Genomic DNA, 60,948 nt, shown 5'->3' with positions numbered 1-60,948 from the left:
CCAGGAAGGGAGAGAGTGAGGAAGGGGAAAGGCCGCTGGCCATGCAGCATGTGCCCCCCACCCAGTATGCAGCCAGGAGCAGCTAGGAGAGGAGCAGCTTATATTCACGTATTTTTTCTTCCCCCTCCAATTTTAAAGGTGCAACTTATATTCAGGTGTGGCTTATATTCGGGCCAATATGGTATGTCATAAGCTGACTGTGCTAATATTGTAATAATAGTAATCTTGATGTTCAGGGTGACAGCCATGAAAGCATTAAGATGAGGCAGCCAGGTTCCAGTGAGAGTTGGAGGTACTGAGAGGAGCAGTAATTTGAGAAGGAACCACAAGGGAACCACACTACTAAAGGAGATGCGATTTATTTATAAAATTCTATACTGCCATATAAAATATCAATATGGTTTACAGTGTTAAAAGATGCCATTTTAAAGAATATAAATAAAAATAGGGATAATCATTAATTTGACTGGTTGATGAAGATAAAAATTGAACAGCGGCAAATATATGTTAGAATAAAAAGATCTTCAAGAGATACCTAAGTCAAAGGATGCTTGTGGAATCTTTGCTGGAAGAGTGTTCTGCAGCATGGGACTGGTGACAAATTCAAATATGATTCAAAGAGAATGGGAGTAAAATGCAACAAACAAGCATTTGAAGGCTAAGAAGAACATTTCACAAAAGGTCTTGTTTCTGCTTTAAACATTGCTATTACTCTTCATACTCCCAAGAGGATAAAGCAATTTAACAAAACACCCAGTAAAATCACATTAAAGTTTAGTCCTGGTTCAGATATCTTTATGTCCAAGGAGACATTATCAGTTGATAGGTTTGGAAAGGCAGTTGTTTGGGTGGTGCGATGCTCTGCTCTTTTTCGGAGCAAAAAATCTTTTTAATGTCCCAGGGACTGGGTGCTCTTTTTGTTGAAAGTATCCAACCCTACTAAAATTTCCCTTTCTTTTGGAAGATGCTTGGATTATAATTAGTCTCCAGCAGAAGGAAAGAGCTCTGAAGATGCCCCTAAGAAGCATCTCTGTGTTCCACTATGTACCATGTGTACCACAGTGCCTTCACAAATTTTAGGTTTTAAATAATCAAGGTAAACAAATAGGAACAAGATGCAATTCAACAAGGGCCAATGTGAAACTTTGCATCGACAATTAAATGGCCATGTATAAGAGGGCAAACGGGGGGGGGGGGGGGGGAATTAAGTGCAGAAGAAAAAGAGAGCAGCAACAAAAATGTCCAAAAATAAAGAAAGAGGAGATATGAACCTCAAGTTCAGGTTATTAAAAAAAAAAAAAAGATTATCAGTTTGGTTTTATGCATACCTACTCAAAAGTCCCATTGGAACTTGCTCCAAGCTGAGTGTGTGGCAACCTAAATTGCCCAACATGTTTCATCAAAAAGAAGGGATGCAGTTCAGTGGCAGAGCATCTCTGCATGCAGAAGGCCCCAGCAACTTTAAGTGGGACTGGGAGAGATCCCTTGTCTGAAACCTTGGGTAGTTGATGCCAAATGATGTAGACAATGCTGAGCTAAATGGGTCCATGGGCTGGTTAAATGTACAGCAGCTTCCTATGTTATTTGCTGAGGTGATTCAACAGTAACTGAGTAAACAGCATCAGCACTTTTGAGAGATAAGCAGCCTCATATAGTGAATATATTTAAGTGCAATGAATGCATGAAGGGGTTAAGACCATAGAGTAAGCTGACCAGCCAGGCTTAGCTATGTCCACTTCCGCTCACCTTGAGAGGAACTAGGTAATCAAGTTTTTGTTCTCCCGCTGTCTCCCTAAGAAGCTCTCTGTGTGAGGAGGTTTGAACTGGTTGTTCCAGCTCAACCGCATGGCTCTCATCAGCCATTCTTGAGCTCCTATACAAATCATCTAGAAACTTTCACCACTTTGTAAGGAAACCAAGTTTTACTGCCTCTGCAACTTTTCTGAAGCACATGAATCTGACCTTTGAAGAGTTTGTAAGTAAACCATTTTTTAACTTACCCAATATGTGGCCTTCTTCCTATGCTCAGAAAACTTTTTAAGAGGACATATTTTAAAGCCTTTATTTCCATGCTGCATATTTTGTGAATTTAAATCTGCTGGGGTTCTCTCACCAAAAAGTAATTGCTCTAAACTTGGATTTTGGAATCCAGGAATTCTCTTTTCTATACTATAGTATTTTTTCCCTTGGCACCAACAATATCATTATTATGTTATATGGGATAATAAAGGGAACCTGAAATTACAATGTGGTGCTCACAGCAAGCAACACTACTTTTTCTGGATCTACTAGTGCAATGCCTGTATGCTGGATGGGCAGTCTGTAATAGAACTTTTGGGTAGACCAATGAGAGGGAAGATATAAATGGGAGGGAAAAAGAACCTTGGATGAAAAGGAGTTGGGAAAAGGCAGTTGAAGTGAGAAGACCAGACAGGCAACAGATGAGAGTGAAGATTAAGAAGTAGAGCTGGCTGGAAAATGGAAAAGTGAGCTGAGATACACCACATTAAAGCGGCAATCCTTACTTGGAGGTAAGTCTGATTGAACATAGGCTACCTTCCAAATGAAGGCTGTAAGACACAAAAGGAAATATCAGTTGGATAGGCTGATGGACCTGGGTCAAGGATATTTGGTTTCAAATCACTATTCAGTTGTTGAGCTCACTGGGTAACTATAGCCAAGTTACCTAATTAACCTCACTGGATTATGGTGATGATAAAATTAGATAACTGTACACCATCATGAGCTCATTGAAACAAAAGTGTGATACAAATGGAATAATTTTGTATCATATAAAGCACTTTTCCTGTGGCCCTCCGGATGTTTATAGGCCAAGCTGCCAGTGACCAGTGATTCTGGGAGGTAGAGAGGGCCATAGGTGCTCCATCTCTGATTTATAAGGTGAAATAAAATGTAGACCTGCAATTGTTTATTTGTTTGTTAAATTTATTGGCTGATCTTCATCAGAGTGATCCCAGGGTAATGTACAATACCAAATGCTGTGGCCACATATAAATTACAATCAGCAACAATAATAAAAACACAAAATCGTGTTATTAAAATCACAAAAAAACATACTCTGAGCAAAATTTAAAGCAGCTGTAACAGTACATCAGGGTTTTGGAATATTCTGTAGTATTTCCTGTTAATTCATATTACATCTTTCTCTACATCGCATCTAAAGTTCCACAAAGCGCTCCAATAACTTGCTGGTGCAGATGAGGCTATTAGTACATCTATAGCCTGTAGTTTGACTGAAAGCGCCTTTTTCATTTCAAATTCCAAGTCCATATTGTCACACACAGTTAATCATTAAGCCACTTAATCAGGACAGTTCACTGAGCAGCTTGTTGAAAAGGCATTTATGCAAGTGGACTTTGGAGGTAGAAGGAAAATGGAACCAAAAAGATTTAAAATATATGTATATTAACTAAATGGAGGGGGGTGAATGATGTTTCAGACTTCTATTGCCAAGACACAATCCATTTTTTCTTTTTTATTCTGTCAGGAATCAGCTTTTTTTAACCATTTAGGATGCTGCCGATTTGGGAAATCAGAATTTTGTTTTTGATCTTTTCATTGCTAACCATCACCAAGAGCACAAAGTTGTTGTCAGGCCACAAAAAGTGTGGCGATCCAGAATGCGAAAGTAAGTATAAGGGCTTTTGCTTTAAGTAAGCTTCTTTGAAACTAATTTAAGTGCCGTCAAAATCTGTAAAAGAAAACAAAGCAAGTTTTGAAAATGCAATATAAACTTCAAGAAATGTTTGCAAAATATTAGCTTTATGCATGATTAACCTGTATATTTTCAACAATAGACAAATGCTTTCTGGGAAGCCATTTGGTGGAACGGTGTTGTAGCATATGTAAAAGGGCAAAGTTCAGTAGAAAAGCTTGTTATCAAACCAGGGGCCTAGTTTTCGTCAGAATTGTCCCTGTGCTTATTCAGAATCTCTTACTTTCCAAAAGGGCCTGATTAATATTTACAGTATTTCTAGTTTAGTTATGTATACAAATTACTAGTGTTTTGTCTACCAAATCTATACCATATTATTTAGGTCGATTCGGTTGTCTTTCTGTTTTTCTTAGCACCTTGTGAAATCTTATTGCTTTTGTACCTTGCCTTAAAACTGCACTGTTTGTAGCACTATCTCCTGTATGTTTCCTCAGAAGGAAGTGCCACTGCTGGGTGAGTTCAGTGAGTCTTACTCCCAACCCAAGTTAAGAATGCTTAGGATTGCAGCTAAGGCTGCAGTTGTATATACAAGAAGCAAGACTCATTGAAGACAATGGCCTTGTTTCTGAGAGAACATGCATAGGACTGTGCTGCCTGTTAATGTTATATACTAGTGAAATGCTCATCAATAGGACTGTGGGGTGGAGTGTTTGTGCAGATATGTAGGACTTGTCTATTACGGTGTTCCTGGGCACCGTCTTTAGCATATGCTCCGTCGGGTTGCAAAAATCTGCCCAGCGCCCCCAAATTTAGTTCAGCAGTCTTGTTAAAATCTATTTTGGAATGTATTTCTAATTACTCCAAAATGTGTTTCTCACTTAGCATTCATCGTAAAATGAAGAAAAAATGCAGCTTGCAGAATTCATAGTGTGTGCTCTAGGTGCGTTTTTGTGGAAATGGAAAACTAAAACTGCATGCTGATACGCATGTGTAGTAGAAAAAAATACAAGAATGTGTATTCATATACAAACATTAAACTTATTTAGGATACCATTAGATGAAATTCTAACCAAACGCTACTCAGCGCAAACAATTAATTTAAGTTTGTTCATTTATTTTAAGGATTGCGTAGTGAGACTAACCACTTCTGAAAAAATGTGTCTAGGATTTTGTTGTTTCTGTAGTAAGTGGTAAAACATTTCATTTAAAGTGAGGTGAAATTCCCCCCATCTTCTAGGACAAGAGGATAGCTCATGTACACAAATTATGTAAACACAATGCCAGTGTGTCTCGGACATGTACTGTGATTTTTGTATGTGGCAACATATTATTCAGGAGGAGAGTAGATTTTAAACTTTAGGACAGCTGGGATAGGTCAGTCGGTAGATCATGAGGCTCTTAATTCCAAGGTCATGTGTTCAAAGCCCACTTTGGGTGAAAGATTCCTGCATTGCAGGGGATTGAACTACAGTGGAACCTTGGTTTGCAACCATTTTGGATTGCAACCACGTCAAACCCTGAAGTGTGTGTCCCTTTTTTTGGATTACAACCCATTTATTTTTTTTTATTACAACCCTTTTTGTCTTTTTTTTTTTTTTTTTTTTTTTGAGGCCCCATTGGCGAAAGCGCACCTTGGGTTACAACCTGTTTTGGTTTACAACCGGACCTCTGGAACAGATTATGGTTGTAAACCAAGTGGTCCCAACTCTACAATTCTATGATTCTATGACTGTCTGAAGCCACAAATCCAGACTACATTTGATTAACTTTGCTTAAGTTTCCTCTGTTTTTTACATACATGCAGCTTTCATGAGCAGAGTACTAGCCATTAAAGACTACATAGGACCTGACTGCCGCTATTTGAACTTCAAAACTGGGGAAGAGATAATCGTATACTCCAAACTCTCCAGGAAAAGGGAGGACTTGTGGGCAGGAAGTGTAAGTATTTCAAAAGGCAACTATTTCTCTCAGAATTCACTTATATCAACAGATTGGTTATTCACAGTGTTTTTTTCTGGGGGTACTCAAGAGTACACAATAACAGCACCTTTTTGTCCAGAAGAAAAGCACTGGTTAAAAGTGTGGCACTCACTGTAACAACTTCATGGTGAGTACCGGCACCTTTTTTATAGAAAATAAGCAGTGGTTATTCATAAGTGGTTTTTCAGTGGGCTAGACACTTTTCCATGAATATTTTGAGGGGGGCAATGTGTTACTTATTTTGTTTCCTACTGTTAATAAATTGTGCCCTAGGCAAGATTTCAAAGTGATGTTAATATTGTGGCATGAAGTGTAATCCTTTTAAATCCTCTTGGCGTAAACCATAATAGTTTCTTTGAACATTTCCTTCCAGAGATGTAATTTCACATTAAGTGTAGGCACCCACTATTACATTACTTCGGTCTTTGTAAACAAGAACATTTCTGTGCTTTTTTATTAGCCAAGCCACTAGGTCATATCCCTGTTTCCAAATAAATTAACTGGGAATACCATAAATTTCGCTCTATAACACGCAGATTTTTTTCTCCTAAAAAGTAAGGGGAAATGTCTGTGCGTGTTATTGAGCGAATGTGTGGTCCCTGGAGCTGACTCGCCGGAGCGCAGGGGCAAAAATAGGCAAAAATCAGGCAAAAATAAGATCGGGCGGGCGGGCGGAGGGAAGGCGGAAGCTGCTGGTTTCCTGCATTCTGCCTCAGGGTCTTACTGCCCACACGCTTCTGTTGCTGCGTTTGCTCAAACTCAACAAAGAGCAGGGAATCCCCTGCCCTCCTGGCAAGCAGAGGGTTAAGGAAAGGATCGAGTCCTTCCTTCTAATTCTTTCCTAGTCACACTGCGTGCAGGCTCCAGCCCACCACCTCCTCCTCTCCGTGCTCTAGGGACTCGCAGGCAGCCGATAAACATGCAGGTGGGAGAGAGAGAGAGAGGGCTGGCTGGGGGGGGGGACTTTTGCCTTCCTTTCCTCCCCCCCCACCCCGTTAAACTCCTCCCCTGCATTCTTAGCCAGCTGCTTCTCCGCACACCCCTCTTGTGCTTCTTGTCCCTTCTGTGTTTTTCCTTCCCTCCCCATTTAAAACGTGGTGACAAAGCACGGATCCACATGGATCCTCAGGATTTTTGCATTGGGTCACCCCAAATTCACCATCAGATCACATTACATGTCCATGGCTACAGTCTGTACCAAAAAAATCACGCACCCACTGTTGCCTGGGGCTGCAATGATGCAAAAACGTGGTTACAAAGCATGGATCCACAGGATCTTTGCACTGGGTCACCCCAAATTCACCATCAGATCACATAGCATGTCCATGGCTACAGCCTGCACCAAAAAATCACGCACCCACTGTTGCCTGGGGCCACAATGGTGCAAAAACGTGGTTACAAAGCACGGATCCACATGGATCCTCAGGATTTTTGCATTGGGTCACCCCAAATTCACCATCAGAGAGAGAGAGAGAGAGAGAGAGAGATGGTTGGTTGGCTGGCTGGCTGGCTTGGGTGGGGGAAAACTTTTGCCTTTCCTTCCTCCAACCCGTTAAATCCCTGTCCCGCATTCTTAGCCAGCTGCTTCTCTGCACACCCCTCTAATGTCCCTTCTTTGTTTTTCCTTCGCTCCCCACTTAAAATGTGGTTACAAAGCATAGATCCACATGGATCCTCAGGATCTTTGCATTGGGTCACCCCAAATTCACCATCAGATCACATAGCATGTCCATGGCTACAGCCTGCCCCCCCAAAATCACGCACCCACTGTTGCCTGGGGCTGCAATGGTGCAAAAACGTGGTTAAAAAGCATGGATCCACATGGATCCTCAGGATCTTTGCATTCAGTCACCCCAAATTCACCATCAGATCACATAGCATGTCCATGGCTACAGCCTGCACCAAAAAAATCACGCACCCACTGTTGCCTGGGGCTGCAATGGTGCAAAAATGTGGTTAAAAAGCATGAATCCACAGGGATTCTCAGGATCCTTGCATTGGGTCACCCCAAATTCACCATCAGATCACATAGCATGTCCATGGCTACAGCCTGCACCAAAAAAATCACGCACCCACTGTTGCCTGGGGCTGCAATGGTGCAAAAACGTGGTTACAAAGCATGGATCCACAGGGATCCTCAGGATTTTTGCATTGGGTCACCCCAAATTCACCATCAGATCACATAGCATGTCCATGGCTACAGCCTGCACCAAAAAAATCACGCACCCACTGTTGCCTGGGGCTGCAATGGTGCAAAAACGTGGTTACAAAGCATGGATCCACAGGGATTCTCAGGATCTTTGCATTGGGTCACCCCAAATTCACCATCAGATCACATAGCATGTCCATGGCTACAGCCTGCACCAAAAAAATCACACACCCACTGTTGCCTGGGGCTGCAATGGTGCAAAAACGTGGTTACAAAGCATGGATCCACAGGGATTCTCAGGATCTTTGCATTGGGTCACCCCAAATTCACCATCAGATCACATAGCATGTCCATGGCTACAGCCTGCACCAAAAAAATCACGCACCCACTGTTGCCTGGGGCTGCAATGGTGCAAAAACGTGGTTACAAAGCATGGATCCACAGGAATTCTCAGGATTTTTGCATTGGGTCACCCCAAATTCACCATCAGATCACATGTCTGTGGCCACAGCATGAAGCCCAAAAATGATACATCCACTGTTTCATTCAGAATGTTTTTTCCCTTGTTTTCCTCCTCTAAAAACGATGTGCGTGTTATGGTCAGGTGCGTGTTATAGAGCGAAAAATACGGTATTTGCTAGAGACATTGTGGAACAATATAAGGCCATTATTGTACCCAGGAGGACCCAAACAGCAATTAATGGCTGGTTATTGTAATGTACAAGAGTACTTTTAATAATGTGCAAAATAATAACATTAAAAGTACTATTACTTTGTGTATTTTTATGAAGCGGGAGAGAAAATTTTCTGAGGGTTAATAAGAATTTGTTCTTTTAATCCAGACTTAATTGAAATAAGTGCAGAGATTCTTCTCACAATTGTATTTGTTGTATATCAATTTTAAGTACAAAACCCCATTTCTTTTATAATAAAAAGCTACATGTTTAATTTTATAGAAAGGTGCAGAATTTGGATATTTCCCAGTGGATGCAGTCCGGATTGAAGAAACTTTTATTACAAAAGAAGTAGAACTGCCAACTAAGGTAAATTAAAGTAATATCAAAATGGAGATATTTGGTTGTGGAGATGTATATATGAATGTATGTATTAAATTTGTTATAGAATCATAGAATCTTAGAGTTGGAAGAGACCCTGAGGGTCATCTAGCCCAACCTCCTACAATGCATCTCAACTAAAGCTTCCATGACAGATGCCCATCTAACCTCTGCTTTAAAAACTCCAAGAACAGAAACTTGGAGTTTTGGGAGAAACCAAAACTGAGAGACTTGCCCATCTCTACGCAAAGGCTTGTGCCCCAGAGTCTTTTAAGTATCTATTGTTATGTACTCACCCTGGGCCAGCAGGGGGGTACTGTAGATAGTTTTCACTCAGGTCCACATATGCAAATAAGGAATTGAAAGTGACGTTCAGTGATTGGATAGTTACAGAAAGTTGTTACTGTTGCGTTCTAGTGGAGCTCTATATAATAATAATAATAATAATAATAATAATAATAATAATAATAATAATAATTTTTTATTTATACCCCGCCCTCCCCAGCCAAGGCCGGGCTCAGAGCGGCTTACAAACAATAATAAAAACAAGATGAATGATTACAACTTAAAAACAAAAATAAAATACAACATTAAAATAATGGAACATAAAAATATTAAAATGTAGCCTCATCGCAGGAGGAGAAGGGAAAAAAAAAAAAAAGGCTGGCTGAACTCTTCAGTCCAGTTCTGTTCTGGGCCTGTGAACAAACAAGCTGTTTGAAGAATCGCTGTGTCGTCTGATTTGTTCACTCACAACTTAACATCTATCACTGCCCCTTCCAACAATGTGCATAAGAATATACATTTGCATGTGTGTAAAACATGTTCTAAAGACCTCTTTCGAATGCATGAACTACTCAACTTGGTCTCATAAAAATGATTAATAAAGTTGCTCTGTTTTAAATATTCCTTGTGTTAAATTTTAAAGAGAATGTACATTTCACAATTATTTAACAACTTAATTATTTCATAACTTGCCAGTTGGGGCATTTGCATGCTTTTAAAAAATATTCATAATGATATAATGTTAAGAAATAGTAGAGTTGTATTAAATGGGTAGTAGCGTATTAACTCCAGCCACTTGCTTATTTTTAGGAAACTGATTTTCTTTGTATTGATGGAGGGGAATACATTTTTGAAAATGAAGACAGCATACTTAATCGTTATGACAAAGAAAATGAATATATACCTCCGTACTCAGAAGAAAAAGACACCAAATTTGAAATGCCTGAAGATGAAGTCTTGAAACTTGGAGGTATTTCTTACCCAAATGAATATAAAGAACAATTTCCTGACAGTCATGAATCTGACAGTAAATACAAAGACCTGCTGGAAACTACGCTGGAAACTACAAGCCACGGTGATACAGAACTCAGAGATAGGGAGACTAGACAAGATGAGACTACTCCGAAAGAAGACCAAATTAGTCAGACTCAGCAAGCTGTCCCAACTCAGTCGGCCTGGACTGTGTCTGGTTTTGTTGGCTGGCTTGGCTTGGGAAGTAGTGAAAATGAGGAGGCGGTCAGAAAAATATCACAGAAAACAGAAGAAGTTACATTCAGGCGCAGGAAAATCGCAATAACTGATGATAGTGGCTTAAAAAAATTAAATGAAGAGGGTGAAACAGCACCACAAGGCTCCAGCTGGTTTAAAAGTACTTTCACAGATTTGATGCATCTTGGAAGTGACAAATCAGAACTTGATCTGCTGTACAAAGAAAATGATCCAGAAATCCACGACAGCTCCACCATTGCTGGCAATGCCGGCCACCATGGCAGTTCTACCGCATCAGAAGGAATGAAAGAACATAGCAATTCTGAACAATCTGAATCAAGCTGGTTTGATCTGGAATTCAGTGATATTTTGCCTTTTCGTTACGCTGAAGAAAACGCAGACAAAGAAAAGCTTGCAGCTGGAGGAGAAGCAGATCAAGATGAAGAACAGCGTCCAAGCGAAGAATCAAGATTAATGGACGATGGCTTGAGAAAGCAAACAGGCAGACTGATGCCCGATGAAGAACAAGACAAAGAAAAAATTGTTCAAGAAACCCCAGAGCAAGCAGCTGAACCAACTCTTTACGAAGGACAAGTGAAAGAAAAATATGTCCAAGAAGCCCCAGGCATACATGTTAGAAAAACAGATTCTGATGTGCAGTTAGCAGATGAGCATGCAGATGTAAAAGATGCAGCAAGTCCATCCCCTTTGCTTGGTGATAAACGACTTAAGTCTCCCTATGCAGAACAGGATTCAATACCAGACAACCAAGTTATGGAAAAGAATAAAATTAAAGCTGTAACAAAGGAGTCAGAAAGAACAAATCACCAGTCAGGTTGGTATGAAAGTATGCATGACAGTTTGATTGATTATAATAGGGTTACATCAGATAATCAACCAGGGCATGAGTATGTAACTGTTGAGAGTCCACAGGAATCAGCTGTAGATCAGTTATCATATAGTATAGGTCAAGGTACTGCAAAGGAAGAAAATCATGAGGGTCCTAAAAACCAGAAATCTTTATTTTCTGTTAGTTATTTTACAAGTGTACTGAATTTTCAGAGTTTTATATCTGAAGGAACCAATAATGCTCAGCATACACACAATAATCTAAAGTCTAGTGAGGAAAGCACCCAATTTAAAAAGAGTGAGGAAGTATTACAAATAGGCAAAGAAGAATTACTAGAAAATCAGAATATTACTGAAAAGGTGCCAGAAAACAGAGATGCTGATACTACCCAGGGAAACGTTTTGCTGTCTTCTTTAGCAGTAAAATGTAGTGAAGAAAGTAGAGGAAAAAGACAGGGTGAAGAACTAGCGAAAGATAATACACCACATCCTCTGTCAGTAAAATCTATAGAGTTAGAACACCAGGTTTCCTATGGTCAATGTACAGAGAAAAAATTGTATGGAAGACCTTTGGACACACAAGGCCATTCCAATATAGAAGATAAAAACAATGTTCATAACTTAGAGGCCAAACAGTCTTCTTTAGAGCTACGAAAGCTAGCTGATTTGGCAGAGCGAAAGGATTATATTAGTGAAACATATTCCTATGAAAAATCTATCCTAGGAGAAGATGAGCCACGTGATGGGAAAGCAGTCAGACCAGATAATGTTGAACAAGCACTATTTTCTGAGGAGCTGAATGAACATTCAGATAGTTTTTCCAAATCAAAGAACATTCCAGGCGAAGATAAGATACCTCTTGATGAAGATAGGACAGTTATCCAAGGGAGCAGAGAATTTAATACAAAAGATCAGAATCCATTTTTAACAGAACAACATGAAGCACCAGAATTAACATACAGTGTAAGAAGACCATCACAACAGTATAAGGCTATTAAGAAAGATTCCAAATCTAGCAAATACAATGTTAATAAAAATAATTGTTTAGTCTCAAAAGTTTTGAATGGGAGTAGTCATACTCCTGTCATAGGTTATACAGATGTTATGAAAGGAATACAAGTTCCAGATCCAGTGCCACATTTTCATTCAAAAAAACGTATAAGCAACAATATAAGGGCAGATAATGTTATAGATTCTCATGATGAAAAGAAACTTCCTGCTGTTAAAAATATAGAAAGTGTCCCCTCTCATGCCATCCAAGATTATTTTCATATCAACCACAGTGCTGAAGATGAGATGAACCAAAGGGTAGTTACTAAGGTAGGCAAGAATTTGTTTTCTCAAGAAAGTGCAAAAGAAGAAATTCATTTTTCACAGCATATCTCAGAACTTAGTGAAGGCAAACAAGGACACAATGAGCAAAATACATCAAGTAATCAAGGACCATCTCCACTGTCTGGGGAAGTTTTTCAAAGTGAAAAGGAGATTTCCGGGGACAGCAGCTGCATACTGAATTATGATTCTGTCGCCTACGGTGTGCAGAAGAAAGGCTTTCAGGGCCCACAAGTGCAGATAGGTGAAAAAGGTGTTGAAGAGGAACAAAACTCAAAAGCAATAGAAGAACATTTAGATAGTGCTCAAGTTAGTGATGCTTCATTAATAGATCAGCAAGAGCAAAGTGTATTTCCTTATCCTAGCTCCTCGGGCACTTTTTCCAAGAAAAGTATTCACTCACCTCAAATGTGTGCAAGTCTGACACATGAGAAGGAAGATAAAGAAGAGTTAAAAAGTGAACAAGTATCATCTTCCTACCTTGACTGTCAGAGTACCAATATTATGAGCTTAGTACCTGACAAAAAGTGTCTAAGTCAGAAGGGACATGATAGAAAACAACATTTAACTGCGGGTTTAGAAGTGAAGAAGCTTAGAATCTCAGCTCAGCATAAAGAAATAGATAGCATTCCAAATACTGAAGAAACTAAACCTGAGTATCAGAAACAAATAGCATACACAACTTCAGAGATAACTGACATAAAACCTGAAGACAGCTTAGCGACAACTGACTTTAATAGTTTACCTCAGAAACAATATACTGTAGTTGGAACAAGTCCTGCCAATGAAAATCCAGTCCAGCACTTAGAAGTGCGAAGTGATACATCTAATCTAGATAATAATATTAATCCTAGCAAACATTTATCATACCATCTTAAGCTTGTGGATGATTATATGGACCCTATCCCTCCACAGGCTAGAGATGGTATGGACACACAGCATTTAGCTAAAGATCATCATGATGAAACATTTGCACATGACTTAATTTCTCCTTTTCCTAAAAATCTAAACCATGCAGAGAAAGTAGCTTATTCTGGGCATGCAAGAGATAGTCAAGAAAAAGGCAAAACAGGTAAAGATAGTGAGAAAATACTAAGATGCAAGAATATAGATTGCACAAGTGACAAGACAGAGAAAGGAGGTGTCGGGAGTAACATTTTTGGTAAGCTATCACGGCTTCTTGGAGAGCCATTTAAAAATAAGGATGATGAAGACTCTAAAAAATATGAAGATAGTAGAAATATTATTGGAACACAGATTAAGGCAAAGAGGCAGGAGGCTGATGTAGTGAGAAGTAATTTTGAACAAGAAAAGGGTGAAGTTCAGAGCACAAAAGCTATCAGGTATTTAGATAATTTTAAAATTAAGGATGAGGGATCTCAGGGTCCAGGGGAAAGAGACAGCGGCATCCAGGAAAAATCTGTTGCTTCAGACTCAAAAAATTACAACCACAAGTATGACAGATCTGCAAATCAGGAGACAATAGCTCAAAATGGTCAATTAACACCTGATACAGAGTTGGACCCGAAAGAAGCCGCTTCCTTCAGTGGATTACAGGAACTTTATTTCAAGTTTGTTGAGGAATCTAAAAGGATACTTGAAGCAAATATGTGTGAAAGGCATGAACTACAGCTACTAGAGCAAGAGTTTGAAAAACTTCGCCGTGATATCACCACTTTTCCATGTGAAGATATTCGCAGGGAAATGAAAGAAGTGACTACTTTGGTGGAACATGAAAATAAATTAAACAGTGGACATGAAAAGTGTTTGAAGGATAAAATGAATTTACTTCCAGAACTGCACAGTCTTGTGCTGGACATCAGAAACAAATGTGAAATCCAAAAGGCAGAATCAGGTACCAGACCACTGTTTTGATAATAAAAGTTAACAAAGCAAGAACAATATCACACTTTGCTTTTTTATTTTAAAAAAGCAAAATGACTGACCGATGGGATGATGTGATTTTTTTCAGTATAAAATGAAGCTGATGCCCATTATAAGCTTACACAACAGCAGGATATCAAGTTGTATTGTGCTTTATCAGGAAATATAATATAGAACCAAAAATACAAAAGGAGAATCATTCATTTTCCATCAGTAGAATAAATAGCTGGGTGCTGGAAGGATGCAACAGCCCCACAACAACAATAGTATCTCAGAAGATACATGTTTGGTAGGGCTATTAACAAAAGGCTTTTTTGTTGTTGCTTACATATCTGGATTTTAGTCCATTACAGTTTACTAAATATTATTATATAAGGAAAAGTCATATTTAAATTTTCATCTTCAGTACAAGAATGGAAAATATGACATATTCCTTGTCACATTAATAAATTGATATAAAAAGGCTTCCAGAAGTGATCAGGTTCAAATTCCATCAGTCATGCTTGTATGCATCTCCACCCTAGCCAGTTTCCTGCTTCTAACACATTTAAATGCAGTAATTTTAAATTGTCAGTTTTAATAATTTCAGGGATGTCATCCAATGCTTTTTTCTTCCTTATTTTCTGCTTGCATTTCTTTTGCCGAAATTTGTGTTTCCTCCCCCCCTCCTTATTCAGACAATACTTCAGGTTTATGAAGGAACCTTTCTAGTCTCCAAGAGTTTCCTTGACTCATTTCATTAGCCATGCTTTGCCTTGGTGGTATATTCCCTGATTTTAATATTTCAAATTATAAGTTGGGAGACTGTAGTACAAGAGAACTTTAATGATTGACAATGAGATATGAATAGGGATCCTGGGAATTGACATGCAGGGGGAAAATGGATAATCAGGTGGAAATAAACATGATACCACTTTTACAATTATTTGTAGGTATGACCAATAATGGAAAATTACCTGATGATCATCCTAAAGAAAAACATCACTTGAATTTGGATAAAGAACCTAACAGTGGCCAACATACAGAAGCAAATAATGTGCCTCCAATAAATACCGAAAAGAAAATACATACTTCAGCCAAAAATAGTCAACATCAGCCAAATTCAAAAAGAAAATTATCAGAGAACAATCTAGTGACTCATAACTATACTATCAGTAATGGTAAGGAATATGATTAATCTAAAAGCTGTAATTACATATAGTATTCTGTAAAGAAGATATATTGTAATACTCATTCTCTCTTCCTCTACTTTTACATGAAACAGAAAGAGAATGGCTATTTCAGATAATCCTGCATTTGAATGACTTCTGTGCCATTATAACATCTGTATTTTCAGTGATGGCATCTACCAGTAAAAAGGTACGTTTATTTACGTTGTATTTCTACAATAATCATAAAAATGCACTAGTTACAGCTTTGAAAACATTTTATTTGACGTTTAAGCACAAAATTCCTCCTAAGTTTGCATTTGCTAGTGCACTCCCCTGTCACTTCCCTGTAGTTTTCAAATAGCACTGAACCTGATCTAAAGTAGGAATGGACAAAAGTTATGAATGTTTGGAAGTTCAGATGGGGGAGAAATTTGATTCAGTTTGCATTTAAAGGAGTATCTATCAAATTCACACTTTCTGAAAGAATGTGAGAACTGAAATGCAGCCATCCTTCCAAATTCGCACTTATCTGGATTTTGCAATGCAGTTGTCTGGGCAAGTAATGTGTGCAAAAATGCATATATTGGGGTAAAAGTGTGCTTAAAACTGAATGCATTATAAACAAAATACATTATATTAGGAGAAAATGCTTGCAGAAATGATTATTATTAGTCAAAGCTACATACAATGATATGTGTATTAGGAGAGATTTGCACTGAAATGCTGAAGTGTTTTTATGAGGTTTGTTTTTAAAGAATTGCAAATCACTGCAGAAATGTGTAGAACTAAATTTAATACTGGAAAAATCAGAAACTGAGAGAACTGAAATGGACAGGTCCTTCCATCTCTACTGACTCCTGTGATATCACTAAGAACCGTTCCTTATCTCCTTGTTAAATTTGGCCTGCAGTGGGTGGAAGGGATAAGGATCTAATTGTAAAGAATTCTTTGAGTGGAAAATGTGCTTTTAAGGTCGGCTATAGTGTTGTACTGAGCCTCCTGAATTCTCATATCAATGCATACAAGAGTGCACAGTGCCTCCTAGGGAGGCATTTAATTTTTGCATACATATGTAGGAGTATGTGCTTTTTGCATGGTGGCCATCACATTTTAAATTTGTTCTGAGCCTTGTAACACGTGCAGATTCTTTGTGTAGGTCTCTTGGCTAAAACACTAGGAACCCTTTGCAGTAGATGACATGAGGAAGCAGTAGATGACATGTCTTCCTTGGCTCATCACTTTATTTTCTAGGTAGAATGGAATTAATTATCTTGTGTGAAGCCTAAAAGCTTCCTGACAGCCCACAGAGAGTTATCACTCTTTTGTAAAAGGCAAAAGTGATGAGTTTTGATGGGAGAGGTCTGGCTGAAATCTGTGCTCAACTCTGAAGCTAACCAGAGTGACCTTGCACACAGGGCTGTCTTAAGCGTACCCGGCACCATGGTGCAAAAATCCCTCTGGTGCCCCCTCCCTTTTCCAGAATTTAGAACTTGGGGCCCAACTCATGGACCACCTCATAGCCCAGAGAGCCGCCGCCCACAGAAGACGGTGTTGATGTGGTGGACGCGGCGTGGCTGGCCAGACCTCCGGAACCCCACGCTTGCTTGTGAGGCTCTGGGGCACCTCTTCCTCCTCCACTTCCTGACAATGACAGCCCCTGCTGCTGGCGCTCTTGCTGCTGCCCAGCGGCCTGAGGAACAGGAGGCGGTTGCCACGCCACTGCCTGTGCCCCGGGGAGTGGTGGTGGTAGGGTGGCGGGCACCGATGATGCGAAGGAGGCCCCTTGGGAGCCACTCCCGCCGCCACCGCTCCCTCAGAAGACGACAGTGGCTCGGTGGGTGGCTGCTGAGGGGAGTCCCGCGGCCGAGGGAGAGGAGGCGGAGGAAGGAGCAGCCTGTCCTCAGAGCCGAGGAGCGGCTCCTCGTCTGCCGCCGCCGCGCGCTTGTGGGAGCAGCACAAGCAGCAGCAGCGCCAATGCGCCCGCCCACAGAGGGGGGTGGGATGATAAGGGTAGGAAGGAAAAATGGATGGCGTGGCGCAGCTGGCAGCATACAGGGAAAGGGGAGGCCACTGGCAAAGCTGCGCAGCTCCCCCACTCACTGGGTCGCCCCCAAGAGGCTGCGCCCTGGCACAACGAGCCACTAAGCTCTGTGGGAAAGACGGCTCTGCTTGCATGTTGGTATCCCTCAGCCTCACCTGTATCACAGAGTTATTCGTGTATAGGTCAAATGAAAGAAGAATATATTGTAGCTATCCTGAGTCATTTTGATATGATAGAAATTTATGCAAATAGAAATTAAAATGTGGTAATTGAGACGGAGTTGGTGAAAATGCACAAGCTTTAACTGCCTGACAGAAATAAGAGGACTCTAAAATTTCAGAATCTTTCTAGTTGCAGCAGCTTCATCATACATTAATGGAATAAATAGGGGCACAGGTGGTGCTGTGGTCTAAACCATGGAGCCTCTTGGGCTTGCTAATTGGAAGATCGGTGTTCCGAATCCCCACAATGGGGTGAGCTTCCGTTGCTCTATCCCAGCTCCTGCCAACCTAGCAGTTTGAAAGCACACCAGTGCAAGTAGATAAATAGGCACTGCTGTGGCGGGAAGGTAAACAGCATTTCTGTGCGCTCTGGCACTTATCACGGTCCTCCGTTGCCAGAATCTGTTTAGTCATGCTGGCCACATGACCCGGAAAACTGTCTGTGGACAAATGCCGGCTCCCTTGGCCTGAAAGCGAGATGAGCGCTGCAACACCATAGTCGCCTTTGACTGGACTTAACAGTCCAGGGGTCCTTTACCTTTACCTAATAGAATAAATAACTCTTAACTGGGGTTCCTTAAAATTTAACCATAAGAGATTAAAAGTGTATGTTCTGAAGAATGACTTGACAGCCTGAACTGAAACATGGTTACTTGGACATAAGACCCACCAAGTTCAATTCAACTTGTGTTTTATGTATGCTGCATCTTGCAAATTTATCCATATTTAGATAAGTGAAGTCGCCTTAGTATTAAATACAAGTATAAGACAATTACATGAGAAAATAGAAATTAATAAAAAAACCAGTGCTGCCATACAGGTAGCATATATGTACAGTGGTACCTCGGGTTAAGTACTTAATTCATTCCAGAGGTCCGTACTTAACCTGAAACTGTTCTTAACCTGAAGCACCACTTTAGCTAATGGGGCCTCCTGCTGCTGCCGCACCGCCGGAGCACGATTTCTGTTCTCATCCTGAAGCAAAGTTCTTAACCCGAGGTAATATTTCTGGGTTAGCAGAGTCTAACATATGTAACCTGAAGCGTATGAAGGTACCACTGTATTTCCTTTCAAGTCCAGCTTTTAGGCCTTGTTATTTGTGAGTCTGATAAGATAATATTTTCAGTTGAGTCGTATACTTGTAAAAAAAAGAAAAGAAAAAGTGTTACCTAAGCCTCTGTTTAGCAATACCTTTTAAATACTTGCTGTGACTAATCTGATATTTCACAAGGAACTGACTACTGTAATACTATACTGGAAGAAAGTTGCTTGTCATTAACCTCCCTTTTGCACCCCTTCCTTAAACGCATACATGTCAAAGCAGGATCTCTTTTCCATTTGGAAACATAAGCTACGGGGAGCTCTTGTTATCTGGATAAACAACTAGGAAACTAGAGCTAATTTAATTATTCTTATAGATTTTTTAAACGTAACTTTTATGTGATTACTATACTTGGTTCGTAAATGGAAAAAGCAGAGGAAGAGGTAAGTTTTTAAAGGTAGTTAAACTTTTAATGATAGTGAAAGGTGGGGAATGTTGTATCTGTAGAGTGCCAGACTTTTTAGTGCCACATAGACACTCCAGTCTAGTAGATCCTTTACTGCTGCCTTTTTATTTCTTTTTTGCTTTGTAGTTTTGTCTTTTGACATTTTGAATACTATCACTTGTGAGAGTTGGCAGCTGAGCTTCTTAACTTATTCCTCATGTTTTAGGAATAGTTCTTAGGTCATGACATTCACGGTTGTCCCAGGTTATGACCCCCAGGTATCAAGCTAATTTTCATGTTGAAGTAAAGAACCAGCTGTTTACACACTGAGGTGCAAATAGCCTATACCAATTTAATGTAAGAATCTACAGAAGAAATTGTTATTAGAGTTAATCAAAATGTCTCCTATTTCATACTCCTAGACATAAATATAATTTTCCAGAGTAGGAGATTTTCCTTTTCTTCCTTGGCCCCCACCCACAGGCTATTTGCTTGATTTATTTTCCCTGCAATCTTTGCAGTTTTCTTCCGCTTCAGTGTTTCTACTAAGAACTGCAAGTACTACAAGGAATATTATCCCAAGTATTCTAGGATTCTTAACAACAAACTGTGCCTTCTTATCTGTTTGAAGAGAAAAAGCACATGCTTGGACACAGTGTTACTTAAAATGCTCCCAGATTGAAACACAATGCTATAATTGTTATTGGAGTTAATTGTCATCTCTATGCTAATGCTGTTTAAAGTTTCCATAAATATAATTTCCCCTCAAGTTTACAAAAAAGGGTAATCTGTATTAAGGTTTTATAGCTTCAGCCTTTGTGGGGTGACCTACTTTCAGAATGGCTCTCCAGACCTGTGGCTCTCCAGATGTTGTTCCCATAACTTCCATAATTCCTGACCATTGGCCATGCTACCTGGGGCACATGAGAGCTGGAGACAGCCTCATCTGGAGGGCTGCAGGTTCCCCTTCCCTCCTTTAGACACTGCACATAAGGCGGGAAGATGTGAAAACTGGGCTATGGGCACATAGAAACATATGCAGAGAACAAGCAGCACAAGTTGCTTGGGCGTTGTTTTCCTTCTGTATTACAGTGTTAGAAGCTCCTCCTCTGAATATAGGTCCCTATCATCTTACTAGGAAAACAAGAAAATATTTATCTCAAAAGTAGTAGTCAACCAAAATTTATTTTCATTTATGTAAGATTGAGCATCATAGTCACTTACATTCTTATGAAAGAAGGCCCCAAAGACTAAACCCTATTTTAAACACAATACTTGGAGATGGATTCCTTAATTATAATGAACCCAAAGGCAGTTCAATCCTGTTCTCCTCCCCACACCCATAGCTGTTGTGGTGCAAAGTCTTGTGCAGTACAAATACAGTGGCAATACCATTTTTGCTAAATGGGCAAGGGAGTCTGTTTGTTTGCCACACTCTCAGCTGATAGAACTCTGTATTTTTGAAACATGAAACCACAAAGGAAAGAGCTTGCCTGATAGCAGCTGTCCCCCACTTTTTAGCTTTTCCAGGGTGGGGGTGGGGCACACCCTCTTTGTACAATACTCCTGTGTAGCAAATAGTTTTTCTTTAGCACCACACAGCAGCAGAGCCGAAGGCTGCCTCAGTAATGGAGAAAAGGAACAAGGGTCAACTTGCTCAATGCTGGATCCTATGCTTTGCCCTTCATCGGCTCAACACATGAGCATAGAGTCAAATTCTTACTGCCCAGTATAACAATTTACTCAAGACATATGTCATTACGCCACTGAATTCAGTGTGATGTTGGACTGTGGCCTCAATGTGTTTAGAATGGAGCAGTTGGTGAAGTAAAAAGATCTCGAATATAATTTCCTACTGGGACGCAAGACTTAAAGCAGGGACTTGTTACACTGGTTGCATGCACTGTCATAAACCTGGATCATAACGTGGTTCTGCTTGGCTGCTGCTAATTCATGCTTGCTCAATCTGCATTTAAATAAGGCAATGATTTATAATTTATCAGTATTCTGAGAAGCAGAGATACAAGTCTCAAACTAGTTATATTGACTTTGTAAAAATAAAAGTGTAATATTGAAAGAAGATACGTTTCAGCATAAACTAGTTCCCTACATGACTCTACTTAAAAATATCAGTGTTCTTTACTCCAGGGCCAGAATGTTCTATTGGGGAGCTTATTATTCCACCCCATATCTTATCCCATAGGGAGCAGCTACATGTTTGGTCCCTGCTTGTGAGGATTTTTACCCCATGAGACCTAAGACATGTAGCACAATTCTGTATATGCTTAGAAGCACTGAGTTTGTTGGAAGATTTAAGACAGGTAAAACTATGCAGAGCTTAGTCAGACTATGGAACTTGCTCCCCAAGGAGGCTGTGATGGCCACCAACTTGATGGCTTTAAAAGAGGATTAGGCAAATTCATGGAGGAGAGGGCTACTATCAATGGCTACTTTTATTAAAATTCTATACTACCCTTCACTCTAGTATCGCAGGGCTGTTTACAATATAAAAATATAAACATACAGAACACCATAACTAACAAAAACAATACCTCCCCCCTCAGTTTAAAAGGCCATAGAATGTTTAATTAGCCAAAGACTATGTTCTTCATTCGCAGATGGAGGCAGAAATGCTTGTGAGTACCCCAGAGTCGGCCACGACTGGACCTAATGGTCAGGGGTCCCTTTACCTTTACCAGAGAGGAAAGTGCTCTTGTGCTTATGTTCTGCTCCTGATTTCCCACAGGCATTTAGCTGGCCATTGTGAGAACAGGAAGGTGGACCTAGGGGCCAATGATCTGATCCAGCTGGCTCTTCTTGTGTTCTTACTCTTTACCTGTTTAGGGCTGCAGATTGCTGTTATTGTTTAGTCGTTTAGTCGTGTCCGACTCTTTGTGACCCCATGGACCAGAGCACGCCTGGCTGCAGATTAGCTTATACTAATAGTCCATATCCTTCAGTCTTCCACAGATTAAAATAGGGATATGCTTGTGGCATGCCTCATCTCGTCCAAGGATCCTGTTGGAAGCCCTAACCCCCTCAACTATCGCAGTGCTCTTTGCATATGCTGCAGTATACTCTGCTATAACTTGCACCGGTTTAAAAGCCAAATGGCTGATTTGACTTTGGCCGGAGAGAAAATTGCAACTGTCTTCTTTGGCATTTTTCTGTCTCACCAAATTAACTAACTTACACCACCGCCCTTTCCTAGAGCAACATGAGCAGACACAGACGATGGCTACGTAGGGATTGCTTGCTCTGTGTCATTCAGGTCGCTGCTTGGAGTTGGTTTGTAGCCTCCTCGGGGCTGGATCATTTATTTTGCCCCTTGCGAACATGCAGCAAAATACAGGGGGGTGGGTGCTTCCTACTGCCGGGCAGTGGGGGCGACTGAAATGCCTATGCGGCCTCCTGCCCAAACACCGAAACAGCCTCTCCTTCCCCGGCAGCGCTGCCGTCTCTCCTCCTTCCCCCCTCTTTTTTTTCCTTTTTAAAGAAAACTCTTTCGCGACGGCGGTGTCCTTCTTTCGCGGCGCCCGACTCTCCCTCCCCTCCGGCCATGGTTTCTCCCGGCTCCCCCCTCCGAGACTGCCGGTGGTGCGTCCCGTTGGCCGGGCGGGCGCCCAGGACAGGAAGAGGCGGTGTGGGCGGCGGCGCTGCCGGTTGCCGCTGGGCCGCCCTGAGCCGAGCCGCAGTTGCTGCAGCAAAGATGGCTGCTGCCAGCGACGCCGCCGTTGCGGGGGGCAGCCCGGAGGACGCCGTGGCCGGAGGCCTCGAGCTGGGTTGGCGGGACGGCGCTCGGCGCTACTGCGGGCTGGCCTTGGAGAGCGTGAGTGCGGGGAAGGGCAGGGCGCCGGGGGGGGGCGTGGAGTCGTCGGCCTTTGCCGGGGCTCTGCGGCTCTGCGTTGCCCCCGGCTGGGATGCCGCCTTTGCTTGCCTTGTGAGGAGAGAGGGGCCCAAAGCCTACCCCCCCCCCCCACACGTTGCGCCCATCTCACTGGCACGCCCGTCAAGGCTGCGGTACTCAAGAGGCGGGGGGACTGCGTCCTGCACATGCTCAGAGGCACGGCCGTGTTGCTTCAAGCGGTCCTGGATATTAAAAGCCCTTTCTAGGACAAAGTCCAAGCTCAGATGATGCCCTTTAATGACAAAATGCCTCCAGGCTGGCAGAACGTTTCACAGGTGTCTGTGTACCGTGGGTAGATGGTGGTAGGAATGCAACCATTGACTTAAGCCAAGTAGTCAATGCCACCTTTTTTCTGATAGGGTTCCTGTGCTGTTAAGAGCTGTGAGAGGCTGACATTCAGGTGGAGCTTTCTCATTGCTTCAGTTTAGTTCCAAAGCTGTATTTTGTCTGTCACCCGTTTGTTAAAGGGATAGGCGGGTCTCTGTCTGGAAGAAGGAAAGAGGTGTCTGCTGTAAAACTCAAAGTGGCTCTCTAATGTAGTCTGTTCCTCTCTCTTGTATCCTATTTGCTTCTGTAAGAATACTTTAGGTTGAATTCACATGTGCATATTTGTCAGTCTTTGATTTGCCTCTATGTAGCAACCATTATAAATCAGGTACCTTGGATCAAACCAGCCTCAAATACTATGTTTTTTGGTAGAAGCAATTCATGCCAGCTATTGTGTGATGAGACTTGCATGTGTGGATCAGTTCATAGTGTTGTGTCTGAGATGGTGATGCCCAAGTTCAAGAGCTAGGTTCCATTTGACCATAGAAAAGAGTGATGTTAGACAGTTCAATAACCTATCTCATACAGTAAGTTTGTCGTCAGAATGAAATAATTGAAGCAGGGATGGGGAAACTGTGGCCCTCCAGATGCTGTTGGAATCCAACTATCATCAGCCCAGCTGTTGTGTCCAGTGATTACCCAAGTTGTAGTCCACCAACATCTGGAAGGCCACATCTTTGCCATAGTCGGATTGTAACGCAATTGCGCACAAAAGAATGTTGTAGTATTACTTGCAGTAATAACAAACTGATTTGATATATTGGTAAAACTGGGTTTGTATGTTGTGTACGTAACAGTCATTCAGACAACCATGGTTTTTCACTTTATAAATTCACCACAAGTTGTTTTCTCTCTCTGTATGTATGTTCTCTTTTTATATTTTGATGTGTTGTTCAGTCTTGTGCATGTTTCTTCAAAAGCCTTGATGCCAACTGGATGCACGACTGCCTGGGAGCTACATGATGGAAGAAAGGCAGATGAAGATAAATAAACTCCTTGCGTCTTAACTCAGTCTGTTTTTCAAAAGTTTTCCAGGACATGATGTGTTCAAGGAACTTTAGGGAACGTTCACAAGACTGGATGCCACACCAAAATCATGGGGCGGGGTGGAGGAGGAGGAATATATTCATATGAAAAATGGTTGTGTAAATCATAGCTACGTTTTCTCAGAGTGTTAATATGGCAAGTCATAGTTTTGAACATCTATGCTTTTACTGGTTTAGGCTGTGAAATAAAAAGTTGGGAAGGGAAACTGATAAATGTGGGAGAAATGAATAGGCTACCATGTCAATACAAGAACAGCCAATTCTGAACCAAGGATTGCTCAAGAGCCCAGTTTAGTTTAGAAGCCCTCATCTTGTGTTGAAGATGGAAGAATAGAATGGAAAGATCTGCTCTGCATTATGCATGTGGTAGTGAAGTTTCTGATACAGATTAGTCAAGCTGGTGTGAGGCCATAAAATGTTCATGAACGGTCCAGTGTTTGAGGGATCAAAATGAGAGTAGGGGAAATTGCCTGTTTGGCTGGGTTTAAAATGCAGCTGCACAGTTTTGCAGGGCAGCTGTAGATGTGGCGATAGTAAAGCTAAGATTCAAGGATCCCAGAAATAAGGTGGCTGAGTGATAGAGTTATGATAAAGAGTCTTGTGACACTTCTGCCCTTTTCCTTTACTGGGCATAACCTTTCATGGGCCATAGTGCACTTCATGAGATGTGAAAGTTTATGCCATATTTTGTTGTTTTTGCTATAACAGTCTAATCCTTCTGGAAATTTAAGGGTAGAGTGCAGTTAATAGACGTGGCAGGTGAGCTAAATAACAAAAAAGCAGAAGGAGGCTCTGAAGAAATCACAATGCATAATGTCAGAATGGCCTGTAAGTTGAGTTCTAAGAGGATTGGCCCAAAGGTGGGGTATCTAAAGGGAAAGTGTGACACTGTAGGCAGTAGCCTGAAAAGCAGGAATCTGATGAAACGTGATTATGGAGACATGAAGAAATGGAGTCAAAGAAAAATTCACATGGGATGGAAAATAAGAAGGAATTAGAAAAATGATGGAGATTTGAAGGGATAGGTACTGTGTTCCAAAAAGTCACTGGCTATATAAATACCTTAGAATTTAGATCAGGGATGAGGAACCTGGGGCCCTTCGGATGTTGATCAGGCTAGCATGGTCAATGGTCAAGGATGATAAAGTTGGGAATCCATGAAAACTGGAGGGCCACAGGTTCTCTATTCCTAGTCTATAGAGTCTGACAGGGCTATTACTCCTTTTAAGAATTTTATGTAAAGGGAGCTCTGCAAGTTGTAGCTCCTTCTGTCACTGCAACATTGTGATTTGGCAATTCTAGAAGGACAGTGAGATGGAACCGAGAAGCAGTGTGCGGAAGCAAGGTCTTTGTTTCATATATTGATTTCATCTAGGCAACCAAATCTTTGACACTGCCGTATATTATAAGTCTGTTTTCTGTCATTTGCTGTTTAGCAGTTTTGTCCTATATGGAGAGAGGCACTGTAAGCTAGTTCTCTTGCTAACAAGTGTTCATAGTTCTATTAATAATTTTCCCATCCTTTATGAGCATCAACTTTTGGGGTTTCCTAAAAAAAGCAACCCTATGTAAGAAAACATTGGATAGCACACTATCCGTCTTATTTAGAAGTGTGCATACAATAGTATCAAGAACATACCATAACTCTTGTCTTCTGTTAAACAATACTGTTAAATAAATGAAATCTCCAGTTTAAATACAGGGCTTCTGATAAGTATCTATATCAGTTCTAAAAAAGTAAACATAAAAGACTGAAGCACTAAACTGTGGAGTTTGCTTATGATGAGACATTCTTCTCTTTCCCCCTTTCAACTTTTCTATTGTATTGATTTCTGTCTTGCAAAAATGTTTTATCAATTGTGTTTTGAAATAACGCTGAATTAGCCTGATCAAATATGCGCAGTTTATGTTAACACCTTGCTCTTAATTGTTGGGGGAAAAGCTTGTTTTGTTCGTTTTTGTTTTAAGGTTCTTGCAGCGTTGCCTGAAAATATGAAACCAGGTCCAGATCTTTATGGCTTTCCATGGGAAATGGTGATTTGTGGTGCAATTGTTGCCGTTTTTACTATCTTACTTCTGATGTGTAGGAGTTACCAGTCAGTAAGTATTCAGTATGAGTTATACAAAGTTTTATCAAACTTGTTGGATTGCTTTTAAAATATTCATTTGTATTTTGAGAATCCTATGTAACATTCTTCCAGACTTCTCCTGTGATGTGGCTTTGGATTTTAGCTGTAGAATTAAATACTTGTCTGTATTTTGGCAACTTAATATTTCAACTTGGTGTCAGAAAAGCAAATTAAACAAAATCCATCTCCATGTTCAGTTGCATTTATTTTAATAGTTTATATTTATTTCAGTTTTAATAAATTGGCTTTCTTTGAAATATTCAAGACTATATAGGTTACAGTTTCAGAATAATTTTTGAAGAATTAATAAATTATACTCAGTAGTGCAATCCGCTGTCCCTGATGATGTAACTATCTAATTCTTTATTTTTGTCCATTCGGCCTCTCCCTGACTCCCATCTTTTTAAAGATATTAGTATATTGCTCTGAAGTTTCCTTGTAGCTTGAAGAAACATTATTGAAACTTTAATTTGCATGAGATTTTGTGTGTATTTTTCATCAGCAAGATGATGAAACAACATTTGAATCTATTAAATTAGGAATACCTTTATTTTGTGACTACATTATTGCGTTCTGAAGTTCCACATCCATTCAATCTAGATTGATTTTTAAAAAGCTTTTAGATCTAAGACAATAGTCTTCCTGTACTATTTCACAGGCAGTGACTGATTACCACAGTACAGTGGTACCTCGGGTTACGAACTTAATTTGTTCCGGAGGTCTGTTCTTAACCCGAAACTGTTTTTAACCTGAGGCGTGCTTTCGCTAATGGGGCCTCCCGCTGCTGGCGCACCACCGGCGCACGATTTTCGTTCTCATCCTGGGGCAAAGTCCTCAACCTGAGGTACTACTTCTGGGTTAGCAGTGTTTGTAACCCGAAGCGTTTGTAACCCGAGGTACCACTATACTACTTTTTTGCATGAAGTGCAGAAAGAATGGAGTGGGAAGCATTTGCATGTCAAAGTTGTGCAAAGGGTCCACTCCATTCACAAGCTGTTTGTTACTTTGAGTCATTGGCAGACATAATGATGGGGAATGGATTGTGGCAGAGGTTTTCAACCTTTCTGAGTCCACAGCTCCCTTGACCAACTACATTCTTTCTGTGGTAGTGAAAGGTGGAGAATGTTGCATCCGTAGAGTGCTAAACTGCTTAAGTAGGTCCTTTACTTTTGCAATTTTGTTATTTTTTGCTTTGTAGTTTTGCCTTTTGGCATTTTTAATGCTATTGCTTGTGAGAGTTGGCAGGTGAGCTAACTTTCATGTTGAGAAAAGGGCCAGCTGTGTATACACTGAGATACAAATAGCCTATGTGATTGCATGCTCCTTCCTGAGAGCAGTCTTGTTTATCCCCAGTTAAGATACACGACTGCAGTAACATTAGCAGTCTGTTAAGGCTAATTAAATTCCCCATGCAGAATTATGAACTAGCTCCATATTCTGAGAATCCTGTTTAGGTGGCGAATGAGGTTAGCTTTAACCGTTGTTAATATCATGATGTATCATTTAACTGTGATTAAAGGGGAAGTGTGGGGAGGAAGTGTGTGATTCTGCAAGTTGCTTGCCTATTTTTGATCTTTTAATTGATTTTTAAGAGAGCCCTGATGTTAAGTTTGCTCTGGCACTGGAAATCTACTTTGTTGACTATGCTACTCTAAGTTTCCCTTAATATTGAAAACTGAGCCTCAATCCCATCTATGCTGTAAACAAACTGCAATATTTGCTCTTCTTTTGCAGATTAGAAGTAGACTTTATGTAGGTAAGTTCAAATTTTTGTCTGTGAGTTGAGTTTAGCTGCAGTTGAAACCGTTTTCTCTCCGTTAAAGATTACCACATATAGCTCTTCCTCTTTTTAGGAAGGGAGAAACAGCTTGCCAGTAAAGTTGCTGAACTAGTTGAAGACAAATGTAAAATACTGGAAAAACTCAGTCTCTGCAAAAAAGAGGTAATGGTTACTGTTTCCCTTCAAAGCGTAAATGCTTAGAGTTATTGCTTCTGCCCAGATTTTTAAAATACTAGAAGATAGAGTTCCATATTTTATTTTATTTTATTTTATTTTATTTTATTTTATTTTATTTTATTTTATTTTATTTTATTTTATTTTATTTTATTTTATTTAGTATCGATTTGGCTTAATGAATGTGTGTGTACCTGGAAGTTTTCCCCCTTCATTTCCCTTCAATTACCATTTCTTATTTCAATGCACTTGCACAACCTCATTACATAGGAGCTGCATTCAGATGATGAACGAGTATTTTTCCTTCCTTTGTATGAGTGAGAAAACCAACCAACCAACCAGAAAGCTTTCTTTTAACCAAGTTTTCTGTGTAGTCTGAACCAGGAAAATATGGCTAACGGTTATGGAACAAGCCAAGATAGTGAGCCATAGTGGAAACTCACTTAATATCCAGGCTTGTTCTGAAACAACCATGCAATATGCCTGCAATAGAAATGCTATAATGTGCAAAGATGCCTAGATCACCCACAGCAAAAGGGTGATAACCATGCTAAGAGCGAAGACTTCATTGGTACCAGGTCATAGAGCAGTGCTCCCCAAACTTCTCCCTGCCATGGACCACTTAAAAATTGCAGAGGATCTTGGCAGGCTACTTAATCATTTTTCTGTCTGTAGTAGCAATGGTAATGCACTGTGCTAGGTGCTGTAGGGTTTTAAATTGATTTTTTATAGACATGTCACAGACCACCTGAGTGAAGCTCATGGACCACTGATAGTCCATGCCCTGCTGTTTGGGAACTCCTGGCTTACAGAACCTTGTTTTCCTGAAAATTCTGCTAGGAATTGTCCCTCTCTGGGCTCCTGTACTACTATTTGGAACACCCTGTTTAGCCTAGTTCTTGACAAGTCTGATAATTATAAAGCTGAAATGTGTGGAGCTTTTGCTAGCAGAGGAGTTTGAGGAGCACAGCCATAGTTGTCTGATTTCCTTTATTTTAATTCTAACATGGGATTTTCATTTTAGTATGAAGAGTTAGAAAACTCCCTAAAAGATGCCAGTCTTCTGCAAGGGTTAGCCAGTACATCAAGCATGAAGGTAAAAGTTGAACTGGGAAAAGTACTTGTATAATATTCATTTTATTTATATACCAACTTCATATTTTAATATAAGCCTCTATTTGGCTTAAAAACAAAAACAAAAAGGAATCAATGTAAGAAAAAGAATAAAGGTTACACATTCAAAAATAATACAGTTTCTAATCCTGCTAATCATCTTCATCATAATTCCACATTTTAAGGAACATAAATGAATGAACATCTGTAAAATATATTTTATAAACTAGAATATTCTTTACCACCTGATCCTGTGCTTGTTTGTTCGGAATTCCAACTGTGTAAGTAAGTGGGGCTCACTTTCAAATATGTAAGCATTGAACTGCAGCACTAGGTAGGTTTTTTGTTGTTGTTTATGACTAACTCACTGCTTTTTGTTGGCTATTGTGTCCAGTCACAAGGCATTAAGTTAGGATTTTACTGTATAAGAGCGGAATCTGGAATTTTGGTAATCTCACATTTCATTTTTAAAGGCTTTTAACCCTATCTGTGCAGATAAGCTCAACAAAATGTAGGAAATGGGGGATGTCATACTCTGCATAGGCTCTTTTATCCATGCAAGGCTGGCAGAAGTAGAATCAAGTATGTAAAATGAAGTAGATTGTGCTAACTTTAATTTGCATGATTTATGCAGGTTGAATAATTTGATTTTGTACATCCTTGACCTAGGCATTTAATTTTTAGTGCATTAAACTTAAGTATAATGAATACATCCAATGTAGCCTGGTCTGTGGAGCTGCTCTTATTGTTTCTACAACACATAATGAAAGTTAAAAGTGCTCAGTAGCTACTACTTAATTATCAATTAATCTTCTTAAAAATGTCTTCATGTTATCTTTCAAAACTTGATTATTTTAGGCAGCATATGAAGAACTGAGCAACTCGAACTCTGCACTCAAGAGTGACATAGAATGTTTAGAAAAAGAACTTAAAGAAGAGAAGTCCAAACGATCAGAGCAGGATGACTTGGTATGACTTTTCTTCAAAGCAGTCTTTCTCAGGCAGAAAGTTTGGCCTTCAAAGAGAAATCAGATAGTGTAATTCATCTGCATTAAAATTAGAATATCCTGTCCTCATCTCCTCTCTATTTTTTTTTTTTTTTTTTAAGAATAACATTAAGTCATTGAAGGTCAATTGCTCCTGTGGCTTTTGATCAGAAACACTTTGTACTTCATATTCCAAATATGTTAAATGTATTGTTTCTTTATCAGACTGATCCACATTTTTTCAGTGTGTCCTGGAGGCAGCACTGTTTGAATTTAATTATGTACAGCAAGGGTTGCCAACATTTTTGGTTCCAAGGACACATTTGTAAACCAGAGAAACTGCAGTTGGCATCACATTGCAAACAAGTGCACACTGCAGCCTATTCTTTTGGCTGCAATAGAATGCTTCTTTCAAGCCTAATTTCAGCAGCGGGGAGGGAGCCCTGTGGGTTCCAAGGAAGACCGTAGAGGGCACATGTACCACCATATTTGCAACCCCTGAACCCAATGTTGGTTCTTGAAGTGCGGCTAACTCTATGTCTGCATCTTACTCTCTGTGTGTGTTTTGCTCATCCAAGGATGATTTATTGCCATTTTAATTAACTGTAGCTAATTCCTGAACAGGGATGCGGGTGACGCTGTGGGTTAAACCACAGAGCCTAGGACTTGCTGATCAGAAGGTCGGTGGTTTGAATCCCTGCAACGGGGTGAGCTCCCGTTGCTGATCCCTGCTCCTGCCAACCTAGCAGTTTGAAAGCACGTCAAAGTGCAAGTAGATAAATAGGTACCACTCCGGCAGGAAGGTAAACGGCCTTTCCGTGCTCTGCTCTGGTTCGCCAGAAGCGGCTTAGTCATGCTGGCCACATGACCCGGAAGCTGTACGCCGGCTCCCTCGGCCAATAAAGCGAGATGAGCGCCGCAACCCCAGAGTCGGTCACGACTGGACCTAATGGTCAGGGGTCCCTTTACCTTTACCTAATTCCTGAACATCGGAAAAAGTCCAGTTGAATTCAGTGGGACTTTTCTCCCATGTATTCAGCATTCTGTGAGAATCATACGTGGACTACAGTTAATTGGACTTCCTGTTTCCATGTGCCAGTGTTGTTTGTTTAGATGAATGTATAAGAGTAGGAAGATCTTTCAGAATGAAAACATTATCACAAAGCTAATAGAATTGAATGTTTTCTTGACAAATGTGCGTAGAATACCTTCATAGAGAATGAGACATTTGCCTTTGGGGCACAGTAGATAGAGCCAGTTGACTTTTAGAAGTTATTTGATCAACTTTCTAAAGCATCTTTTATAACAGGGGTGGGGAAATGCCCCAATAGCCACATGGGCCCTTTGACAAATGGGAGGGGCTGTGCACATGTCAATTTCAAAGAAAGAATTGTGACAACACTTAGAATGCCATCCCAATTCTTTCTTTGCAGCCTGGCTGGATTAAGTCAAAGAGTGTCACTTATATTTTATTGCAATCTATATAGTATCCTATCAATGAGAGCTGAAAATAAAATGGTTGCAGGTGATCCCTTGAGAAATACAGTATTTAAATCTTAATTCAATACAGTGTTTGTTCACAGTTGTTTTGACAAGGCAATATCAACCAGAGTGTTTTATATAAATTTATTTTACTGTCTTTGTAGTTGATTGAAATACGGAGAAGAATGGAATCCTTAGAAAATGAAGCAAAGTCTATTCAAATGCAAGTAGCTGAAGTAAGCCAATCTTGAGATATTAATGTAAATGTTTCATCATGCACCACAGCAAAATCTTGGACCTCACTGTCAACATTTTTCATTAGTCTTGAACACAAGTTCTTTATGTCTGCTCTGTTTAGACATTTCTTTCTTGTAAACAAATTGAATTCCTCTTGGCTTGCCATTAAAGGTGGTTTGCCTTTTTCTGCTGTAATTTGGCATTCTAAGAGGAGAATTCAGGACTTTTTATTTATTTCAACATTGCAAATAATTTAAGCCAAAGTTATTCAGAGCAGTTATGCATCAGTGATGTCAATGTGGGGCGGGGCGGGGGGGGGAACCTCCACAAGCTGCTGCTGTGCCATTGGCAACCAGGTTCCATTGTTGTCACTTAGAACACAGGGTGTACACACAGCGTCACTAGTGCTGTTTGACAGGTGGAACTGTGTATTGTCATATTAGTCAGTGGAGAAAGCCCTGCTGTGATGGGATGATGAGCTGCTTGTGCGTAAAAGCTTAGTCCCTCAGAGTTTGCTCAGTTTAGCAAAGCTCTGTCTTTAGCGGAGCCCTTAAGCATGGCTCCGTCAATCGCTGGCAGAATCCGACAGTGGGCGTTTACGGAATTTACTCCAGCATAAAAGCTCCTTGACGGAAACGCGTCGTCTGGATTCACGGCGCGACAGTTTCCGGCGAGGAGTGGGTGTACCTATGGGAGGTCCTGAGACTTCTCCGCTGTTATCGCTAGAAGACTCCCTGAGCCATTCCTTCGCCTCCCTCTCTCTCTGATCTCCCATTCTCCCCCTGCTGGTGCCTTCCTCCGCTGCTGAGTCTCTCCTGACTTCTGAGAGCCCCTCCACCTCCTGTCTTTCCGATGGCAGTTCCCTGACACCTGCTTGCTTATTTTATTTTTCATTAAAATATCTTTCAAAAATCAGCATGCAGAGTTAATGAATGGCTCACAGCTTTAGAACCCCAGACCATTGAGAGGTTTTTGGTGCACAGATCACACGCCTATGATATATATAATTTACTGCTGCTGAAGGTGGGATGCTGGGATTGCATGCATCTATGCCCCAGATTCACAGGATTGCAAGATGAGCAGAAAGGTTCTTACCTGTTGTTTATTTTGGAGAGCATCGTGTGTTTGGCAGGGGAAAGGTGGGTTCTATGGAAATAGTTATATATCTCTGTGCCCTCGTCCACAGTATATCTTAGTGAGTATCACTCAGTAGAGCATAATTTTATGATATGGTATTAGGATTGGATTGTAACTAGGCTAATGCCTAAAGGAATTGATAGAAATAACAAAAAATGTAAATGCGATTCTCTGTATTTTTGTATATACTTATATTAGCAGCTTCACTGTGCTTTATTTCACTTAGGCCAAGTCCACATTAAAAGTATATGAGATCAACAGAGAGAGACTGAAAACATCTGTCCAAGATGCAATAGCTGAAAACAACCAACTTCATGAAAGTGAGAAACAGGTATATTATTTACACTGTGTAGTTTTATAGAGTGCCTTTTAGGAACATTGTATCCTCACTTTAGAATAATTTATATTTTTAATATTGTTTAAATTATTATGTAGTTTAATGAAAGTTGGAGGGAAAGTGTGATAGTCCACAGACAGCTATAATTTTTGTGACTGCCTTCCATGGGGTAAACCAGTTGCAACTTCTATGAGTGGTTTGATGTTCCGAGCTGCTTGGTATTTCAGTGCATTTATTAAGACACAGGCCTTTTGGCGGTGTGTGTGTGTGGTTCAATTGCTTCCTTGCCATCAGAGTGGTTGGATGCTCTTTGGTCTTGGAGGGTGTGTTTCCTTCAGAACTCTCTTCGTTCTCTTTGTCTTCCCTATAGAGGCTTTTCTAGATTGATGTGCCTGGGACAATGCAAGGACAGTATTTCTGAGCTACTATCTCAGTCAGCTTTTAATACTTGTCTCGCTGCAGATTGGATCCACGTCATATTTCCAGCTTGGGGATGATTAATCATAGGCTTGGGTTGTGTTCTGGTAACATGAAAGCTGGACTTGTTCCACGTAGTCAGGTTTTATACTTTAAATCTCTAGCTCTATATTGGCCAGAACATTCTGGGTTATATCGTGTTGTGACTCTCAAGCTGATGGGAAGTTCTTTGCTCCAGTAGAGCCTTCCATTAGCAGAATGGGAAGGAAGGCAGTTTTGCTGATTTCCCTTCCTCCCTGCAGACCCCTTCTGCCCTCTTACACTATTCTAAGGGCTTCCCGCCACCCAACCACTCTGAAGCAGATTTCGCAGGGCAGGTTTGAAAAATTGCCTCCCTTCCTGTTCCACTGATGGAAGGTTCTGTTGGATCAAAAAGTCTTTTATTAGTGTGCAAGACACAATTGGATGCAACCTTATATATTCCCGTGCTTTTTTAAAACAGAAAAAGTTCAATAAACATGATTTTAGATTTCATGTATAGCAAAAGAACAGCTGTCAAAAATTAGAACATATTAAATGTCAGTTAAAATACAAAATATTCAGCTCAATGAATTTTGCTGTATGTAATGTTAAGAATTTAGGCCAGACCTTTTAGAATTAAATATTATAAAATTCTAATAACTGGTTGGTATAAATTAAATACTGAACTTTCTAACTTTTGTTTCCAGCTCTTAAAAGAAGCTGAAGGACAGAGTGAACAATTAAGTGAGTTAAATGAACAAGCAAAAATGTTAGAAACCTCAAAAGCAGGTATGGAGGAGACTCTTAAAAACAAAGAAAGTCAAGTCAAGGTAAAATTAAAGATTTATTTATTATATTTATATCCCAACTTTTTTCTCAAAGGATGGTTCTCCTATAACAACCCTGTGAAGTAGATTAGGCTGAAAGGCAGGGGCCAGCCCAAGGTCACTCAGTGACTTTCATAACTGAATGGAGGTTTGAACACCTGGTTTCCCAGGTCTTAGTCTAACATTTTAACCACTACATGCTGGCTGCAGCTCTTGCTTTACTTTATTCATATGGACATGTGTGAATTCTGTGCATGCCTAATGTCACCTGGCACACAGGAGGAAATTTGTTATTTATTTTGGGGCTCTTATCGTGGGAAGACTGCATCACATTTTAAAACAGCAGGAAGGGTTCTTGAATTCTAGGGGAGAAAGAGAAAGAAAGAAAGGGGAAATTCCAGGAGTTGCAAGAGAACCAATTTTATTATGTATGTAATTCCCTCCCTCCACCCCCCCCCCTCAAAGTATTGCCTGGTGTGCTTCAAAATCCTGCCACTCAACAACAGTTTGCACTCCTCCCTTTGGGAATACCGTATTTTTCCCTCTATAACACGCAGATTTTTTCTCCTAAAAAGGAAGGGGAAATGTCTCTGTGTGTTATAGAGCGAATGTGTGGTCCCTGGAGCCGAAAAATCAAATCGCCAGGCAAAAATCAAATCGCGGCGCTTCACGGAGAAGGGAAAACTGAAAAGAGGAAGCGGCTGCTTTCCTGCATTCTGCCTCAGGGTCTTACTGCCCACCCTCCTCTGTTTCGTTGCTGTGTTTGCTGAAACGGAACAAAGAGCAGGGAAAGCCCCTCCCCTCCAGGCAAGCTCCGGTGCTGCTGGGGGAGAGGGAGAGAGAGGGGGGAGGGGAGGGAGAGAGAGGGGGGGAGGGAGAGAGAGGGGGAGGGAGGGAGGGAGAGAGAGAGAGAGAGAGAGAGAGAGAGAGAGAGAGATGGTTGGCTGGCTGGCTGGCTTGGGTGGGGGAAAACTTTTGCCTTTCCTTCCTCCAACCCATTAAATCCCTGTCCTGCATTCTTAGCCAGCTGCTTCTCTGCACACCCCTCTAATGTCCCTTCTTTGTTTTTCCTTCGCTCCCCACTTAAAATGTGGTTACAAAGCATAGATCCACATGGATCCTCAGGATCTTTGCATTGGGTCACCCCAAATTCACCATCAGATCACATAGCATGTCCATGGCTACAGCCTGCCCCCCCAAAATCACGCACCCACTGTTGCCTGGGGCTGCAATGGTGCAAAAACGTGGTTAAAAAGCATGGATCCACATGGATCCTCAGGATCTTTGCATTCAGTCACCCCAAATTCACCATCAGATTACATAGCATGTCCATGGCTACAGCCTGCACCAAAAAAATCACGCACCCACTGTTGCCTGGGGCTGCAATGGTGCAAAAATGTGGTTAAAAAGCATGAATCCACAGGGATTCTCAGGATCCTTGCATTGGGTCACCCCAAATTCACCATCAGATCACATAGCATGTCCATGGCTACAGCCTGCACCAAAAAAATCACGCACCCACTGTTGCCTGGGGCTGCAATGGTGCAAAAACGTGGTTACAAAGCATGGATCCACAGGGATTCTCAGGATCTTTGCATTGGGTCACCCCAAATTCACCATCAGATCACATAGCATGTCCATGGCTACAGCCTGCACCAAAAAAATCACGCACCCACTGTTGCCTGGGGCTGCAATGGTGCAAAAACGTGGTTACAAAGCATGGATCCACAGGAATTCTCAGGATTTTGGCATTGGGTCACCCCAAATTCACCATCAGATCACATGTCTGTGGCCACAGCATGAAGCCCAAAAATGATACATCCACTGTTTCATTCAGAATGTTTTTTCCCTTGTTTTCCTCCTCTAAAAACAATGTGCGTGTTATGGTCAGGTGCGTGTTATAGAGCGAAAAATACGGTATTTGGAGAGATACACATGCTTCCCTCAGGCATTGATAACGCTGCTTGGAACTGGTTGCCTTGTAGCTTCATTGATTCCTATGGGAGTCACTGGTGCAAAGCTCTAGGAGGGAGCGTGGTAGACTGGTATGTTTGGCAAATTGCTAAGCCCTTTTTAATTGGCTGAGCTGTAGGGTTATCTGCTTAAACTTCTTGGAGTCTTCCCTCCTCTCATATCAAGCATTCCATTTGTGTAAGTGAATGGGAGAAAAGGCCTAGGCAGAAAACTAGGAGCATAATATTTCACTGATTTCTTTAGGCATCTATCCACATCCCTCCAAATTCCTCAAAGGGCAATTTCCAAATCGCTTCAGTGGAGGTTCAGGTGGCTTTTTCAGAGACCAAGGAAGCTAGTGGTCAGATACAGATTTGCGGTGCTGGATAGAGAGAAAAACCTGTCTGCAACTTTACTTGGGGTTCTGGAATTCTACTTGTATTGAGTTTGCAAGAGGTCTACCTACCACAATAATGCATGCTGTTGTAAAAGTTTTTCTCTTAGAAGTAGTCCACATGGAACAGGAACTATTCCTGTAAAACACTTGATATGAAAATACCGTTAAACATTCAATAGGTTTATTGAATATATATAAAATGAATAAAATCACGAATTTGCTTTGTGAAGAGCCAAGGACTCATTTGTGCATCTTGTTTTATAAATATGGTATAGTCACTGACAGAGTGCTTGCTGAAGATGAAAGACTGGAGCTGTACATTAGATGAACATGCTGCTGCTGGAGACAACCATTGGGATAATGATATAAAGACTGAAACAGAAAATGGGGAGCACTTGGGTAAATCATTATTCATTTCCTATGGAAAGGGAAAGAAAAGAGAAATGATTTCATTTTCAAATTCTAGAATTGTCATCTGTTCTCCTCCTTAATATGTATGAATCAACTACATACAAGGAATTAAGCAAAATCTATGGCATAGATATTAATAGGCAATAGCCTATTGCATAAAGTGGATTTTCACCAAAGCTTTATGTTGACATATGCTAGAGTTCTCTGTGCTGCAGCCGACTGCTCAATGTAACCCCTGAAGTTAAAAAACAAAAAACTTAGAAAAAGACAATCCAAGTTGTTGAGACTCTAACCCCAGGATAACTTGGCAAAGCACAAACTGGTCTGACAACCACTGCTCCTTCTTGTCCTTAGCCTGAGGATAAGCAGCCCACATGAAAAGGTCAATGAACTTAAGCCTGAGGGGTGTAATTCTCGCATTGGATTGATTACACATTTCAAACGCATTTCAGAAAAACTGCTTCTGTAAAGCACGTTTAGATGAATAATGTCCCTATCCCCTCCCTCTCAAACTCACTGCTTCTTACAAACAATACAACTGTTTTTAAAAATTGGGCAAAAGAAATCTTTCCCACTTAAAAGGCAATACTGGGTTTTATAAATAAATAACGAAAGAAAAAGGTTTCTGTGATTTGTTGGGTTTTTTTCACCTTCTCTTCATTTCCCTTAAACCAGATGATCAGGAAAAACGAACTGTAAAGAAGTTGATTTATGCTGCGAAGGTAATACACTAATATTGTGATCATTTTCTTTACTGGTTTATAAAAACTTTTTTGGGGGGGGGGAATTAAAGCAATTTAAAAAAAAAAGTTCAGTAGAGAATATCTGCAAGCTTTTTTGGAATGATAGGATCCAGAGTTGCCCTTCTGTGAATGGAAGAGTTTATTTCATTCATGAAATGGGCTGAGATCCCTGCTGGAGAAAGAAGAGAGACAATTTTAACTGATTTTTCAATTTCTGCTGTCTACTGTACCACCTCCCACACTGTCCCAGAGGGGCTGCTGGGAGAAGGAGGAATCACTGAAAATTGCCTCCGCCAGCAGAAGCAGCCTATGAGCAGAGTCCTGCTCATAAGAACTCTGGATTCAAGCCAAAGAATTATTTTAATGGTGTGCCTCTTTAGTATATATAATGCAGTGGGGTGCTCCTATCGCTTAACTATTGCCAGGGATTGGCAGGGCTCTGAAGTGTGTGTGATGGAGGCAAGGGGGTTGGAGACTGACCCAGGAGCGGGGCTCCCCAGTGATTTATGGTGTTTGGTGCCACCTGTGAGGCAGGAGCCAGGGCAGGGGGAAGAGGAGAGGAAGGGTTGGAGACAGAAGTGGGGTTGCAGGACACATTGGACGCGGAGAAAGAGGCTGTTCAGGCGAGGGGCAGGCCGGTCCAATCCCTGCCATCCCCTGCTCCACTGTTTTTTAGAACCAGGAGGTGCTTGAAGAGGTAAGAGCAGCAACGACATTGTGCAGGAAAAGTCTCTGGTTGTGTGTGTGCACTCCCATCAGATGAGGGTACTTAATTCTGGGAGGGTGTGTGTGGTCCCACTGTTGCTTTAACTCATTAAAGAAGTGAGCATCAACCAATTGCCTTCTTTGGCTAGGTGGGTACAGGACAAGTATAGAATGCTTCCTGGCTTTGCCTTGGCACGTAGTTTTGTTTTACAGTGGGTGCACAACCTCTCTTTAGGTACCTACTGTTTTTGCTGTGATATAGTCTTGGTATAATGTAGTGATTTGATAGTTATATTTATTTAAAATAGCTGTTTTAATGATATACTATGTGAAACCAGCTTCTGTTGTGGTTTGGAGGAATGGTGAGGTAGGGGAAAAAAATCAAATACATAAATAAGCATTGCAGCCAGAAAATGATCCAGAACTAGATAAAGATTTGTTTTAGAAGTGCAAATGTACATCAGTAGCTTCTTTTGCAATTATAATTTGAAATAATTTATCTTTTTTCTTTGATATAGCTAAATGCTTGTCTAAAATCTATGGAATCAGAAGTAAATCAAATCTGTTCAAAGCTAAAAGATGAAAACAAAGCAAAAGAGGAACTTGCAGGTAATGATGAATTCTTGATTTTTAATTATTATATTTTTTAAAGGAAGAAGAAAGCTGTTTTCCATTAAGGTTTTAGGAAAATCTTTACTTTTAAATGAATGAAGCTGTAAAGATAATTAGAAATCTCTTAAATGATCAGAGTTCACTGAAGTATAAAGTATCTTGGGGAAAAAACCATTAAAACGAAGAATTCAATTTTTACAAGATACCTTGTTGAATTTATGATGCCGTATCCTTCATGGAGTGCCTCAGGAAGGTGTTTTTCATGGCTTGGTGTAATCTCTGAATGGGTACATCATGGTTGTGGGAATTGTTCCACTTTCAGAGACTGCCACACGTAGAGATGAGAGATTTGTAAATATTGAAGAAGGTTGCATACTGTATAGAAACAAAAGCAGCCATTTAAATTTGCTGTCTGTTCTATTTTTTTCCACTCCCCCCCCCCCCCGCTCCACTTCAGAAAGGAGAAACAATCCCAGAGACAATGAAATGGGTTGTATCTTGTTGAGAGGCGTTTGTGACAGGGGCAGCCTTACCATTAGATAGAGTATGGTGCAGACCCAGGTTCAGACTTTGCTGCTGCCACTCACTTATTACACGCACGCACGCACACACGCACACACACACACACTCACACACTCACACTCGGACACCAGAAGTGTGTTAGTAGTGTTCCTGGTGCTGCTGTAGCATGGGAACCAAACTTGGCTCTTAATTGCAGTTGCCATCTTCCATGTTCGATTACCCAAAATGGAATGCTCAACCCAAAATTGTGTCAGACATTGCATTTTGGGTAATTTAACTTGGCTGGTGGCTACTGCATATGGGAGCCAAATACTAACTTGCCTTCCATTCAAAAAGCACTGCTGCTTCCCATGACTTAAACATGCCAGGAGGCCTGGTGGGGAAAGCCATAGGAAGCTGCCTTCTACAGTGGTACCTTGGGTTACATACGCTTCAGGTTACATACGCTTCAGGTTACAGACTCCGCTAACCCAGAAATACTGCTTCAGGTTTAGAACTTTGCTTCAGGATGAGAACAGAACTCATGCTCCGGTGGTGCAGCGGCAGCAGGAGGCCCCATTAGCTAAAGTGGTGCTTCAGGTTAAGAACAGTTTCAGGTTAAGAACAGACCTCCGGAACGAATTAAGTACTTAACCTGAGGTACCACTGTACTGAGTCAGGTCATTGGTCATACTGAGTCAGGCCATTGGTCCATCTAGCTGAGCATTGTCTACATTGACTGGCAACAGCTCTCCAGGATTTCAGACAGGGGGCTCTCCCAACCCTGTCTTGAAGATACTGGGGATTGAGGTGTGAGGTGAGTGACTGGTGGTGACTGAGGAAATGTGGCTGAGGAAACACTAAGCAGGGACAACCCACAGAAATTTGAGGCAACTGCCTCAGACAATTAATTTTGGGTGTCATGAAATGGCAATAGGCTGTTAGTTATTTCATGTATCATTATTGCATTTTTAATGTCAGGGAGCTGGGAGGAGTGTTTCCGGGGGTTTTCCAGAATAACTTGCCCAGCTGTGCATCTGTACACTTTGACTGGGTAGTGGGTTGGGTTGGGGGACAACACAGCTGTTCTCTCAGGCAGCAAACTTGGGCCAACCTGGATCCTGATTAGGAAGTAGAAGACACCAAAAACAAAACCCAAAACCTGGATTTCTATGTATTACATGGCCATTATCTTAGTAGCTTGTTAGCTGGGAAACTGTTGATGCTGACGTGTGGTATTAGTATTAAAAAGGATTTTATTTAGCAATGGTAAAGCTGTCCTGTGCCTTATTTCCCTCCTGTCTGCGCCTCAGCCCATTTGGTCCAAACATATTTGTCCTGTGAAGGAAATCAAAACAAAATTTGGTCCACAAATCCATGTGAAAGGGGGCGAATGTATCCTTTTAGTGGGATTTCAAAGCATTTTTCAAAGTGACTGAAGTTACTGTACAGGGACATAATGAGGTTTTACGTCTCTTCCAAACCCCTTCAGAAATCATTTTTCTTTTCAGCGTTAGAATACTGTATTCAGTCTTCAATCTTTGTTTCCTTTATTGTATGGGTTTAACATATCAGTTAATTGTAATTAACTCTTAATTGTGACAGAACGCATTGAAAATCTACAAAAGGAACATGTCACGTTGCATTCTGAAAACACACACTTTGAAAGCGAAGTTCAGAAGCTTCAGCAAAAGCTTAAAGTCATGACTGAGCTGTATCAAGAAAATGAGATGAACCTTCACAGGTATTGGTAGTGGTCGATTTGTTGCTTGATACATGAATCTTTGTTTAGATAACAGAAAAAGGATGTTATATGTAACTTGAGCGTGCCATGTTTCTTCAACAATTATACCCTTGTCCTGGCACTGGGACCTTGCTGCCAGTTCTTGGTCTATCTGCTTACTACTTCATATGGTTTCTAATACTGTGTTTTTAAACAACTCCCAAGCATTTTGGATTGATGTGACCCTCTTGACTTTTTCTTTCAACTTCCTTTTTACCAATCCCCTCATTTTGGGGGTGTTTCCTCTTTCATAGCCAAATGTGACTGCGCTGGATTTTCTTGGCAATTGGCCATTTTCATGTATGTGCGTGAATAGCACTACGGCTACTTCACTTAACTGGCTTGCAACACTTACATCTTGTACCAAGTTATGGGCACCACTCAAGATAAAAGTCCAGGCTTGCCGTCCCTCTGGTTGGTTCCATGACACAGTCCTTTAGGATATCTAGATAATTTGCCACTTTCTCATGGCTGGAAAACATATGTAGCCAGTCTGTATGATGCTAGTTGAAGTCACCCATAACTGGAGCATTCCCTCATTTGGAGTCTTCCTTGATTTCATTCTTTTATCTTAAGATTCCCTGATCATTTTCTTTTTATTAAAGATTTTCTTGTTTTACAGAAGTATGTGTAATGTCTCGTATTTTTTCCATGTAACATTTTTATAAATCAGTTTCATTTGTTGAGACATTAGGGGGAAATAAGGGGTGGAGGGGGGGGTCGGGTGGCGATGTTTCTATTTTGCTTAATGTATGTAGGATTTGGTGTCAGCGTTGCTCAGGCGGGTTCTCTGCTGTTCATTTGTGTTTCTTTGGTGGTGAGAGAGATTGGAGTTGGCCTATCCCCTGATCATTTTGATCATGGGGGTGCTAGCACTTCATCAGTACTAAATTTCTCTTGGGGACCAGTTACTATTGTTAGCAGATATTTACCGGCAAGTTCTTCACAAATCATTTTTCAAAGCTACTGCTGCAACCTTCAAGAAATAAATTTGGCAAGTTCTGCAGACGTATGCATGTTTGCTCTGAACCCTCAGTGAGGGTGGTGCTGTGTTGAACATTCTGTCTGCTCATGTGTTGCAGCTTGCCAGATGGAATGATCTCTCCTCTCCTACCCACATGCAATGTTGTCTCCATCCCTAGCCAATTTGCATGGGGGGTGGGCAGAAGCCCCATTTGCACAGGGCTTCTACTGACAGGGATTGTTAGCTGATTCACACCTTGAGAAGCCCTCTAAGTATGCACAGGGTGGCACAACCTTTAATGTATTGAGGATTTAAACACCATTTTTATTGTTGCTTAAGCTGCTTATAATTAAGGATCAGGCTACTAGGGCAAATGGAAATTACTGTACGTGTCAGTGTTTGTTTTTTTGAAATGAGCTTCAGCTTTTTCTGGATGTTTTCTTAAGATGACTAGAAAACAGTTGAGTTGTGGCTAATGAAAGGCTTTGTTTCTTTTATTTTTCAAAGGAAATTAACTGTAGAAGAAAAAGATCGTTTGCAGAAAGAAGAAAAGCTTTCCAAAGTTGATGAGACAATCAGTCATGCTGCTGAAGAAGTGAACCGTTATCGGTAACTATGGATTTCATTTGGTATTTTCCTCTGTTGAATGAACAAAATTCAGTGGAGAATTAGACCTAGCATCTTGAAACTTTTGAAAAATCAGAGGAGTCGTATGGAGTAAGTACCTCTAATCAAGTCAGTGAAGCCCCATTACAGTAATCACAACTGACTCAAGCCCCTTCTCATAGTGTTTTGGGTGGAGAGAGTGGTTATCAGAGGCTTGGATTTGAATGTATCTTCCTTGAGTAGAAAGGCAATTCACCAGATTTTGCTGCTTTCCTCCATCCTTCTGGAGCCCACTGTGTCCCATCCCACCTCAATTCTAGATGATCCCTTCATCCTAAGGAGCCAGGAAAGCCCTGTTATGAAACTGGAGTTCTGCTCATGCTTCTCCGGAACCCACCCAGAACTTCCTCTAAGGGGCAGGCAGCTTTAAGGTAGCTTTGCAGAGCTTGTGGGTCTTGACAGTCACCAGAATGACTGGGTAGGTTATCCCTTTTTAAAGGTGCTAGATATTCTAGTGTCCCTTCTGCATCAGTGTTCTAAACAAGGGCTTGTGGGAGTGGTTGGGTGCAGAGATGCCAAAGAAGGATGTCAAAACCATCAGAATGGTCAGTTCTAGTGCTTTATTAAAAGAAAGGTGCAGACTTACAGCAAATCAGCCTGCTAGGTCTCCGAGCCTTTATGGGATTGACATTGAAGTAAGGAGATGGCTGTCTGCATCCACACAAACATCCATACATTCTTTATAGACAAAGCAGCATACGTTTCTCGGCCAGGACTTCCCATCACTCCACCTGACCAGATGAGGGCATAGGTGGTAAATGCCCAAGTCTTACAGATAGATGCCCTTTCTGGGCCCAGAACCCAGCACTCCAAGCTCACAGATAAGGACAGCATCACAGCAAGCAAATTAGCTTATAGCAAAACAAGTGAATATAAACATATATGAGCTCATTGCTACAGCTGCCAGTTAATTGTGGGGTTATCTTGGCTACCAAGATGACATTTGCAGAGCTTCTGGAACAATTTGTCTTTGGTTCAACACAGCGAGGTTAATACCCTCCCCCAACCTTACAGGGCCTTGTAAATCAATGTAGGCTGCTAAGCTTCAATTGGAAGAGACCCCATTCAATTCCAGTTTTGTCTCTTTCACAACAACAGAATTTTGCAGGCAGCTTGACAAAAGGGAATAGTTTTGCAGGCAGGTTCCAATCTGCTTCAAAGGCTATTTGTTCTTGCCTAACTGGTGCTCTGCCTCCTGCTTCAGTAGGGCTCCCAGTTAGATTAGGTTTGGGGTTGTTGCTTTTTTTTAATGACATACTTTTCAATGTTTCTTAAGGTGTTGTGATAATATCTGGTGTGCAAAATTATCCTTGTATAATTCCATTACAGACAACGAGCAGAAGAACTAGAAGACGAACTGAAAAAAACAGTTCACTCTTATGAGAATCTGGTATTTATATATATATATTGTTTTCTAAATTAGTACATGTGCTATGTTTACTGTGACTGATTTCAGTTGGGTTTACTTCAAAGTATGCTTGCTTAGGATTTCAGCATTATAGCATGATCCTAAGCATGTTTGCTCAGAAGCAGTCCTTTTTTTCTTAAAAAATGTTCAGGGGTACTCTCATTTTGACTCAAGAAAATCACCGTTTTGTAATTCAAATTGGGGGAAATAAATACAGTAAATGGACAAAAGTACAAAGATTCACAAAATGTTTAGGGGTATGCATACCCCTGCATCCCCCCAGAAAAAAAGCACTGCTCAGAAGTAAAATTCAGTTCAATTAAATTTGCTCCCAGACAGGTGTATAGCAGACTGAGGCCTTTGTTGTTATTATTTTTATTAATAACGTATATCTTAAATGCAGCATCTCTCATCTTTAAAGTTTTATTGACTTTGACCACAGGTGAGGAATGTATCCAGTGGGCTAGATCCAAAACTTCCCCACCTTTTGGGGCCATTTTGATAAGTGGATGGGGTTGCCCATATGTCAGTCCATGATGGCCCATGACATCAGGTGATGCAACACAAAAGCACATCAAGTGAACTCCCATTTCTTCCTTCGCAGGTACGGCTTTTCAGCTGAAGCAGTGGCTGCGAAGGAACATTCTGCCTTTGTAGACATGGCTCATCTTTGAGTCACGGCAGCAAAGGAAAATTTCTGTTTGTGATTTGCTCCTTTTTGCATTTGGCACCATTTTCTTTCTACAGGCGTCGTACCTCTGCTGAGTTTAGTCGTATCTTTGTGTTACATACGAACCACATATTCTGGTTTAAAACAAGCTGTTTTAGCTTCTAAATAAGCCAACTTCAAACCATGTGTGAACCCAGCCAGTGTTATGTATTGTACTCAAGATGTTACTTTATATTTGATCAAAAGTGTGCCAGATCATTTGCCAGCCCTCTCTCAACTCCTTGTGGAGATATCTAAGGCCCACCTAAGCTCAGCATGAATAGGAGTGGGATGGGGGAATTCTTGTGTCAGTTCATGCACTTTCCACTTCCTCCTCTTTGGTTTCTGAGGCACGCAGCTGAGAAACAGAGGCATGCTAGTATCTGTCCAGATGGCATTCCTCTCTTGTGCCTGAGACACTTTCATTGGGGTAAAATCTGGGAACGTAAAAAACAACAACCTTGTTTGTTGTTGTGGATGAACTTGGCAAGAAAGAAGTGGAGATAAGAGAAGGAACAGCAGGAAAAAATGTGGTGGGAAATGAGAGGAGGAGTGAGCAAGCATGAGCACTACAGGGCAGTGTGAGAGAAAAACAGTATTGAGGAAGGGACCTGTGGAATGGAGGCACAACAGAGATAAACATTATGGAGTGGGGAAAGGAGAGAGGTTAATAGAAGGTGGGTGTGGAGAGAAAGTGAATTGTCATATACAGTGGTATACCTCTGGATGCGAACAGGATCCATTCTGGAGCCCCATTTGCATCCTGAAGCGAACGCAACCTGCGTCTGCGCAGGTTGCTATTCGCCGCTTCTGCACATTCGTGTGACGTCATTTTGAGCGTTTGCACATGGTCAAGCGGCGAAACCCAGAAGTAACGCGCTCCGTTACTTCTGGGTCGCCGCGGAGCACAACCTGAAAATATTCATCCCGAAGCTACTTCAACCCGAGGTATGACTGTACTTTCCCACAAGTCATGTGCTAGCGTGGCTCTTGGAATTAAAAAAATGCATCTTGCCTTTCAGACTGTGATTTGAGTTCTGCACCTCTGAACTAATGTGGAATTCTCTTTTAACAGGTTAAGTCCCATGAGCAGAAAGCTCATGATAACTGGGTAAGTTGCAAATGCTAAAAACTTGCCAGCCTTTCTGAAAAGTGTGTTGCTTTCAAAAGGGGCAAAGGCATTTTTATTATTTTATTTTAAAATATTTGTATGCTGCCTTTGAGAGATTCACCTGGATCTTTCTAATACGCTTATTTGCCCCTTGCTCTGCAGCTGTCCCAAAACAGCTGTTAGACTGCTCCTTTGAACTCCCCAAGTTTAGCCATTATGCTGGGTAAATTGACAAAAGTTGTTTTGAAGGTTTTCTGTGAGCTGCTATAAATCTAGATGTGCACCTGGATGCTGCTACCCCACCCTGTTTGTTATCTTATTCATTTACCGACCACCAGCTCCCCAATAGGATTTTTAAATTATATTTTATAGGGCCTTTTAAACTTGCTCTCTTTAAATAAGTATATTCTATTGCCTTTGATAAAGTCTGGCACTATTGCTCAGTTGTAGGATCAGCTGCAGGGCTCTGCGCGCTGTTCAGTGGCAGAATTTGTGGCAGTTCAAGTTGTGTTTGGAGAAAAGCTACTTTGCAATGCACTTCAGAAAGAACTCTTTCAGGGCAGAGGAAGAATGGAGAAAGGGGGGAAAGCTTCCCATGCCCCTTGGTTCAGAATTGTAGGACCATAATACTAATACTAATGAAAAATACTCCTTTTCATTAGTACCAGTAAAAAATAGGTGGGGTAAATCCAGTGCTTTTTTCCTTAAAAAAATGTTAAGGGTTACTCTCATTTTGACTCAAGAAAATCTCCATTTTATAGTTCAAATTGGGAAAAGTAAATGGACAAAATTACAAAGATTCACAAAATATTTAGGGGTATGTGTACCCCTGCATCCTCCCAGAAAAAAAATCACTGGATAAATCTAATTTACCTCAAAAAGTACAAGCTTATGGCAGGAAAAGACTATATCAATATGAGCCCAGGGATGCTGTGCCCAGTTTCCTCAATGTCTTTTGGAATCTTTTTTTATAGTAACAGTAAATCCCTTCTTGTAAAAATAAATCCTTCCAAACCCAATGCCAATTTTAAAATGTTTGATTTTGCAACACTCTTCTGGCCTTGTTTCAATGCCATTTTAATAAATATTTTGGCTGTTTTTGTGGCTCTTATCTAAGAATAAAACAGTCTGTCCTCTGATAACATTGCAGTAATGGAGAACAAAATGTGATTGCAAAACCCATCTTTCACACAAGACAAAAAATAAATCCCACCCCTCTCTTTCCCGTTATAAGGCACTCCAGTTTTATCAAGAGATTCACACAAACGGAATCCAAGGCTTGTCCATATGAAAGCTTCCTCCAGAGCTTGAATTGGCATGGACCGCTAAAACAGATGGGAAGAAAAAATGTCCCAGCTAGTATTGAGGGCTTGCTCAACAACCGTTGGGTGGGATTCAGTTAGTGAAGCCCATCAGCAGCACCCCTGCACAGAGACTCCACATCCCTTCAAACTGGCTTGGGTGGCAGGTGGGAGAACTGGAATGATTCCTGGGGATCTTTCCATCTGGCAAGCCAAACTGCTTGCCCTGATGGAATGATGGAATGATCAGAAGAGTGCAACATTGAATTCCTCCCATTAGTTTGATCTGTACTAATCCTGCTAAACTTGGAGTAGCCAACATCACACTTCTAGATGTTCTAGTTACAGGTAGGTAGCCGTGTTGGTCTGCCGTAGTCGAAACAAAATAAAAAAATTCCTTCCAGTAGCACCTTAGAGACCAACTGAGTTTGTTGTTGGTATGAGCTTTCGTGTGCGTGCACAGCTGTTGGTATCTGAATAAGTGCTCATGCACACGAAAGCTCATACCAATAATAAACTTAGTTGGTCTCTAAGGTGCTACTGGAAGGAATTTTCTTATTTTACTTCTAGATGTTGTTAGACTACACAGAGAGCCAGTGTGGTATAGTGGTTAAGAGCGGTAGACTCATAATCTGGTGAACCTCCACATGCAGCTGCTGGGTGACCTTGGGCTAGTCACACTTCTCTGAAGTCTCTCAGCCTCACTCACCTCACAGAGTGTTTGTTGTGGGGGAGGAAGGGAAAGGAGAATGTTAGCCGTTTTGAGACTCCTTCGGGTAGTGATAAAGCGGGATATCAAATTCAAACTCTTCTTCTACACTGCCCATCATCCCAGCCCTGTTGGCCATACTGATGGGCTGATGGATATTGTAGACTTCCACATGGAGGGCAACATGTTGGCTACTCATAGTTTGTTTTCACCAGCTCAACAGCACCGTCTCTGTGTAAGTTGTGGGTGTCAGAGAGGGTGACATTTTAGTAGCTACTCCATCTAGGGAGCATGCTAATTAATCTCCAACTTTTATGGGCAAGAGAACGCCATCAGTATTCCATAGCTTCTTTGTCTGTTAGTACTCATTGGGTCAAATTGCTAGCGAATAAGAAAGATCAGGATATTTAAAAGCAGGCTTACACCCAGACCCTTAATGGAGTCACAGTGGTCCAGCAGCTGCAAACTTCATTGAAATCAGCAGTCTTGCATTATGGTCATTGCTCAACATGGGGGAGGGGTACTTCATTTTTAGTGTCATTTAAGCTGTTTCATAGGCTTTCTAATAGACTGCTGTTCTACGATAGGAGATAACAATGTGTGAACTTTCAACTGGAAATATTTCTTGTGCTTTAAGGAATAACAGTATTTAACAAGAACTTTTATTTTTAAAGCTGGCAGCACGGGCAGCTGAAAGGCACCTCAGTGATATAAGAGAAGAAAATGCATACAGCAGACAAAAGTAAGCATAAAAATGTACATACTGAAGAACTTGATTTTGTTGACGTACTGTTGTCACTGAATAATGTGCCGTTGTTCAGTTACTGACAAAGTACTCCAAAACTCCGGATTTAACTTTCTGATTTAACAATTAATGCCTGTAATCTATTTCATTAACTGATTTTTACCTTTTTTACCAGTTGAAAAGTTGAGTTCTAGAAAAAAATAGGGAAGAAGTTAGTTTATTAACATGTTCTTCTTTCCTTTAGATTAACAGAAGCAGAATTTAAATTTGATCGTTTGGAAAAGGATCCTTATGCTCTTGATATGCCAGTTAGGGCATTTGGCAGAGGTACAGTACTTTTTAAAATGTGCATCTTGTTGAAGTGTAAAGAGATCATGACTCCATTTATGTATAAAAGCATAGCTGGTCTTTATTCATGCAGGGATCATTTTTATTTCATTGACCTGTAGCAGCAACAGCATATAGTATTTTGATTCCCATTGTAATTTTTGTTCCTATTAACAATCTGTAGAGCATTTGAAAATTATTTAAAATGACTTTTTTTTTTAAATTCCATGACTGATAATGAAGTCAAGAGGTTGACTTTTCTTTGGTCCCAAATTAGTTTTAAACCTAGGTGAGAAATGAACTATATGTCAGCCCATTAACTCTAACCTGTGAATTTTAGTATTTTGTTTTAACTGTTCCAGAGCACTCCCCATATGGACCCTCACCAATGGGCAGACCTTCATCTGAAACAAGAGCTTTTCTTTCCCCTCCAACCTTATTGGAGGGCCCCTTAAGATTTTCACCTGTGCTTCCAGGTGGTGGAGGAGGAAGAGGTACAATTCTTAAATTTGAAAACTTAACTTTCATGGATTCTCTCTCCTCTTAGTCTATCCCTCCTTTCTTGGTAATGGATCTATCTGTAAAAGTATACTAAAAAGAACCCGGTTAAGAGTAAGCTTAAATTATCCATATAAATGCACTCTAGCATATCGGTCAGGAAGCAGAAGTATGCAGTACCATGATGACTCTATGTTCCAAAAACCGGTGTGTTGGATCTAAAAATGCTCTTTTACATGTGAAAGATGTATTCTGCTCATGGAAGGATTCTTAACAGCACCTACTAGTGCTTTTTGTGAATATCATGAAACTATCTTTGCTTCCACTAGTGCTGTCCATCCATTTGTGGAACGGTCTATTTCCCCTAGTTTCTGCATCTCATTACAGTAGATGGGTGCCCAACGCAAAACAAAAACAGAATAAAAGCTTTTAAAAAAACCTATTTTACTCTTAATTTTTTAAACCAACACTGCTCATCCATCTAGCTACTAAAAGTGAAGCCAGTGCCATCTTTCAGATTCAAGAAAGGGAGTTTGAAAGAGTAGGCCTTTTATATCATTGTAGCAAGAATATTTGAGTCTATTTGTATTTTAGGCTGTTGATCTCAACAGAAAAAAACAAAAGAGTTTTGTTTTTAACTGATAAGTATTGGCAGTATGTGGTGAATAATCTCAGGAGCTGTTTCTTTTTGTTCTGGCTTTTGTTGGAAAGGATGGAGGAAATATGTCAATTTGCTGACTTGAAAGTGCAACTATACTCAGATAATTTCAGAGCCAGTACAAGTATAACAAAATAGGTGATAGACCAACATAAATCAGCCAGAGAGTGAGTCAAACATTAAAAGCTTCTCAACAGCTTGAATAATTAGAAATGGAAATGCTTTAATGTACAGTAGTTCAAAATAATGCCCTACTGGTTTAAAGCGTGTTTTCTCATTTATTCTTCTAAATGGGGGGGGGGGAATTCTCTAATCTTTTTCAGCTGTCTTCTTACTTTAAATACTAGAGATTTAAGGGAGGGGAGAATATTGCATTTGATGGGTTTGGTCAAGTTGCTTGGGGAAGGGGAAGCAGAATTGGGCTCTGAGGGAGGAGGAATCTCTGCCAAGATGTTGCCAACACTGATGAGGTTGATGAAAAGACTTTTAACGTTCTTTTTCCTCCCTTTGCCCAGTGAGAGGAATCAGAATATAATGTAGACTTTGTTTCAGGGTTCCTTCCACCCTCTTTCAAAGCAGCTGTCTTAGTATTTACTGTACTTTTGACGGACTGAACAGTTGCACCCCTCCTGGAAAAAGAGCACAAGACTGACATTCACCAAGGGAGCCATGTGTGTTATTCTACCACCTTTCAATGTGTTGGGATCTCGTGGTTTGGTACTCGGTGAAAACTGTAATGACGGATGTCTCAAGTGACTGAATCCATTGTAACTTGTTCAATTAGGATCAAGAGGACCGGGGAATGCTGGCATGTATGAAGTTAGTAATGAAAGAGGAGAGTTGCATTCTGACAGGTTATCTGATCCCCACAGACCACCTTCTGACACTGGATCTTTGTCACCTCCATGGGATAGAGATCACAGGATAATGCCCCCGCCCGCAGGTAACTAAACACAGCCCATCATTCTTGGACATTTTCTTTTTTAATGGCAATTACAAAATAAAATACTGCTGAGCTCCCTTTTGTTTTGAACCGTGCTGTGACCTCTGGGGGGATCATTGCCAGGGCTTTTTAGGTTCAAGTGTTTGATGGTGTACCTAAGGGATAGTAGCATATGTATGATATATTTGAGTCCGATAACTGCTTAAAGATTCCAAGACCATATTGCATAGTTGATCGACCTTGATAAATGGGATAGATGTGAGATTTCCATCAGCTACTAGGTTTAGGTAGCAATCGCCCCATGTCCTTTAGTTTGTATATTCCATAACACAAGGAATATAAGATATAAGTTGTTGCTAAGCCATCATTGATTAATTCTAATAAAATCTACTGAATAAATTGCACTTTTTTATTGAATGGTAGGTCAGCGGTATAATGAGCAATCTCTTCCTCAAAGACCAGAAAGATTTTATCCCAGCCATCCAAACTCAGGAAGACTTTCAGGACCAGCAGAACTAAGAAGTTATAGCATGCCATCATTTGATAAAGCAGGTAGGAACTGCTTGCTTTTAGTGCCCAAATAAAGGAGTTCATTACCAAATTTGGCTGCAGCAGTAAATAATCCTTTTCTGCTCAGAACTAAAGCCCAAAGAGCTTGAAATCCAAACACTGAGAGCACTTTCTGTTCTCTTGTTTGTAGCGTATCAAAGAATGCCAGTAATGACTTTGGTATTTTGAAATTAAAGTTCTTTGCTGTTTGTAATACCATGTTTGTGATTAAAAAAAAGGCAGCAATAAAGTTTAAGAAACTTCTGCACTTTCTCTATGTTAACTGAACTGCTATGCTTTGCTTACCATAAGTCACATCATTATTTTATCTCCATTCAGCATCTGTGGGAAGGAATAACCTGAATTCATGCTGAAAGCAAAAAGCCTTTCATCTAAGACATTTGACCCAAGATCAGTAAAACATTGATTTAGACTTTGAAACAGACCTTGTTCTCTACAACCAGCCTAGCGTTTAAACAATGCCTTTGGTGTTTACACACTGGTTGTTTTGAAAAGATAAATTTTCTTCCCTGAAATGATCATCTAGTAAATCTATACAGCAGCCTTGTCATTTATTTTACTTCAGTAGGAACAACAATAGTTCAAACTGGTTGTGAGCGGGAATGGCACTATTTGTTTTGTTTTTTGAAGTGCACAAAAGTATCAATATAGTCAACACCTCTGTTTAGTAAATGTGCAAAAACATACGTTTCCACACCCATCTGTTCTTTGGAGGAAAGCTGTCTTGGGACTACTTAATGTTAAAGTACTTGTTGGGTATTTTCCCCCCACTTCCAGATGGACAAACATCTGAGAATAACTCAGGAACAGACTTAAGTGGAAATGGAATAAGAGATCATCCCAATGACAGTGTAAGTAACAGACAAAAGACTGAGAAGATCAATTTCTTACTGAATCCCATTTGGTGCGAAAAAGGTTTGCCAAGTTTCTGCTGAATTTGACAGTTCTTTAAAATGATTTTACACAGTATGTATTTTGCTGCAGCATTATTTATTACCTTGTGGGCATTTTCAATTATTAAAGACATGTTAGCTAAAATAATAGTTTCACAACTTAATTTATTTACAACCTGCAAGAGCAAGAAAGATGAAAGGACCAAAAAGAAAGGTAGTTGGAAATGAGTGGACTAGCTTTTCAGCGCAGGGGTGATGTTGTGTCTTGCTTTAATGAATTTCCTACTTATAGCCTTTGAGTTTGGCTCCATCTCAGTCCTGTTGGCCCACATTCCTGGTTTGGATTGGGCTTCTGCTTTGATCTGCCCTCTTTGTAGCTTGTAAATCATAGCTTCTTTTCAAGCTTACGTGCTTTGACAAGTTTCTCTGTGGCTTGAAAAAGTGGCACGAGCTTCTTTCTAAATCTTAACGTGCCCACTTCCCTTTCCTCACAGAATACGCTCAATGCCTCGGATCAGTCTCATGCACCTGACAATGGAGGCTTTGGGCCTGGAATTGTGCCGCCACCACTGCCCTTACTGCGAGCTCCTCTAATGCCAATGGACCCAAGGGGGCCTTTCATGAGAAGAGGCCCTCCCTTTCCACCAGTGCCTCCTAGCGGATATGGACCTCGAGAATATTTCCCAAGGGATTTTGCTGGTTTGCCACGTCCTCTTCTGCCAAGTATGTTCTTGCTGCTCTTACATTATTTTCCCCCTAAAATAAATAATGAAATGCATTTCATGGAGAAACGTTTGGAAACCGCAACAACTTGAGGCACAACCCAGGACAAAGTGAATTGCACCCAAGTTCCACTGAAATTAATGGGCTTAAGTTAATCGAGAGAGCAAACCTGCTCCCAGTGTCTCTGTTCCCATCAGCTTCATGGAGTGGGAAGGTAGGAAGTAGGACTCTTCCCATAGACTCCTCCATGTGGACGGGAATCTCCTGCAATCAGCTGAGTACATAAAGATCCCCCCTCCAGACCTTCCCACTCAGTGTGTAAAGTTCTGCACCTAGTAGTGGGAGAAGAGGCTAGCATGTGCAACTCTGGTCCTCTCTGGAAGGCATCCAGGTCCAGGAAAGCTCTTCTTTATGCTGGAAGTGAATGCCTGAACGGGTCTTGCTAACTTGCTGGTGGTGCTCAATAACTTTTAAAGGACATTTTCCCAAGTTCAAAGCTGCGTTAAGGGAATTAATAACTAGTGTAGGAGCCAGTGTGGTGTAGTGGTTAAGAGCGGTAGTCTCGTAATCTGGTGAACCGGGTTCGCGTCTCCGCTCCTCCACCTGCAGCTGCTGGGTGACCTTGGGCTAGTCACACTTCTCTGAAGTCTCTCAGCCCCACTCACCTCACAGAGTGTTTGTTGTGGGGGAGGAAGGGAAAGGAGAATGTTAGCCGCTTTGAGACTCCTTCGGGTAGTGATAAAGCCAGATATCAAATCCAAACTCTTCTTCTTCTTCTCTTCTACTTTCAGTGGAAGATATGATTAAACTTTACCTCGTAAGCTATTGTTAGAAAACCTAACAAGCCTTTCTCAGCGGCTGCACCCAGGTTTTAAAATACCCTACCTGGTGAGGCCCGTTTGGGCCCTCTAACTGCTTTGTGATGATTGATTAAAACATTGCGCTGAAACAACAACCAGTTTTATTATACGGTTGCTGCTGGACAAATTATTTCTATAAGGTAGACTTTCATTTTAGAACGCTCCTAGCATCCGAGCCGGTTTTCATTCCCGGTTAATTGTAAACCACTCTGAATGATGCGGATGTGTTAGAAGGGCAAGATATACATTTTGTAGAATAAATAAATTTGGAAATTCTCTGCTCCAAGTGCTACTCTACTTCTCTTGTCAGATGAAGAGACCAGTGCTGGCAGAATCTTCCACAGCAAAGGGGGCCGTGAGTTAGGCAGTCTAGATGCCATAGCTTCCCTTATGAAGTTGGCCATGGCAACAGATAGTTAGTCGTTGAACCCCACATCACATGAGCAGCATTTCCCTTACACAACAGGACTTCCCCCTCTTTTTCTCCTCCTGCAGCTCCCTTCCCTGAGTTCCCTCAATGGTCCAAAGCAAGTGTTGGGCACATGTGGGGCCTGCAGAGGTGAGGAAAATCCTGTTGTACAAGGAAAATTTCTGTCCCACTTGCACATGGAGGCTCCTGGATACCTCAATGGGCATTATTGAAGTATTAACTATTAACATTTGCCTTCACCATGGGAGGCAAACATCTTCCATGTTTATAGGCATCATGAACTTGTATTGTTTGAGAAGCTTTCTAATGTCTTCCTTTATTCTTGCGTATGAGTTACAGCTAGCGTTGATTTTAATCTGTGTGTGTTTGTGAGTATTCAGTGTCAAATCTGTAAGAAAGTAGCTCCATTCTGAATACTAACCCAAATGGGCTTTGATCATTCTCTTTGAACAGTGAGAGGTCCATTTCCTGTGAGGCCTTATTCTCAATACCCGCCTCCAAGGGCTGGGTTTTTTCCACCACTGCCACCTGAGAGCAGAAATGAAATGCCTGCTGAGTTAACACATCCGTCAACTGCATCTTCTGCAACTCCTCAAGAATCACAACAAGAAACTTGACTCTATTTTGAACTAGCTCTATCCTTTTCCTCTCAACTCAGTAATTTGCTGTTAAGTAGCTATTGTTACTTAACTGACTGTATTATTGCTCAAATTGAAGCTTAATAGGATAATTCTCAGGAGAGTGCCCTGTAAATAATGGTCTAACTGTGAATAAATGGATTTTCATTGTACAGCAGTAACTAAATTATTTTTAATTTGCATATCTAGGAGATGTAAAAAATTGTACCATGTAAGAACTCTCCCGTTGTTTTGGTCTCATAGAAAATAATTGCATGTGAAGAGAATACTTGTAACAAAAGGCAATGTGAAAAAAATTAAATGGATTTAATAATTGTTGGTATTTTGACTCTTCAATGAAACAAGTATCTCTGCTTTTTTGTTTTCTAAGGGTAGAGCACATGGGTTTAGAACAGGGTTTCCCAAACTTGGGCCTCCAGCTGTTTTTGGACTAGAGTTCCCATCATCCCGGATTACTAGTCCTGCTAGCTAGGGATGATGGGAGTTGTAGTCCAAAAACAGCTGGAGACCAAAGTTTGGGAGACCCTGCTTTAGAAGTTACACCTCCTACATAGCCACTTCTATTGATCTGAATTCACAGGTATTAGGTAGGGAGGTGGCCTGTTATAGATGGGGTTGCACTCACCTGGGAAAAACAGGTCTGTCCTTTGAGCAGGGGTGGCAGTGCTCCTGGATCCCGCACTGTCACTGAAGACTCAGATGGCTTTGGTGGTTAGGAGAAGTGCCTTTTTCCAGCTTCAGCTGGTTTGCCAGTTAAGACCCTTTGACAGAGATTACTTGGCCACTACTCCATCTTCTGGTCTCTTCCAGCTCAGATTATTGCAACGTGAGGCTATGTTCTAAAAAAGCTGCCCTGGTTGCTAGCTTCTAGGCCCGATTCAAGGTGCCCACATTAGTGTAGAGGGAAGTGAGGGGCAGATAGGGCTCATCAACCTGCGAGGGTAAACCCATGGAGAAAACACTGACCCTAAACTTCTGCTGCCTTGTGTGGCATCTTTGGGTGAAGAAAAGGCTAAGGAGTAAACACTACACAAATCCAGATGGTTGGATGGCGTCTTGTATGCCTCCTTCCATCAACTTGTGCAGCCACGTTAGGGCCAAACCTATTTCCGTTTTTTTGGACCACATCAGCAAAGCCAAAGGGAGGGTCTTGTCGCTTGGATAGCCCAGGACCTTCATACGCACTGCCCAGGCTTGCGCCCTAAGAAGGTCACTTCAGTGCTGCTAATGCTGCGGTTTGCCTTCACCCCTTGGAACTGCACTCATTGTTGTGAGACGGATGGATGCCAATATCATTAGTGTTTAAAGTCTTAAACTATTTGGGTCCCAAATACCTGAAAGACTGTCCTACAGACCTCTTGCATGAGGGAGTCCTCCTGGTAGCATTGTTTGGCAGGTGGCAGCCTGTTTCCTTTGGAATTCCCTCCCCAGAGAGGTGCATGTAGTACCTTCGTTTCCTATATGCTGACGATGCACCTGGGTATGCTGGTCTTTTGACACCAAAGATATGTACCGTATTTTTCGCTCTATAAGACACACCAGACCATAAGACGCACCTAGTTTTTGGAGGAGGGAAACAAGAAAAAAAAATATTCTGAATCTCAGAAGCCAGAACAACAAGAGGGATCGCTACGCAGCGATCCCTCTTGCTGTTCGGGCTTCTGGGATAGCTGCGCAGCCTGCATTCGCTCCATAAGACGCACACACATTTTCCCTTACTTTTTAGGAGGGAAAAAGTGAGTCTTATAGAGCAAAAAATACGGTATGTTATGATCCATCCTATTATTCCGATTATAAATTGTTTTAACCAATTTCAATACTGAATCTATCCTGGAACCTTTGGGTCGTTTCACACTTTTAGAGTTCTCTTCATTATGAGGTGCAAGTGGCTCTGTCTGTCTTGGCTTTTAAATGTGTTTTGTTGAAAGGATGGTGTATGCTGAAGTCTTAATTGCTGTTTTTCGTTTTTCGTCCACTATTTGAAAGATTGGATAGTACTCAACACTAGTTCTACTCCCACTGAAGTTAATGGACATGCTTAACTAACTTAATGAAGTCAAGTAGGATTTAATTGAATACAACTCCTTGCAAGGTGCCTTGCATTCAATATGATCTCACAATTTGACTTTCCCTCCCCTCATCCATGTGTTTACAAGTGCACCTGCCTCAGACACCACAGCTTATTAACAGCTTTAGTGGGTTTTTTCCTGTGTGGCACCAAAAGCAGGCTATTAGAACATCTTTGTTTCAACTTGTGCATTTCCATACTTTTCTGCAAGTTACGTAGGCTTAGGGACCATTCATTAACCATTAAGAATGAAAAACTTCAAGGGAAGCTGGTTCTGCCAGTTGCCAATACAGGTAAGTGCTAATTTACTTGTAACATCATGATCTACCTATGCCATGTGGCCCACAAGTCAAACATTTTGAAGGGTTAGCATTACACACGCATAGCTGAGGTCACAAAGCAAAGAAAAGCCGCTTTGGAAGGCAGGGGAATTTTAGTGCGCAGCAGCAGCTGGAAGTGGCTGATTGCCCATTCCTAGTCACTCTCCAAGTAGGTTTTCCTTCTGCGGAGTTCAAAGACAGGATCCAGGTCTCAGATCCATGTGTTTGCTTGTAACTCTCTGTTAGCCCCTTAGTTAAATTGATCTTACAAGAGCAGTTAAGTGTGTGGTTGACTCTTGTACTGATATCAAGGGTATGTACAAACACTTAGCTTTTGCTGGATTGTATCCTAGGTGCAGGGGTTGCAAACCTGTGGCTCATCAGTTATTGAACTACAGCTCCCATCAGTCCCACCCAGGATGCCTGCCCCATGTTCAGGGTTGATGGCAGTTGTTATGGGAAGGTACCACATTAGCCACCCCTGTGTGTGTGTTGTGTTGAACTGTATAACATGAAGGAACTAGTAACAAATTTCAAGGGGGGAAATGTAATTTTATCACACAGAACAAGCTACTGTTTGTCCATCTACCGTATAGTCACCCAGAAAGTACAGCAATAAGAATAAATAGATAACATGTAAAGCCAAAGGCATGGTAAGTGTTCACAGTCTATTTAATAGTGGGACATGGATATAAGTACTACACAATTGTTGCTGTTTTAGAACACATTCAATTTTGATATAAGCATTTGCTACGGGAGGGATTTGGGCTTTCCATATTCTACACTTTTAAAGATTTATTCTGCCAGTTTAAGCAAACAATATCAAATTATGATAGCTGGTCTGGTCTTCTACTTAGCTTGGTTTCCTAAAAAAAATTGTTCATAAAGCATTAGCCAAATAAATGTCTGACTTACTTCAGAACTCAAGGCTTTCTGGATTTAAACAGTGGAAACAAGCAAGATAGTTTTCAACGAAAAGTGTGATTTGTTCAGTGCTAAAACTACCATGCTGATATAATAAAATATTTTTCCATGATCAATTTTAATGCTTTATTCATTGATTAAAAGAATATACATTTAACATAAACCATACAACATCAGTCATCAAGTCAAACACTCAGCTGGTTTCCTTACAATTTCTGTCAGGAGTTACTTTAGTCTGATCACATTTATAAGATAAAATCTCACCACATCTGGCATTCACACACACTGTGCCAGTGGATTCACTCTACTGATGTACATATAAAATCCGCATGGTATGTGCTCACTGGAGACAAAACAGCGCACACCTGTCAAAAGGTCATTTTAATATAAGATGGTAAAACCATTTGTAAAACACATATAAACTTTTCCATAAATAGAATCATATCTGGACATCTGTTGCATAAATTGTGTTTTCCAAAGCTTACAATATGGCAGCCAGGTCTCAGCACTGCTGGGCACCCACGTTGGCCACTTAACTTTATTATTGCAGACTGTCCTTTAACATTAAATGCACAACATTCGTACCACTTAAAACTTGGGTCAGGTGGAAGTCTCACAGAGACCACGTCTGTACCGCGGTTGCCCTGAAACAGTTTAAATCGGCTTTTAAAGCCTCTCAGATATAACAAGATTTTAAAACATACTTCATGGAATGTTCTTCATGCATCATAGCAGCTCATACCTGTGATAGAACAAGGTTTGTATTATCTGTTTTCCTTTCTTTCCTTTACATTCACTATTCACAGTGAAACAGGTGCATGTTTAAGAGTTCTGAGGTTGCTGACTGAGCCACAGCACAGCTGTGTACCACAGGTCGAAATTCGACCTTATATATTACAATCTAGCAGTATCTGGCTGGCCAAAAATTGGCCTGCCCCTGCCAGCATGTGGGCACTTCTTCGTTTTAAATCTATTCTTTGGCAGCTGACACAGGCGCTGACAGAGAAAATCCAGTGACTTAGTTGCTAGGGATTTCACGACTAATGTTTGTTTGCAAGCAAAGTAGACTTAAATTCATATCTTTAAATCATTATGGTTTTACCCCATCGGAGTGTAGAGACTTGACGTTTCTTTTTAAA

The 60,948-nt window shown here is 40.9% G+C and overlaps 2 protein-coding genes across 7 annotated transcripts in view; one reads left to right on the top strand and one right to left on the bottom strand.

Moving 5' to 3' along the window:
• The first annotated feature begins 2,396 nt into the window (after window positions 1–2,396).
• Window positions 2,397–56,810, top strand: MIA2 (MIA SH3 domain ER export factor 2). Of its 6 annotated transcripts, none has more exons than XM_081857588.1 (31): window positions 2,397–2,486; window positions 3,509–3,649; window positions 5,481–5,614; window positions 8,762–8,848; window positions 9,956–11,189; window positions 11,928–14,390; window positions 15,352–15,579; window positions 15,684–15,778; window positions 26,568–26,699; window positions 28,463–28,484; window positions 28,582–28,670; window positions 29,707–29,778; window positions 30,654–30,764; window positions 32,428–32,499; window positions 33,864–33,968; window positions 35,120–35,242; window positions 37,865–37,988; window positions 38,676–38,722; window positions 39,967–40,057; window positions 42,167–42,305; window positions 43,816–43,917; window positions 45,304–45,364; window positions 47,167–47,202; window positions 49,887–49,954; window positions 50,202–50,284; window positions 50,647–50,778; window positions 52,225–52,383; window positions 52,807–52,935; window positions 53,731–53,804; window positions 54,341–54,569; window positions 56,313–56,810. In XM_081857588.1, exons 2-31 carry the CDS (start codon window positions 3,535–3,537, stop codon window positions 56,474–56,476), a joined length of 6,720 nt encoding a protein of 2,239 aa, XP_081713714.1. In that variant the 5' UTR covers window positions 2,397–2,486; window positions 3,509–3,534; the 3' UTR covers window positions 56,477–56,810. The 6 variants fall into 6 exon arrangements, with proteins under 6 accessions (XP_081713714.1, XP_081713716.1, XP_081713713.1 ...); XM_081857587.1 differs by having other exon boundaries at window positions 2,459–2,572; XM_081857589.1 differs by lacking the exon at window positions 50,647–50,778 and having other exon boundaries at window positions 2,463–2,572.
• A 2,729-nt stretch (window positions 56,811–59,539) lies between these two features.
• The window catches only part of FBXO33 (F-box protein 33), an 18,649-nt gene continuing 17,240 nt past the window's right edge, over window positions 59,540–60,948 (bottom strand). The window contains exon 4 of the mRNA XM_081861424.1: window positions 59,540–60,948. This exon is cut by the window's right edge and continues 979 nt beyond it. The gene's annotated coding sequence lies outside the window, so the exon portion shown is untranslated.

The sequence above is a fragment of the Podarcis erhardii genome (genome assembly GCF_964252035.2).
Source record: "Podarcis erhardii genome assembly, chromosome: 1".
Lineage (NCBI taxonomy): Eukaryota > Metazoa > Chordata > Lepidosauria > Squamata > Lacertidae > Podarcis > Podarcis erhardii.
Note: the sequence above shows the minus strand (reverse complement) of the source record. Positions and strands in the feature narration are given on the sequence as shown.

Coding starts and splice junctions, on each gene's coding strand:
- MIA2 (XM_081857588.1), top strand. CDS start 3,535: ATGCTGCCGATTTGGGAAATCAGAATTTTGTTTTTGATCTTTTCATTG. Junction 15,580..15,683: donor TAACTATACTATCAGTAATG/GTAAGGAATATG, acceptor TACATGAAACAG/AAAGAGAATGGCTATTTCAG. Junction 49,955..50,201: donor AATGCATACAGCAGACAAAA/GTAAGCATAAAA, acceptor TCTTTCCTTTAG/ATTAACAGAAGCAGAATTTA.